Consider the following 72,089-nt stretch of genomic DNA (forward strand, 5'->3'; position numbering starts at 1 on the left):
GATCAAATGCCCCTTGTAAAGTTTTGCTCCCAAAGAAAATTGACATCTGAAAATTGATCAAATTCTGCAGTTCAACTACTGCTCTGGACCCATAGTTTTAAAACTGTGTTAATTTAAAGGCAGGACTAGGTTTAACCACAGGGGTAATGGAGAGAGATTCCCCTATGCACCCAACATTTTAGGTAAATAAATTGTTCCTGACAGCTTTGGCTATTTCTCATATGAAGTGCTGAATGTAATGTAATGATTAGATGGAGCTGGTAATTTTTGCACCTGACTGCTACCCTCTTGGGTGTTACAAGCAATATATGCCTATGGTGACTTGGGCAGTAATGTAAGAGACAAGTCATAAATGGTAAGGAACTGTATCTTATATTTTAACTGCTTGGGAATGAGTCAGTTTCTCCAAGTAAAAGTTAATTAAACGCAAATCCTAAAGAAACCAGTGGCTGTCTGTAAGCAATAATTGATTTGTCAGACAGTGACAGGAGTGAAACCCAAGGTCAGCTATCACTCTTACAAACCAGTCATTACAGACATTGACAGCTGTTTTTATTTTTAAGGGATTATGACTGGACTACACAAGGATGTTATTAACTATCTATAAGGCCAGTGCTTAATTATAGAATAAGTCTATGTTCTAGTTGTGGAAAAACATGTTTGCTGGTATGGTAGCTATTACTTTTTATCAGTCAGGTATCCTGAATGTTTAGAGATCAGCCAAAATAATGTTCTTTTAGTTTTGTGCAAGAAAGTGATATGTTAATGTGAAGATCTTTTCACTCAGGTTTGAAAGCAGCCTTGGAAACTGCATAACAACTATCTGAACAAATACTATTACTAGTTTATAGAGCACAAAATCACAATAATTTCCAACATCTATAGATACATTAGAATTCAACAGAGTCACACGGAGTCACATTTTGCTTCCCTCTATAACCATTAAGGCTTTGACATTTCACTGAAATGTGAGGTCTCTTCAGCCATTTCCTTTTAAAAGAAGTGGCCTTGAGCTTGTCCTGAACCTGCCAGAGAGATTCAAGCAACGCACCCCAACTGCACAAAACTTCATAGCATGGCACATAAGAGACCTAACACACTGATGGTGAGATTCGTGAGGCAGTATAATACGCCATGGTCAAATACTTTATATGGGTCAGAGCCTCAGCTGGTGGAAATCAATGAGGTCCACTGACTTTAGCTGAGACTCTGTACCAGTGGTGGGCAACCTGCAGCTCCCATTGGCCAGGAACAGCCAACCACAGCTACTGGCACCTGTGGGCAGCCGTGCAAATGTAAACAAAGGGTCTGGTGGCCTGCCAGCGGCTTGCCCTGATGGACCGCATGTGGTCCGTGGGCCGCTAGTTGCCCACCACTGCTCTGGACCCATAGTTTTAAAACTGTGTTAATTTAAAGGCGGGACTAGGTTTAACCACAGGGGTAATGGAGAGAGATTCCCCTATGCATCCAACAGTTTAGGTAAATAAATTGTCCCTGCCAGCTTTCAGTGTTTCTCATATGAAACACTGAACATTAGGTCCATGTGAGTGCATGAGCTTTCTGAAGTCCTCCTTGCTGCCCAATGTTGAATGAAATAATTTTTAGAAATTATTTTAATTTAAATTACATTAAAATTAGATCACAGGTCCCTTTCCTGCTTTGGTTTTGTTTGCTTAAGATCTATTAAGGTCTAAATTAACATAAGAAAGACAATTGCAGTATTCAACCTTTTAATTTTCATTGCCCGGATGCCAGCTTTCAATTGTTAGGGAAAGAATTATTGAAATGATTACAGAACCATTAGAGTTTCATGAGGTTTGTGTGTCATTACTTCTCTTAATATCAGTTATTCTCCTGTTGCTCCTTTAGGTAACTAGTTTTTGTGGCTCAGTAAAAAGGCCAAATGTTAATTAGAACAAATGGTAATCTAAACCAAAGTCATGAAGCAAAAAGTAAAGTTAACCAGGGATGCCTCAAAATGTTTAAAGAAAATTTTAGAAATAGACAATACTAATTCAAAACACCAAGTGCCCAGACCATTTTTAGATTGCTCTGTTTTATTTCTAATTTAGTGTTGCAGGGTGATTTCTAATGAATAATCACCTGTACTGGGTATTTTTTGTATAAATTAAAGAAGCACAAAGTATATGGCACTGGTAGCTTGCCATCCACCACAGAACAATTATGAAATCATACTGCAAGTCACTATTTGAACAACAGCACAAGACCTGTTCACCCACCAATGCTACTTCTTCTGTATTGTATTCGCCCTTGAAAAACCGAGCTCTATGGAATAACCTAGCAGGCACCAATAAAGGATTCTAACAGTTTTCAAATCAAACACAGTTAAACTCTTGTTTCTGATTGCTAACCTGCTTGAGTGATCCGAACTGCTGCACTCATTGAGTGGTTCTTTTCCTCTGTGGTCCTCACTGTACATCCAGCTCTCACCTGTGGCTCCAAGTAGCTGTAAGTATGCAACAGCAGCCACAGGCCGGTAAACTGCCTCGGCAGGCAGGTTAAACCAGGCAAAGGTAACCAGAAGTGTGGAAACTGACAGTGATTTAGGGATTGCCCTCCCAAGCATACGAAGACTGTTCTGGTATCCCCTAGCATATCCATTAGTGGAAACCAACTAAAGCAAGTTGACAGTTTTACCTATCTCAGAAACAACATCTCCCATGATGGATCTCTTGACAAAGAGATCACGAACAGGATTCAGAAAGTTTCTCAATCATTAGGAAAGTTATGTAACAAAGTCCTGAAATCCCACAACATAAGCCTCTCCACAAAAATAAAACTTTATAATGGTTTTGTGCTCACATCTCTCCTCTATGGCTGTGAGACCTGGACACCATACAAATGGCATATCAAACAGCTAGAGGCCATCCATATGTGGTTTGTGCTCACTATGGGGATCTGCTGGCAGGACAAAATTACCAACCTGGAGGTTCTCCAAAAGTAAAATGCCATAAGCATTGAGGCCATGCTGATAAAAACCAAACTACGCTGGGTTGGACACATCATTAGAATGCCTGAATATTGACTCCCCAGAAAAATTTTCTATGGAGAATTGGCACAAGGACACCAGAATCAAGGCTGCCCCATAAAGCGCTACAAGGACAGCATCAAGAACGGCATACACTTTGGTGCAATAAAACCGGATGATCTTGAGAAGGCTGCATTAAATAGATCAGCAGGGCAACACACAACACTCAGAGCTTTCCAAGCCTTTAAAGAGGACAGAAATAATCAATTGTTAGCTGCAAGGGGAAAGTGTCATACCATTGCTACAGCTACCAAGACGCTCACCAATGACTTTGCCTGCCCAATCTACTCACGAGCATGCGCGTCACACTTTGGACTTCAGAGTCACTCCAGAATCCACAAAAAGAGAGAGCATGAAAACGTCGTCATTGAACTGATGGACTATACACAATTATTTTAAGAAAAAATATTTGTATGTGTGCAACATATTTCTTCCATGTACTATGCCTAGAGAACTATTTGGCCCCTGCTGTTGGTTTCCAAAGGGATTTTTCAGAATGTGGAGGAATGCAACAAAGGGTGCTTTATTCCACATACGTTAATTCCTTTGTCCACAGATCAGGTACACTGGCAGTTACTTGCCATTGTGCCTCACCTGTCTCCTACAGGAAACACACAGGAGAGCCATTCAGCTCCTGTGACTAATCCATCCTTGATCTTTCTGCAGAGCTTAGCAACCCAACGGAGCATATCTAGGGGGATTCCCATCCCTGCTACCCCCCCAGCATAACTGCAAGTATGCTCAGGATAACTAGTTACACTGTTCTATGGGTATGGCAAAGGCCACCAAAGGGCTACTTCCCCACTTTCCCATCTTTGCAAGTGGTGTATCTCCTCCCCTTCCCAGCATGGGTTTCCTTCTCTGGAGGTAAAAGTGAGCCCTAAGGGCCAGGTTTTTAGAAGGGCTCAGCCCATTTAGGCACTGCAACTGATGACTGGATTTTCCAAAGGCTCGCCAAAATGCTGGGCTGCTGCTAGGTGCTAAAGCGTTGGAAAAATCTAGCTTTTATTTAGGTGCCAGAATATAAGCTGGAAATCTTGCCCCATTTTTGGGTGCTGATCATTTAAAAATCCATCCTTGTGTTCTTTTACAATCTCTCCCCAGACTGAAAGTTTCAAAGCTGCCTTTGGGATTGGGATGCACAATTCCCTTTTATTTTAATGAGAACTGAGTGTCCAAATCCCTCCGCCTTATTTTCTACTGCCATCTGTTCAGCACAGCGGATAGCCTTGAAGTGCTGACTCTTGCTCTTCCCAATAATCACTGTAAGCCCCTGTTTCTTTGAGCTACCAGGTTGTTAATAAAATGACAGCAACCATCTGTTTTTAGTACAAAATTGCACTTCTCTTCCATGACAAGCTATTGATAATATACTATGAGCAGAGCTGATTTCCGGTTTTCCACCACTGATCAACCAACTACTATAATTGTCCTTGTAGTAGAAGATGGTGCTGGGGCAGTAACTTTAAGCAGGTGAACGAATCTCAGAAAACTAAAGCATACATGAAGGGACCTGTGTAAAATTAGCAACCATCTTGAATAGTTCCAGAGCTGCTAGTCCCTACTCAATCAGGCTAAACTCTGTGGGTATGCCTACACTGCAGCTGGGAACATGCCTCCCACCCTGTGTCAGCAGACACATGCTAATGCTGCTTGAACTAGTGTGCTAAAAAATAGCAGTGTAGTTATTGCTGCTTGGGCTGCAGCACATGCTACCCACCCAAGTCCAAGCCCACCTGATCCCCTGGGTCTGAGCTTAGGTGGCAAGCCCTTGCTGCCATGCCTGCCACAAAGTTCACACTGCTATTTTTAGCTTACTAGCTCAAGTGGAGCTAGTGTATATCATGTCTGGAGGCATGCTTCCAGCTGTTGTGTAGACATACTCATATTTTGAGCATCACAAACCATATGCCTGTACAAAGCTCACTGAAGCGGCCAAGCTGGATTTGACATCGTACATTACAACAACTCTCCACAAGCATACCTAATCCTCGGCCATGTGCTCTCCTACAAAGGTTATTTGATTCATCCTGTTTTACTATAAACAACCAAAACTCCTACAGTAATGATTACTGCACTTATATCAATAGTGCCTATCTGGTAACAGCTGTTCAAACATTTGTTGAATCACTTCACAGCAAATAACAACATAGGGCTGCTTGCCTTTTCCTCAGTTAACCTTAACCATAACAATATTTAACATACACTAAAAAACATATGCCACAAGCAGAGGTATTCACAAAAAAATGCTTCGCCTTAGCTCATGACATCATCCTGCAAATCCCAGAGGATGCTGGAATGTTGTTCCATGCACAAATAGCTCCTAAATGTTCTGCATAATTTCATTCATCTTGAAACCTATTTCCACACAAAATTCCTGAAACTATTGGCCCTACCCTTGGGTACTCAAAGATATGCACCTAAATCCATGTTTATGCATTTATTATTAATTACAATAGAACCCACCAGTGTCAATGAAGGTCAGGACCCCATTGAGATAGGCACTGTACAAAAAAAGAGGGAGAGACACTCTCTGCAGCCAAGAATTTACAGTCTAAATAGACCAGTGTGGGAGGAGAAACAGACACAAATGGTCAATAGCAGCTTAGTGACCCTATTCACCGGACCACACTGCATCGCCAAGAAAGTGGTATAATGTTATGGAGGTAGCAAGTACTGAGCACATTTGGAAATCAGGACACCAAACTTGAAAATGTTGGTCTAATTACTAAGCTGCCAGTTGTAAGAGCTTCTTTTCCTTGCTCCGCTTCTTATAGGAAGGGAAGAACTTGTAATCAGTCAAGAAATTAGTTCATATTTCTTAGCCTGCAGATGCCTAATTGTGTGCCTTCACTGTAGAGCTGCAGGGACATATTACCCCTTGTGAAATTTGCCAGAGGGGTGATGAAATCAGCTGGAAACCCCACTCCAAAGCTCTCAAATCTGTCTGAGAACAAGGAGTTCTCTGAGAGGCATCCAGCTATTGCTTCAGCTGTGCAGAAATCCCTCCATACACATTCTGCTTCTGGGGCAGCATGGTTTTCAGGGAGAGCTTCTCCCGGGGTTGTTATCCCCTGGCAAAGGGTCAGGAACAGTGTACAATGTTAATACCCATACATTAATGCCGAAGGAGTCACACAACCTGTTTCCTGGTATCTCCGGCTTCTCACCTCATCAACTGCTGCCTAGCAGAGCTAGACCAGAATAGTCTCCCTATCACTACTGCAAGGTGAGATAGTGATCCCCATTTTTTTCCTCTCTTGCATCGATAGATGAGTTTGCTGGGCATCTGCTGTATTCCTGGGAGTGTTTTTCTGATCAGTTTAGTGACCTCTTGTGTACACCTCCCTACCTGCTCCCTAGTTAGGAGAATTCTGCCTTCTCCTTCCATCCCCTCCCTGATGAGTCTATACCTCAGAAAGTTTAAGTATCAACCAGTAGAAATTTCCAAGTATCTTTAGCCTTCCTGTGACCTTCCTGCCCCCAAGAGGACATGATGTAACCCATTTATAACTCTGAGTTATGCCATGAGCATCCATACCCACTACTAGTGTCCAGAATATCTGTTTCTATCTACAGCACTGCAGAGTTGTCAGCTGTGTTTCAAATGTTTTGGCTTATCAGTTACATGAATCAAAGAGTGTTGTGCAGATCATGTAGTTATAAAACAATTAGCACCGACTCTGCAAGACAAGCAAGTAACAATCTTGATTTGCTTGGAATCTGCTACTGATCACATTTTTCAACGTGATCTATAGTGCCATAAAATACAATTTCATTTTAAGGCTGTTGGCAGAGTATATAATAATGTGTGCCTTGTATTCCTATTTTTATCTACCCTCAGGCAACAATTAAAATGCTATAGCAGTCATTTCACAGTTAATGAAGAAAGAGAATAAGAAATCTATAACTCATATCAAATAGGGGGAAGCAAGGGAGTTTTCTTATTTTTCTTTCCTTTTTCTATAATGCACTAACAGGAAATGCAGTTAGGGAAATGAGCATATCTTTCTGGGGCTGATCTTGCTTTCAATAGATCATTGTGACTCGTATGAATTAGGGCCAAATCTTGAAACCTGTATTCACTTGAGAATCCCATTGAAGTCAGTGAGACAATTTCTTTCTTTAGTGGATTGTTCAACTGAGTAAGGGCTGCGGGATTGGGCCTTTAAAGTCTCATTTAGGTTATGCATAGCAATCTGTAAACATGAAAACTCTGGCTTTAGCTGTTTAAAAGAAATACAGACAAGGATGGATTTATCGGTAAAGAGAAGTAGCTTCTGCAGCATCTCTTAGTACTGCATAATACCCCTCTGGCTACATTCTGGCTTCTTTGGCTACAGTATCTACCACATTCTATTTATTTTTCTGCCCTGCCCAGCTCCTAAAGTTTTGCTTAGCAGAAACAAGTGTGTTGTCTGCATCATATTCAGGAAAAGAATATTTGAAACATGTTAACGTGGCACGTGGCTAGCGCCTGGCCAGTATGCAATCCCAAAGTTATTCATCCAGGCTTTCTTTAGATACAGCAGATTCAGATTTTGCTCCGTGCAAAGACATATATAATGCAATGATAGAAACCCCTGACTCTACTGGGCTGTAGGACTAAACAAAAGTTGTCCGTTGTTATAATGCAAATGAGAAGATTTATTTCAGAAGACTGAAGACTAATTTTGTGTAATTGGAACAGGAAAGTTTTATTAGGACTTTCTAGATCTCATTTATATTATATTACCTCAAGCGCCACGAGATGTGGCATGCAAGAGATTGAAGAAATGATTTGTTTGATCAGCGCAAGGGACTGGAACTCATGCATTCTTGCTTTATGGCTCTGCTACCACCTCACTGAGAGATGTCGAGTGATTTGCATACACAATAGTCCTGCTCTCAATGAGTTTTATAAGTGATTTCCTATTTATTTCAGTAGCAGCAGGATCTTAGTCATGAAGGCCCCATGCCTCAGTTTACCTATATGCAAAATCACCAGTGTTAAGAGGTTTTTATTAAATATTTGAAAAACACTTTGAGATCCTTGAATAAAAGGCCCAGTAGAACTGCAATGTGCAACTTCAGTCCTGGAACAGGAACAATATATGAGAGAAACATTTGAGCATCTTAATTATGGCTTTGGATCACAGACAAGGGAATTATGATTCAAGTGCTAGTGGGCAAGTTGGCAGCTACAAGCTATGTTGAAATGAAATGGTTTTTCTCACTATGCAATGAATCCTTAATCTGGGTGATCAGTAAGTGTTACACTTGAAACCCAGAGGGAAATTAGAGAAAGAGAGAGAAGTGAAGTCTCCTGGATTCACTTGGTAGGTGCATGAGAATACAATCACACTAACTTGGATTTTACTGGGAAAGGTTCAAAGAGCAGCTTTTGAAAAAGTCCATTAAAAATAAATAAAAAGGAGCTCAAAACTTAGTAGAATGTGCTTACGCTCTGGCTGCTTTACCACACCCATTGTGCTGGCTCTGCCAGGTACTGGTGTCATGAGGCTTGGCAAATTCCCTGCTTTTCTCATAAACAAACAAACAAACAAACAAAAATCCCCCCCGCCCCCCCACACACTTCTTCTGTAAAATCCCTGAGGTTTTAATTGTGTTCAAAGGTGAACTGCAAAGGTGGAAAGAAGCCGATTCCATCCCACTAAGCAAGCTCCTGGAAGCATTCCATGCAGAAATACTTTACAAAAGTTTGTCTGAATAATATATTTCCCCCCTCCATGCACTTCCTAGCAATTCTCCTTCTGTGATACTGTCTCAGAATGGGACATCCTGTGCCATCCCATATGTGGCATCCCCAGGTCATTAGCAATGTGTCAGAATAATTCATTCTGTGGTATCTTCAGTGAATCAAATGCCAGAGGATTTCACAGAAAGCAAAATATATATATTTTTTAAAGTTAGTACAAACACATTTATGTGCTTGATTCAGAGGTGACCTGACCCTGCTCATGTCACCTCTGGTTGGATTCCCTTCCTACACCCCAATGTCTTCTGCCTTTGTTAGTGGGAGCATTCAGCACATCAATCAGGAATTACCGTAACTCAAATTTCTTTGTGGCCTTTACTGTTTATAGCTATGATTCTGAGTTCTGTAATTTTAAACGCAAGAAGGCTGCCTGCTTGTCTGCTCTGGGCTGGGATGTGAGGGAATTCAAGATGGAGGAGGATCTTACACATAGACACACAGTCATCTTTCTCTCTCATAGGGAGACCTTGTATTTGTTCTCCCTTGGCTTTTTTCCTTATCTGAAATTAAAGACATCTAGACAGGAATCATATACTTTGCTCTCTGTATCTGGAAGGCACAACACCATTCACCTCTAGTTACTAGTATTATAATTACAGACCATCTTGAAGCCTCAGTTATCTGAAGTTTCCCGAGACCAGGAATAGGGTCACACTCGCAATGTCTGAATAACTGCAAATCAGTGTCATTAACAATGTCCCCCTGATACTACCATTACTGAGTTTGTACTGAACTTTATTGAGTTTGTGAAAGTGTCCTGGTGACAACCAGTTTTTAAGACAGAGTGTCTTTAAACATCTACAAACAGATAGCATAGCTGTGAATGAGGGAAACAATTTCAGCTTCATACCAACAAGCCAGGAGTTAATTCCTTTCCTAATGCTTCCATTCTCTCACAGGTGGAGTGGGTTGGGGGTAATGAAGCAAGGCTGCAAGTGCTGGCTGAAGGGGTAATTAGAAGCTCAGAGGGTTCTTTCCTAAAGTAGATGTGCAAAGGAAGGAGTTCTATAAAACAGGCTTTAGACCTAAAGGAGGATGTGGAGAATAGAGGTTAGTAGTTAACTACTTTCTATACAAGGGTCAGTAAAGGGAACTGTTCACAGCAAGCTAAAAAGAGTAATTTGTTGTAGTCCTGATAGGCTGTTTCTTATTTGGTTTAAAGTATGTTTTATATATGTAAAGCTATGGGAGTAACATGGTGCTTTATCCACAGAAGACTGTGCCAGTACTATAACTGCTCCCTTACCCTGCTGAGCTGGTGCTCTAGAGGCCTAGGCTGGAATAATGTAAAGAAACACATACAGCTTTGTTGTTTTTATTAAAGTCTACCAAGTAGCAGTATTGCTAGGGTATAGAGCATTGGACTGGGACCCAAAGCTCTGTGCTCCATTCCTGGTTCTGCCACTCATTTGCTGATGATGGGGCAAGTCACTTCACTGCCCTGTGCCTCAGTTTCCCTGTCTGTAAAATGAAGATAATGATACTGACCCTAATAAAGTGTTTCACAATGTATGGAGGGAGAATGCTATATGAGAACTATGCAGTGTAGTTGTAGCGTTGTTGGTCCCAGAATATTTGAGAGACAAGGTGGGTGAGGTAATATCTTGTTGGTCCAATAAAATATATTACCTCATCCACCTTGTCTCTCTAATATTTTTATTATTATTATATGCTCCCTTATCTTGAAAAACAATTTGTCTCCAAATGAAGACTGCAACTCTCTTAAATATCCATCTAAGGAACTAAGTATAACCTACAAAAAGGCCAAGAACTGTAGTTTTTTGTGTTGCTATATGGTACCAGAATTAGGGGACATGTTTCACAGCTGCACTAGAAGAATGCCCACCTCATAGGGCTGTTGTGAGTGTGTTCACTTGTGTCATGTATGTGAAGAGTTCATATGCCACAGGGATGGGAACATAGAATAGACTTTTTTTTAAAAAATTAAAATTGTTTTGTAAAATATTCTAGAAGGCTAGAAGATCTGAAGAAAGACCACTGTAAAACTGGACTATCCCTGGTTCCTGCCTACCAGTGAATGAATGTATTCTGTTCTTGGTATTAAGGATGAGGCTTTGCTTTATTTTTGGACCGGGGAGGGAGATGGATTTTGCTGTATATGTCTCAGCTTTATCTGTTCAAATTCTTAATTGTAGTGTTACAGTAATCAAGTTTATTGCTGAAATTTTTCTGTTTAACAACTAAAGACCAAGGGACAGATTTTTAAAAGTATTTATGCACCTAAAGATGCAGATAGGCCTCTAGTGAGATTTTCAAAAGCATCTAGGTGCCTAACCCCCATTGAAATCAATGAGAGTCAGGAACCTAGTCACTTTTGAAAAGCATTAGGCAACTATATGCATCTTTAGGAGTCTAAATACCTTTAAAAATCTGGCTCCAACTGCAGAATGTACCCCTGAACTTAGGGTATAACAATGGGAGTTGTGTATGGAAAAGCAGAATGTATTAGTCCCTATGTATAAAGCAAACATTTCAGAATATGGTTGGTTGCTTATCAGATGATAAAATGATTTCAAAAATGTAATGTCAGTTGCCTGGGCTAAATAATTAGGTTGGTTGGGTTTGATTCCATTTTTTTTTATTCAAGGTTTTGAACTGCGGATTTTGTATGTTGCTTAAATGCCTCATATTTGGCTAAAATAAATAAAGGACCTGGTGCCTTTGAAGTCCTCAGCCTGGCTTCTATTTTAACAGGCACAATGAGATCCTCATGGGTTTAACTGATAGTTTTTTGCAGTCATAGTTAATTGTGTCATCAGAAATGAAGGCTGCTTTTTAAAATATGTCAGGCCTAATTCTATTTCTGAATTTTAATTAAAAAAATTATCTTCCCTGTATTAGTATTCATAGAAAGCTGTAATGACACTGGTCCAGGATTTATGCTCTAAAAATTGCAAGATACTGCTAGAAATATGTTAATGCTGGAAAGTTTATACATAACTGTATAAGCTGCGAGTTTGGTATGAGCCCAAACAAATTAGATATGCAACTTCCATTGAAATTCAGGGGAATCTAATTCCTTTGGGACCTGTTGAAAATACAAGTTATGCTGTTTATCTGATGCGCAGTCTAAAGGACATATACACAATCCTTATCAAGAATTCAGTGCCATCTGTGATCATTTATGATTTGTTATAGATTTGTCTATTTACTGTGTGTATATTGAGTGTATACACAACACAAGTGCTCGATAATGAGCAAGAAATGTTCCTCTCTGTTTTTAAACAGTAAGGAACTATGGTACTATAGAGTTACCTACTCTACCTGATAGCAGAATAATGGCTATTAAGGCAGGGGAGGTTTTCTGATGGGATTAAGTACACTGTGAGGAAGGTAGGCTAAACACAGATATGTGTAAATGCAGACTCTGTATCATACACTAGAAGCCTGTGGCTGCACAAAGTTTGGTCAACATAACTTATGTCAGCATACAGCCACTCACTTTTATATATTGTTCAGATGCACGCAAACTTAGCTGCTTGCATCAGCGCTGTGCATTCTCACCACAAGTGTTTGCGTCGATTGAAAATATGGTGTACCATGGATAGGTATGCCAGCATGCAGCATGGCACTGTCCAGCACAATGACTTGTGGCACATTTTTCCAGTGTTTTGTGGAATATAAGCAATTTGTTCAGGATGCCCTCCCATAATTTTCATGCTGGTATAAACTTCCACAGTCATATGTGATACTTTTCAGTCTCTACCATCTCTCTGCAAGAAGCATGGACCCTGCGGAGCTCAACATAATTCTCATGGCCATTGCTAATACAGGACACATGGGTTCTACAGTAGAACCTCAGAGTTACGAACAGCACAGAAATGGAGCTTGTTCGTAATTCTGAACAAAATATTAGCATTGTTCTTTCAAAAGTTTACAACTGAACATTGACTTAATACATCTCTGAAATTTTCTGTGCAGAAGAATAATGCTGCTTTTAACCATCTTAATTTAAATGAAACCGCACATTAACAGTTTCCTTACCTTAGTTGTCAAATTTTTTTAAATGTTCCCTTATATATATATAAGGGAACATTTAAAAAAATTTATATATATATAGTAGTTTATGTTTAACATAGTACTCTACTAGCCTGTACAGTGTCTGGGGTTTTTTTGTCTCTGCTGACTGATTGAGTACTTCCAGTTTCAAATGAGGTGTGTGGTTGTCCGGTCAGTCCATAACACTGGTATTTGTAACTCTGAGATTTTACTGTACTGTATTTGTGGACGATCAGTGGGTACTACTACAACTGGGTATGGAAGGAGGAAGAGATGTTTGACAACAATCTGGTTGCTGATGGACACAGTAAATTAAAATGTCAGGTTGCTGCTGGCATTCATGGTGGACTATGGCTGCATGGAAACTGGTAATCCCACCAATCAGTACCTCGTAATACAGATTTGTAATGATGATCACTGATTGCAGAACTTTCAGATGCAAAAAGCCACTTTCCTACTTGTGTGTGTGCCAAGCTTGCTCCAGCCCTCCAGCACAAGGACATTAGAGTGAGAGCTGCATTTACAGCACCATGGAAAGATTCAACTACCAGCTGAGGTGGTGCAGGATGACTGTTGAATGTGCTTTTGGTCAATTAAAAGCTCAGTGGTAATGTTTAATGACTAGACTGGATCTCAGCAATGCAAACATTCCTATTATAGCTGCATGCTGTGTACTACTACATGTCTGTAAGACGAAGGGGGAAACGCTACTGGAAGGGTGAAGGGTGAGGTGGACTGGCTGGCTGCTAAATTTGAGCAACCAGACAAAAGGGCTATTAGAAGAGCCAATTGTGGAGTTTTACAGCTGACAGAGGCCTTACAGGAACATTTTAACATATATAAAATAACTGTATTGTGTCCATAGAAACAGGAAACAAAGTTAAAGTTAAACATAGTAGCAGCACTTAAGATGGTGGCCCATATTTTTAAAGATCAACATTAAACAGGCATACATATTAAAAGGTTTTAATTCATGTTACAAAACATGCAGTGTATGGTACCTGGTGGCTGATCCTGTAGTTAATATAGGTCATCATAAGTGTAGTCATGGTTCTCCTAGTTTTCCCATGCTGTGGAGTAAGTATTTGAGGTAAGGGTTCATGCCATGCTGCAGCCCGTTGGGGAGTATAGGGAACAGCAAGCATGGACTTTTCCATGAATTGGAAGAGCTGCTGTGTCTGGGGTCTTTGGACATACAGCCCAATAATGTTCTGCAACACCTGCATTTGTTGCCTGAGCAAAGCCATAATGTCCTGCGGCACGTACCACTGCACCTCTCTGTCCCTTTGCCTCTTCTGCAGCATCCACTTTTTCCATTCCTGGCCTTTCACCCTGCTATCGGCCATTCCACCCCTCCAATCCCTGCGTTCATGGTCAGCTGCAGTAGAGGATCTTGCAGAACACATCCTCCCATGTCTGCTTCTTTCTTCTCCTGATCAGGAACAGATGTCCAGCAGGCATGGAGCCGGCATCTCTCAAGGCTACCATGGTAGAGGCTGTTGATTAAAACAGACAAAAAACAGCAGTAGATGCAAAGTCGCAATGGAAAGGGAAAGAGAAGTCTCAAAATTCACTTATGTATTCTCATAAAGGCCTTTAATAAGAAATGTTAATTGTCACGTTAGCTTTGGAGCACCTTGCTGAAACACCCTCTGCAGCTCAAGTGAAGGTGCATACCAGACTAGTTTGGGGGAGGGGGGAGAGGTGTGGAAAAGGGGAACTGTGTTGCATGGAAAGATTAGATGCTGAGAGGGAAAGTGCAGTGAATAGTGCCATTTTTTTCACAGGCAGTGGTCATTTTGGCTGATATCTCACTCCTGAGGGTGACAAAGACCCCAGCTGATACTGGCATCCTGAAACTGCCCAGGGCCCTGTATGCTGCTAGCCTGTTTACTGCAGTGGTGTCAGCAGAACTCATCACAGAGTAATGTGGGGATATCTCGTATCACAGGGACAGAAACAAAGCTGCCATCCCTAGAAATGTTCGGGAGAGGACTGTAGAGTATCTCCATGAGAATTCCACTGAGATGGCTCAAGAGGATAAAAGGGACATACCTGTTCAGAAAAACAAAGTACTCTGCATGGGGAGAATTGTGCCCCCCACCTCGCCCAGTAAACCAAGGAAAGCAAAAGCAAATGCTTCCTCTGCCTTTTTCTCGTCATCTCTGTCTGAGCATCGGACAGTGACCTACTGTGTAATTTGCACTGCCTGATTATTTTTTACTTAAAGTGAGATCCAAAGTCAATGCCTTTGTTCTGTAAATATGCAGATGTGATGGGCACCATTTTTAAACAGGGAAGAAGAGTAGGTGGGGAAGGGAGAGGCAGTTTGTTGTTTTGGGCAACAAAAAGGTAAAAAATGCTTATAAGGAATAATGCGCATTTACACTTACCAGAGTCCCTTCCCCTTGATTAAAGGCTCATCTATGCTTGCCTGGCAAGACTGGCATGACTCCAGCAGAGTTACAAACAGCTCCTGGCTCACCACATGGTTTTTGTGTCTGTCCGGTGCTGTCCCCCCTTCCACCCTGGCTGTATACTGCAGGGGTCTCTGTGCCAGGTTCTAGTGAAGCGTCTGCAGTCACATTCTGGGTGCTGGTTGTCTCACTGCCAAGTGTGGCATGCAGTTCAGTGTAGAAGTGGCAGGCCTGTGGGCAGCCCAGATTTGTTGTTGCCCTCCTTCACTTCTCGTATGCTTGCTAAAGTACCCCACTTGGCATTGCTGCTCATCCCTGTTGTGCCCCAGTTTTAGTATCCCCTGTGCAGTCTGCACCTAGATGTCTGTTTCTTCAATTGCTCCTTAGCTCCGCTTACACAGACTCTTCTCCCCACAGGCCAAGGAGGCCCATGACTTCTTTCCTGCTCCAGGCAGGAGTGTATGTAGTAGCTGCCTGGCACATGTGTGGAGCCAGCCCTGCATGGGTGGATGGGTTAGTAGGTGTCCTCACTAAGGTAGGCAATCATGAAAAGTCATCTCAAAAACACCCTGGTGTGGGGGTGGGCTGCCAGTGTCTGTGACCCATGGGCAGTGGAGTTCAAAGTTGTATCTGAAACAACCACTGTTGTGGGGCTTGGGGCATTGTGACAGAGCTGTTAGAGAACTGTTAGGGTTGACACAGGTAATGTGGTGTCTACCCTTGCACTACATTGACAGGTATGTTTGCTGTGGCTCTGTGTCATTTAAGGAGGTGGTCATGTTATTGCGTTTATCTGTAGCAGTCAGATTTAGGTGTAGATGCATGCAAAACTATGTCAAAACAAGCAGACTTTGGTTGATTTAACTTTGTCATGGAGATCAGGCCAAAGTAAGACTGTGTCAGTTTATATTTGTTACCTTTTAACTTATATTTCAAGATCTCTATCTAAAAGGAAACATTATTGCTCACCTCCTAGTTTGCATGATTTTGACAACCTTCATTCAGACCATATGCAAATACTACATTTATATTGTTAGGGCTGCGAGAGGTGCTTTCTTATTCATTTAATCAAATCAATCTGTTATTTCCAGAAGAAAGTATCTTTGAAATATATTATAGAAAGTGGTAGTCAGCCCAATGCATCGAGGCTTGATCTCTACCTGGGGCTATTATACGATAAGGATTATTCTTTGAGCATGTTGAATCTGAACTGCTTCAGAAACTAAAAAAAATTGTACTTACTGTATGTTATTTATAAAGAGATTATTCAGTATAATATTTCATAGTAGTTCAGGAAATCTCTCCTCTTTTCCTAAGGAACACTAAGGCCATGTCTACCTACAAGTTGTGCCAGTTTAGTGAAGAAGGTTTAGAAACAGATTTACTTAACTGCATCCCCCACACAAGGACACTTTTAAGCTGATTTAAGAGTACCTTATATTGATTTACCCTATTAAATTATTCACAGCATCTAAATAAGTTGTGCTTAAGCTAAATCAATACATGGCACTCTCAAGTCAGTTTGAAAGTGTCCACACAAGGGGCTTGCACCAAAATAACTAAGTAATCAGTAATACCTGCTGCACTCTGTACATGAACCACTGAGCTGGGTACACCCCTGAATGGACCACTGCATTTTCATAAACATTCATTGTGCTCTTTAAATTGACAGCATCTTTTAAAGCTAAGAACTATGAAAATGAATCCTTGGAACATTCAATTTAGGTAACTGGACCGTGGGTGGGGGTGCTTTGAGTCTCAAATGGGCATTTTTCTTTGTTTTTTAATAGGATTTTGGCATTTCACAGCCACTGAAGAAATACTTCAGGAATGTCATTAAGCAAGATGCAACACTGCTAATTACAACTGGAGTCTCATTCTGTAAGAATTCCACTCTCAAAACTTAAGCAGAAACAAACTTCTTAAAAGGACACAGTCAGGGTTTTCTTGCTGAGTTCTCAATCATTTTACCTCCTCCTGTTATTTGTCCAATAATTATCCTGTCAGAATCCTGAAACAAAGCTGCTTTCTATTGACATTTTCTTCCATAGTTTGCATGTGCCAATTTGTTACTTTCAGGTTTCACTATTGCTGGGTTCTGCTCACTAGTTTATTTTTGAAGGGCTGCTTTATCACTCTTTTGACTTGGGGGGGAAAAGGGAAAAACATTGAAACTTTTTTTAAGGGCAGAAAACATTAAGACATGGATGAGTTTGAAAAGAGAAGAAAAATTATAACATTATTCCCGATATTCCTTTTACTTTCATATTGAAACTTGAAAATAAGCATGTAACCTGGGAAAGGAAAGACTTGAATCTCAGAGGTCCAGAAATTGTTGTTCAAATTAATATTCTGCATTTTGTGGCATAACCTGACTGAGCTGGGGAGATCCTTTCAGCTCCAGGATTTGCTGGAAACCCAAAGACTCCTCCAATTAGGTGACAAAGGAGATGCTGCAGCACCTCCCTTCCAAGAGAGGGAATGATCAGGAAATCCACGCTTGTGGACTCCATGAATCCTACCTATTGCCCCTTTTGGCCTGAGCAGTTAGCCACTCTTCAGGGCCTCAATGGGTTGGTTGTGTTAGGAGGAGACAGTGATTATACAAATCAGGCCTTTCTTTAATGCAGTGTTTGTTTACACAGAATGTACACAAAGTGCTCTTTCCAGGAATGCAGTAGATACAAACAACAGTGGGTGATTTCTTTGCTCAGAAATCCAAGTCTGCATTTCCAGTGTGTGCTGTGCCCCAAAGGAGCTCTGTGTCTCTTCTTTTCCCAGGGCCATTCTTACCACCGCTGCTCTTGCTGCCTGCTGGCTCTTTCCTCTAACTCACAGGGCAGCAACTAAGCAGTCCCCTCACCACTGCATGTGCAATTAATCCCAGGAAAACCCCTCAGACCACACAGCTCACTCTACTCAGGCTTTGTCATGCGGCCTAGTGCCTTGGGAGGTAGCCTCCTATTGTTTCAGCTACAACTATGAAACACATCATTTAACTGCTCCTTCCCGTCCAGGGGGCTCTGCATTTTAATTGAATTTTAAATGAAGCTTCTTAAACATTTTAAAACCTTATTTACTTTACATACAACAATAGTTTAGTTATGTATTTTAGACTTATAGAAAGAGAGCTTCTAAAAACGTTAAATTGTATTACTGGCACGCAAAACTTTAAATTAGAGTGAATAAATGAAGACTCAGCACACCACTTCTGAAAGGTTGCTGACCCCTGCTTTAAAACAACATATGTTTAGTGGTTACAGTGTCTGGCTTAAGGGCAGTACTGATTGGTCTTGGGGGAGAATCAAGGGGTTTATCTTCTCTTCCCCCCTCCCCTTATATTGTTTTTGGGTGGACTAGTGCTTTCAATTGCGACTGAAAGGTTTTTTGAAGGAGAGGAAGGTTACACCTTGGGAAAGCTCCTCTTCACCTGCAGGGAAATTTCTCCCACACACATTGTTACAATTGGGAGGCAGCTCCAGGACCTTTCAGAACAAACCGTTCAGTGTCCCAACCATTTACCAGGCAGCCACTCACAGAAATAGGATTTTTTTTTTTAAGACAAGAACTTTTTTCTATAATTTTAAATAACCACACTATTGTTTGAGCTATTGGCATTGCCCAAATAAATATGACTTGGGCATCATTCAAGCTGTAGATTTGTCATGGGGAATTTTGTGGGGAGGGAGGTGGAGGAATCATGGAAACAATGTTGCAATTCAGGGAAATCATGGGGGAAACTATGAGAGATCAGAGATGGCCTTGTAGTATCTGAAATCTCCTCAAGGACTCCAGTCTTACAAACACTGAGCACAGGCAGTGGTTTGCCTACATCAGCAGTCCCACTGTAGTCACTGGGGCTACTCGTGTTGAGTTATGCACATTCTTAAGAGTTTACAGGATTGGGGCCCTATACATGTCTCTCTTAAGTTGTGAGGACTACGCGCCTCCCCTCAGGTACTCAGGGCTAGATTTTCACAAGGGCTCAGCACATCGGGTGCTTAACTCTTGTGACAGGGACAGCGTAGGGATCGGCAACCTCTGGCACGCAGCCAATGGGGGCTGTGGGAAGCGGCAGCCACCACATCCCTCAGCTCGCATTGCTTCCCGCAGCCCCCATTGGCCTGGAATGGCAAACCACGGCCAGTGGGAGCTGCGATCGGCCGAACCTGTGGACGCTGCAAGTAAACAAACCGTCCCGGCCTGCCAGCGGATTTCCCTGATGGGCCACATGCCAAAGGTTGCCGATCCCTGATCTAGCCCTAGTTGTCCCCAATGGAGGCTGCTAGGGGTGGACCACTTTTGCAAATCTGGTCCTTATATAGGTGGCTAAAAGGATGTGGAGCAACTGAAAGTCTGAGCACTTTTGAAAATTGGCCCTCACCTGCAGACACTGCTGTCTCTTTTGCTCTATGGAGTTCTCTTCCAGGGCTCAGAATTTCCATTCTTTACATAAATATCTTGAAGTATAAACAGATCCCCCAAAAGGAACGGGAAACCTGGATCCAATAATATAAGAACCAGCCTTATATGACTCATGGCATCTGTAACTGACTCCCAACATTAGTTATCAGGGACTAATATCACGAACAAAGAGACATGGCACAATTTGCAACACACAATAGAAAGAGTGCATCTGCCTGAGCTCCCTTTTGCCTCCTGCTCCTGGTACATACATGCCATGCACAATGAATTATTTATTGCTAGTTTTCATAGTTGTACATATATGCTCTTGGGCTACACTAGAGTTCCCATGAGTAGATACATTTTACTGTCTAGAAAGGGTGCTGCAATTAATGTCCAGGCTTATAGCTGTTTAGAAAGAGCGGAACAGAATTGCTGCTTGAGAAGGATTAGTATGACCAGTGCTGGCTAAACCAGACTGCTGTTTTGATTCTAAACTAATTGAAATTTTCCTCATGAGGATGGCAAAGGCTAAAGGACATCCAACTTGGTATTTTGTGATTCTGTAGCACAGTCACATTGTTGTCAGACTTCCTGGAAAACTCCTGCTGCCTCTCGTTCAACAAAAAATCTCCATTGACCTGGATTCTGTTTAGTTTTGTCCCAGAAATAGCTACAGCTTTAAAGCCACCTACAGTATCTCTCTGACAACATAACTTATCCTGCCCAAACATGTCTAAGCAGCTCTGTGGTGGCAGAGCAACTGAGGAGTTGATGTTTATTGACCTTTGCTGTTTATCACTCTCTTTAAAATGGTGGGTAGACCAGACAGAAAAATTATCTCAGAAACATGTTTGCAGATGGACTAGATCTAGACAACCATATTGTGAATTTGTAAAGCACCTCTTATCCTAAAGGATTTCAGTTGGCTAACTTCAACTTGGAAAAGATACATGGTGATAATTTCACCGGTGGCTGAAATTAGCCACTGTGATCCAGTATGTGTCAGTCACCAGCAAGAGCATTTAACAGTTTAGGGCAAGAATTGGAGTTTGTAGCTAAGGAACTTCCAGTACTGTTTTACATTACTTCTGAAAACCAAAGTAAAGGTCTCTTGAATGTTTACTATAGGACATTTTAGGTGATTATCCACTGAAATCCTGTTATGCCTTGGCACAAATCCAAGTAGAATAATGGACTGTGTGGCACGACTTTTAAAGTGTAATGCTTGGTGAGCCAAACTCTTTGTGCAAAGCTTCAGAATCAATAAAACGTTACATTTACTTTTGTGTTTAAATGAGGCTGGGCCTGTACAGCCTGAGAATTTGAGTGGTATTTTGGGGGCATGCAGGTTTGGTGGTTCAGAATATCCTGTAAAATGATCATTATAACTTCATGTTGATTGTGACATCAGTTTCACTTCCTGAAATGTGACAACCTCAGAAATGTTAACAATCATCTTAATAGAAAAATAACCTTAGGCTACGGAGGTGGTAGATGTTTATCCAGAGAATAGATGGCACAAAGAGAGATTCATTGTTCTTAGGACAGGGTTTATTTAAAGCAGAATCGATTAAAGAAAATACATACTCTTGGGTAAATGGGTTGGTGGGGACAAGCCTACTGCAGATGGACACTCTATGGAGTGCAAAAAAAATTCAGCTCTGGAACTGCAGGTAACCAAAAAATTAAATGTATTTAATTTGGGATTGGTATTTCACTTCTAAATTAGGGCCAAATCCTCATCCTAACCCAATTCTGCCCTCAGGATCCTAATGTTCCTCTCCAGGTTCCATGCAGGAGGAGAATGCACAAATCCTTTCTCAGGAAAAAACTTTGGCTGCCGTTAATAGGAGTCTTTCATAAGTATGAGCTGCAGGATGTGGCTCTTAGTTACTCAAAAACGATTTTGGAGTTAGGTCAAGCATTGCCTCAAGCATTCGGCATTGCACTATATTAAAAGATTTTCATTACAATATAGGATAATGGCGCATTGTGTGGGAAATGTCTAACATTAGTGTAACAAATATGATTCCACAGCATGACACTGGGATAGCAAATGATGTGAAACTGTCTAATGGCCAAATCCATCCCGACTAAGGGCTTGTCTACATTACAAAGTTTTGCCATTTTATAGCAGTATAGATGTTGTTCATAAATTTCTTTCAGGAGCAAATGACTCTTGATAAAAGCAAGAACTGTTTAAGAAACAACCCCCCACCAAATTCTGAGACATTTATATCCGTATAAAAATGCTTATATTAGGATAGCTTATTCTGGTAGGGACATGAAATAAATGATATCAATGTAAGATACCTTCAGTACCATTGTAGCTGCATCCACATTAGGGCTTATACCAGTATAAATGTAGCAGTTTTTAAAATATCATGCCCCTAACTGACAGTTATAATGCTATGCCTTGATTAGCATAGACCAGGTCTCAGCCCCACTGATTTGTAGAGATGTAACTGTGGTGCCCAGGGTGTCACTATTAGGTGACTTCTCTCCCACTTTGTGACATTTATATATGGAGCACAGGGATGTTGAGGTATTTGCAAGGTGCATCGTGCCCACCATGTGTTTGAAATATCAAACACACGCTGTTTTGGATTCTCTCTATATAGATGAAATATTTCACAGGTGTAGCCAGCATCTGCATTGCATCAGCTGTCTGGATCTGTCTTGTATCAATCACAGTGGATAGACCCATTGACTTCAATAGGGCTCCATCTGTGTGCCAAGGTTCACACTGACCTTCTACTTAGAGGCCCGAGGCAGAGATTTACAATACGTTTTGGGTTCCATTTGAATGCATAATTCCCACTTATTCCTACTGGGACTCAGGCATCCAAATGTCTTGCTGGGATTATCTGGGTATATCTCACTTAATTATTTCCCTGACACTGCAGAGGCCTCAAGCACCAGTGCACCTCAGTCCTTCCTGTTCTCTGCCTGTGGCACACAAAAGTTTAGTCTTCTATAGGTCTCATTTACTTGGGTCTCATTTCTGTTGAGTTTATTATGCAGGTGCTGGCTGCTTTGGTGGCCTGTGATATATAGGAGGTCTGACTAGATCATCTAGTGGCTCCTTCTGGCCTTAAATGCTATAACTCTTAGGAGGCCTTAAAAGCCGTACTCTATATGTAAACACAGCAAAATATGATACACCTTCAGTCTATGTAATATATATTCCTTTGGGCTTACAGTGGAGACAGCTGAAGTCATAGATGTCTGAACTGAATGCACCAATGACACCCTTTTCTGCCCTGAATTATATAGAACACCTGTTTAAAGAGAAGCATAAAAATGCTTTGAAGCAATATATTCTGTACCCGCACTCCAAATGCAAACTGCTTCATTAAGTGAATTGAACTATTTTCACCTTACCGCTATATTGAAATAAAATATGCTGCCCTAATGGAAGATGCTGATCTACAGTAAACTTCAAAACAAAAGAAGATGGCAGCGGGTCTACTGCATTTGAAAGAGAGACTATTGGTTTCTGTCTTGTCATTACAAGTGGGCTAGATGGCTCAACTGGTCTATAGTGCAATAACATTTTGTCCCTGGAAATACAATGGGAACTCAAAATGCAACAGAAAAGAAAGAAGAAACCCTGTTAACACAGCCATATTTAAGGATAGAGTGATAGCTTATGTTTTTCTTATGTCTGTATCACTTTATCTCCAACTGAGAGTCCTAGCATTTCAATTGATCATCAGTCAGGTTGGTCCATCCATACTGGATTTTGTTGTAACTATGACATTGCTCTTGTCTTGTCATGTCTTGATTGATGTGCCCAGACATGACATGCTACAGAGTAATTCATGAGCCAGAAATTTAGCAGGATTCTAGAAAACTGTAGCTTTAAAAGAGTTATTGCTTTTATCAGGAGAGATTTGCTCCTGAAAGGAACTTGTGAATACAAATAAATGCAGCCATCTCTTACCCTAGTCTTGATGTAAAATTACAGATGATAAAATTAAAGCAAGTATTAAAGATGTGGCCCATCACGAAAGGAAGGATTAGGCGCAGCCTGTGTTAGAGCTATGGTACATGTGATGAGCTGGCCTGGTGGTTTGCAAAGGAAGTTAAGTTAAGTCCCAGGCAGACTGCGAAGAGCTACAAAAGGATCTCACAAAACTGGGTGACTGGGCAACAAAATGGCAGATGAAATTTAAAGTTGATAAATGCAAAGTAATGCACATTGGAAAACATAATCCTAACTATTCATATAGAAGGATGGGGTCTAAATTAGCTGTTACCACTCAAGAAAAAGATCTTGGAGTCATTGTGGATAGTTCTCTGAAAACATCCACTTAATGTGCAGTGGCAGTCAAAGTGAACAGAATGTTGGGAATCATCAAGAAAGGGATAGATAATAAGACAGAAAATATCATATTGCCTCTATATACATCCATGGTACGCCCACACCTTGAAAACTGTGTGCAGATGTGGTCGCCCCATCCCAAAAAAGATATATTGGAATTGGAAAAGGTTCAGAAAAGGGCAACAAAAATAATTAGGGGTATAGAATGGCTTCCATATGAGGAGAGATTAATAAGACTGGGACTTTTCAGCTTGGAAAAGAGGTTGATAGAGGTATATAAAATCATGAGTGGTATAGAGAAAATAAATAAGGAAGTGTTATTTACTCCTTCTCATAATACAAGAACAAGGGGCCACCAAATGAAATTAATAGGTAGCAAGTTTAAAACAAACACAAGAAAGTATTTTTTCACACAATGCACTGTCAACCTCTGGAACTCCTTGCTAGAGGGTGTTGTGAAAGCCAATACTATAATGGGGTTCAAAAGGGAGCTAGATAGATACATGGAAGATAGGTCCATCAATGGCTATTAGCTAGGATGGGCATGAATGGTGTCCCTAGCCTCTGTTTGCCAGAAGCTGGGATTGGATGACAGGACATTGATCACTTGACGATAACCTGTCTGTTCATTCCCTTTGGGGCACCTGCCATTGGCCACCGTCAGAGGACAGGATACTGGGCTTGATGGACTTTTGGTTTGACCCAGTATGGCCGTTCTTATGAAGGAGACAGTTAAATTACCTCTGACTGCTTGAGATGGAAAGTCCATTGCTGGTGTACTGTTCATGGCAACTGCATTTTCTTAATCTAGTTACATTTTTAGGCTTACAAGAAACCTCTCATTATCTTATTTTAAAGAGGATGCTGTCAAGTGTGTGTGTGTGGGGGGGCAAATCATAACTACTTATACTGCATTGCATTGCATAACAAAGAAAAACCCCCACTTAACTGTAACTCTATCTGCCATCCCACCCCACTATCCATTATAACTACTAATCTGCAGAGCTTCCCGAATTCTTTTGTAGTCAATGAACAAGTATCACATTCCACAGATGTAGCTTGTTTTTTGAATGAGTCTTTCTGAGGTCTGCCATCTATAAGTGTGTAGAGTGGAGTGGGCAAAGATGATTAGTTAGATTATATCTGGAAAGTAAGGTCTCTCCCCATCATCCCAAGTGTCTATGGACACTATAGGGTGATTTCTAGTATGTATTGGGTTGTAGATTGGAGTTTCGGCTTCACAGTGGAATGGTGAATGCAGAAAGATGCTGTTTCTGAACTGTATGTGGAGACTTAAGGTGTGATATGTGGCCAACTCTTGTCTATAGTAGGGATGTAGGGGCTGAGTCTTTTATGTGTTCATGGAGAGTGAAATCTTGGTTTCTGACCCATAGCAGGTGGGCGACATTGAGGATGATCTGTGGGTAGTGTCTGTGGGCCATATTGGCAATGTGTGTGATGGAGGGTGGGTGGGAGTATGCGAGTTCCTTGTCTATATAAGTTGGATAGTGATAGGCGGGGGGCAGAGATAAGTTTGAACTGTGTGTATATTTGTGTATTTACAGATCTTCCTTTCACTATATATCTCTATATTTATTGTTAAAACCCCAAACACGTAACATTGCTTGTACTTGCTATACAGTCCATCTTTAATGTTAAGTAGCAATCTTAATTTAAAGCAAATAGTATTTGTGGTGTTTATAGTGGTTATATACAATGGCTACTATTTACTAGTTTTGAAGGATTTTTAACAAATATATTAATAAACAAGGGACATGAATGAAGTGATTAACTTTCAAAGGATTTCACTCAGTGATATGTACATATTGTTCAGGTTCTACAAACAGATTCTCAAAGAGGTTTTACCAGTTTAACTACCAACTTATAGAATGTAAAGAAAAAGCAGTTGGTTTGTACCTGGAAGTATGAGAAATATTGCTCCTGGAATAATTACCGGTACTACTTATTCCTTATCACATCAGAACTAAGATATGCTTCAGTACTCTCTCTTTGCAAGTGTTTGCGTGTGTGTGTAAAAACAAGGTCAGTTAAGGTCCAGTCTTTCACAGCTTTCCACACCATGGATTTCCAAGTGTGTGCAAGGCTTGCAAGACTGGAGCTCCTGGTTTTTAATATGCACAATATGTTACCTGAGAAATAAAGACTAGTTGTAGAACAATCATTGGCACTTTCTATTTCATAGTGTCCAGGACTGTCTTACAGAAGCAAACATATCAGGAATGACACTTGCTCTGTGTCTCACTCACCTTAATGGAATTCTATCTTTCATCTCTTGAGCAACATGTCCTTTTAATAATATGTTTCATAATACATGCACGCAAGTGCAGTTTGCTGTTCACTTAAAACGGTACAACCTAGCGCATGCTCTTATGAAGTCTTAGATGACAAGGTATACACTTTTTTTTTTTAAATAGGTGTCTGGGTTTGGGGGCTCTGAAGAAAATATGCACATTCTATATCATAGGCAACATAATGTCTAGGACTTAATGCAGTGTTTGATTAGTCTCTCTGAGTGCTCTAAATCCTGAAATGTGAAAAAAGTTAAAGAAAAAAGAGAGACCCTAAAATAGTGAAGCACTCATCTGGGATGTAGGAGTCCCAGGTTCAAGTTCCTGCTCTGCCTGATTCAGGCTACTTGCTATTCTGGGTTTTCTCTCTCACACACACTCTCTCTCACACCGGTTTATAGCAGAAATTCTATCCTGGGCCTGAGAAACATTCCTGATTACATTTTCATAGATACTGATAGGTTTGTGCAAAAAAGTTTCAATGTTTTTCCCACTAAAATTTTGTTTTGTTGAAAAACTCCCAACTACCTCTAATAAAAACATGTTTAAGCTTCTCAGAATCAGGCAACAACAAACAAGACTAAAGTTTGTCAGCAGTTTTCAAATGGTAATATAGTAGCTCTTAATAACTTTTTGGATGTGCACATATCTGTCTTCACATGGCTTAGAGACACATGTACAGTAGCCATGATCTGCAAGCTTCATAAGGCCTTGGGCTATTGCTTCTAGCTAAGGTTTTATGCATATGTTTTGCCTTTTGATTATTTTTGCCTGTCACAATGTAATACTGCAGTAATTTTTTAAGCCTTCAGTGGATTGAAAAAAATCTCTTGTTAACAAGACAATCAAGATATACTGAAAGAGTCCTGAAGACACTAGAGGCAGAGATATAAACAAGGAACTTGCACTCAGTTTTACAGACTTTGAAGAACAGTAGGATGGTAGTAAAAAGAACTATTTATGAAACACATAAATATAACTCATTAGGGTGAAGAAATGGGGGAGAAGTAACTCACCTGGTCATGCATATAGTCAGAAAGGCTTTGGAAATGCATGCGTTGCACAACCTCACCTGCTGTGTTTAGGCTTTAAACAGTTATGAGGAGCCAAGGCATATTTTTCCAGCAGTTTTAAAAACATTTCTTTCACATAGGAATGTTTATCACTCCCACCCACAAGAAGCATGACATTTTTCAACCAAACTGTAGTATTGTATCTAAAATGGGCAACACTGATTTGTATAAAGAACATGTTCTTTTGATATACCAAATCATCTTCATATTGTACAAAATCCATCTCTACCTATAGGACTTCATGCTTGTAAGTGATGGCAGAGAACTATTTACTCTAGAACCACAGGTCTCTGCTACATGAACTAAAGAAGCTTTTCCTTTAAGCTGTAAATACTCTGGGGTCTATGACACACAGTTGAACATTGCTGGTTCCTTCCAATAGATAAGCATAGATACAAATACACACTTATAATATTATGTGTGTTTCACAAATTGACACTTATTCCTCTCTTGCTAATAAAAATAAATAGTATGGTATCTTTTAGCTGTTTTGCTTTTGTTTAATGTATTAACAAAGGCAGTTAACATTTTAACACCACAGATCCATATTCATCTCTATGCTGCACATATCAATAGCCTATGAAAACTTTCTAAATACATAGCTATAGCTGTCAGTAAACACATTTTTAGCTATGTAGAAGAGAGAGATTTGGCTGGAAAAAAAAATCACATCTTTTCCTGACAAATTCAACGTGTCCATCCCCATGGACATGTTTGAGGTTGGGAAGAGACCCTAGTTGTACACAAATATTACCTTTCTGATTAATGCAAGTGAGGGAAACACATTTATTTTCATCTCCCTCTAAAGAAATATAAATTATCAGAATTATTTATTGATACAGATAGATTTCTTCAGAGTTCACTTCACTAGGCATCACAAAGGTTTTCCAAACATCACACAGGCTTGTTGTTGGGAATAATAAATAGGGCACACAGGCCTTCAATATATTTGATAGGCTTCAGTTGAGACATATCACATCAAATTCTAATATAGACTATCAGCCTGATCTAGAGCATTCCATACTCAGTTACACCAGTGTAACTCCTCTACACTGGTGTAACTGGATGGAGAATCTGGCCCTAGAAATGCAGGTGTAAGTAGTCAGAACTGGACTTTGAAGCTGACTTTCCCAGACTAAGACACTTGCTTTATTCCTTCTAGTGGAGTCATCTTACTGTTCCTAAAATGCCTCATGTTTTAAAACAGGAAAGTACACTACCTCTGCCACCAGAAGAATTAGAAATGGTGTGTATTTTTCTTGAAAAAAGAAAGACATGACTATGCAGAATACTATGAAATCTGCAAGTTTCTGTTACACTTGCATATGATTGGAGAGCCAGTATATCACTGGTCAACCGAAACAATCACTAACTGAACCACTGAAATTCTCACTACTGCTTCTCCTCTTCTGTCTTCATTCTGGATTGCATAACACTCCCTCTTTATAGTATTAGGGCAATTAGCAAAACACTTGGCTGTCTTGTGATTGGGCAAGAGTGCCAACTTCTGTTTGATCAAGGTCTTCTGCTTCTCTGTTTATAATTGAATGGATTGGAAAATCTGAGTCTGATGTCTTTTGAAGGGTTTTTCTTCACTGCAGAATTAATTCTGACTTGTACTCAGGTATTGCTCCAACCTGACTCTCTCTCTCTCTCTCTCTCTCACACACACACACCTCTCCTTTAAAAACTTTACACCCAACCAGCTCTCCCACTCTGGAGTACAGGCTAAAGACCAAGAGTTGTTTGCACTTCGGCTGGTAACCTGCTGACTTTGCAATGTCAACATTGTCTAAACCACTTTAGTGCTGATGGTTCTCCAGTGACTTTCCACAATTCCCCTTCTGTGCCCAGAAGGCCACACAGTTCTCCCACAGTTCATTAGGAAAGAACCACAGAGCAGCTCAGCTTCCTGCAGGACTAAGAACAGTGGTATGTGCCCCCAGAAGACCTAATGTCTCACAGGAGCGCAGAGCCAGAGTGGACGCAGTTGAGTGGTTACTCAAATATGGCCTTGCAGTACAGCTACTCAGGCTAGGCTTACCCAGGAGTTCAGACCCAGATGCCCATCACCCAAGTTAACTCAGCAGTGAAAACAGATCCCAATTTGCAAAGCCTCCTGGACTAGCCTTCAGGGAACTGATAAATTAATTCCAGTTGACCTTAGTTCATTCTATTGTACAACATGAACACCACCAACAAAAGTGGCCAAAGTACCAGTAAGCCTTTTTGTTAAGTTCATTGTCAAACCCACTGGTTATGTAGCATTGATTGTCAATCTTGATAATGCTCCTCATTAAAGCTTGTTTGATAAGGGCCAGGTAACAATTCTTGCAGCCTTTCTATGCCAATCAATCTAATACATGCACATCCACCTGTGCAGACATTCAAAGAGACTTGTGTAGTGTACCAATTACCTTTGAAATGCAGTTTTATTATACTTAATATGAAATCTTATGGAGTTATAAATGTTGTATGTGATGTTTGCTCATAGTACCTTCTAAATGGGTCATTATTTTATGAATGACTTAGGTCCATGGCTAGGAGAACTTTGCATTTTTCTGAAGCCCACAAAGTTCTAAGAACCTGAGTTTCTAGAGACACCCGAGAAATAGGCTACCCGATCATGGAGCTTCTGTAGGCTGGCCACATCAAGAGGCAATGGGCTCTTTACAATCCGCAACTCCATGCTCTGACAATAGGGCCCAGTGTGAAGGTCTTTTCTGGGCCAGTGGTATAATGTGGAAGTCGCCAGCCCTCTCTTCTCAACACTTCAGGGCAGAGTCAAAGCCACATAATTCAGGGCACCACAAGATTTTGGAATAGGGAAGTGACCTGACCTCCTTCTATTCCAGGGATAGCAAGCTGCCTTTGTTTTGTGTCAAGAAATGGTGACAAAATATTATGATACCATAACAAAAAGCTCTGCCCAAACCGAACTCTCCTGTGGTTGGTTTGGGCAGGCTCAGATTTCTGCTTTAATTGTTCGCTCAGCCGTAGTCTATGCCAAATCAACAGACAGTCTGTTTAGATATGTGAACTTTAGCTTTGACTGGAACTTGGCCTTCCATTGCCTACAGATGGCTTAGACAAATTCTCCTGGGCTGACTGCTTTCACTAGAACCAACCAACCGTGCCCCCACCCCCACCCCCTTCTGAGCTTTGTGCACTGTAACATTACAATGCCTTCAGGCAGGAGTAGGCCATTTGTTTATGTATAAACAGGTGACACACTCCACCTGTATGAGAGTTTGTTTTTACATCACTGGCAGATAACAGGGTTGTAAATTTTATTGCTAAATATTACAAAAACAGGTACATCATGTTTTTTCTATTTAGGGCCTGATTCTGACCTCACTTATACCAGTTTTACATTAATGTGACAGACTTATCCCTGATTTATCAGAGAAGCACAAAACCAGTAACAGGCCCTTAAAGGTTATTTTTCTAAATACCATTATTTTTTTCTTGTTTTGAAAATGCAGTTTTACAAACAGAACTTCAAACAAAAGTGTCTATCATTCTCCCAAGAGTAATATATCATAGGACAAAACACAAAGGGTTAAATTCATGCGTGGTGCTACTCCATTTGCTTCTGTGCTGTTCTACCAGGAATTAAGTTGGCCCAATGTATTTGTTTTGTTATAAATTCATACCGTATAGTGAACTAGCCTATGTCATAAGGGCTCTACATGATGGTACAAAGTAAAGCTGGTGAGAACATTTTCAGCAAAATGTATTTTTGGTGAAACAGGCTGTTTCATCAAGAGGTATCAGTTCTGATGCAGTTTTCAATGAGAAATTTTCTGAATTCCAAGGCTCTCCCTTCTGACTACAGAGAGAAACAGACTAATAGAAAATTTGACCTTTTGTTTCTATAACCAAACATTTCTGTTTAATAAAAATGACCAAAAGGTTCTGGTTCTTCTAAAGTTTATAGGTTGTTACAAAATGGAATTGTCCTCCTGCAGCCAGTTCTACGCAAACATCCCTGTTTGCATTTCTGTATAATACACATTTTGTTTCTTTTTTGTGAACAATTTCTTTATTGAGGCTACCATTATTAGTGTGGCATCTTCTCTACATCCCCATTTTCTCTTCAGGATCATCTGTTGCCACCTGAATGACCCATCTGGTCTTGATTGTTGCTTTGCTTTCTCCATGCAAACTGCTCAGCTGCTATGTAACAGAGCTCTGGAGCTGCGTTCGTTCTGTTGGATCAGTCTGGTATGTTAAACAGCTTTTTGGGATGTTATTTCAATACCGTCATATTTAAGTTTGAAGGTAGAATTAGTAGCCACAAGATTTTGCTGAGTAATTGTTCTTGCCAGTCTTGCACCAACCCATTTTAGTGCTTATGTTTGTTTTTTTGAGTTCTTATGAACTGAAATATTATGCACCATAGGACTTCTAATGTCTGAGCATCTTACTTGCAAACAATATCTGAGACTAGATTTTTTTTTTCAGAACTACCTACTTTCATAGAAAAAAGTACTTCCATGTTTTCAAATACATTAATTTATAGCTTCAGAAACTTTGGAAAGGACTTGAAGGTGATTACCTTTGCGGTCTCATTGCAGAAAGGCTGCAGGTGGGACAATAAATGGGAGACTCAAGCTGATGAGATTTATATGCAGTTTAATTCAAAACTAAAACCAGCACAGCAATCCCAATCATCATTGCACTGCTGGTATACTATACTAAAATCATGTTCTCGGGTGCTTTTCATAATTTGTTTTCAATTTAATTTCAAGGGATAATCTTAGAAAAGCAGCCTCCAAACTTGCACCTGAAATCAGAGGGGGGCAAGTTTTTGCTCTGACATTTATATTTCTGCACATAGACAAAATGGCATCTGTGCACACACAAAATTTAGGAGAAAAAATTCCATATATAAGATTGCAGACAGAAGATCAGAGATTGACTTGAATACTCTGATAACTTGAACTAAAATGTCTTCTAGACATAAGACGGAAGACAAGGAACTGTAACAGGAATGTTAACTTTTTTTAATAGTAAAAGAATGATTATTTTTGTTTATTAGTAAACAGATGAAAAATTACTTTGAAGAAAAGTAAGCTCTTGTAGAAAATAGGTGTACAGGTTTATAAAGGAATCTTTATTGTGAAGATTTTGCATAACTAAGAAAGGAAATTTTGATTTTTAATTGCATCACTGTAATTTTCCACATTTTAAGATCATTAATATATGCTTCTATTGGCATAAGTAGTCACTTTCTCCTGTGGGTCTTACTTACATTCATTAGTGTTCTAGGTTTCAGTGATGCTGTTTACATATGATACAGTTTTATGTATGAGACAGTAAAAAAGAGCATTTTCATCTCAATGTAAATCTTAAAGCCTAATGAAAAAAGCTATCTGTCATTTGAACAATATTGAGCAAAAAGAAAACTGCAACATAATATATTCACAGTATGCACCATTCACTATCTACCTATGAAAACATGCCAACAGAACAGGAAATAGGAATAGGAAAACTGAATCTGACAGTGCGTGAGGCCAATATGTTAATATCACCTGCCCTAATAACTGATGTCACTTACAGATTCGCATCACAGACATAGAGGGACTTTCCTAACACTGTTTAGGTACATCCATTCTTTTCAGTCCCTGTTTTTACAATTATGCAAAACAAATTGATTCAGAGTCTATATTTTCTCTAAAGTGCTCTAGACTTTGAAACTATGGGTAGCAGTAATTAGAATAATGAGAAGAAATAGCCTAGCTGCCAGGATGCTGTACATCCCTTATCAAAGTCCACAGGATTTGCAGACTGCTCAGCATCTCTGAGAATCTGGCCCATTATGGTCATAGGTGTTTGTATCCATGAGTTGAACTGGAGGGAGGGGTTGGGGGGAAACCACCTCAGTAAGATGGACTCATAGCAGCTTAAAAACCCTCATTGCAATCCTTGAAACTCATTCATCATAACTAAGAGTCCAATCCTGTAAAACTTTAAAAAACTAGCCACATTCCCTGGAATGAGAATATTCCCACTAACAAGGACTATTCGTGTAGTAAATGTTTACAGGTTTGTATGCTAAGGGTGGATGCTGGTTCCTGGGAAGTGGAGAGTAGAAATGAGACCATAGCAATGGAAATGATTACATGTTGTAAGATGAAACCAGGTCTGCCCAGTTGAAGGTGTAGAAGAGTATGAATCTTTCCTTGTATGTATTACTATTTCCTCTGGTTGAGAGATGTGAATTTTATTAGCCTAGGTGGGACTGCATTATGTTGTGATTCTAAACCGAGTGCCCAGTAACTCACTGAACAAACTCCCTCTTCTGTTGTCCCCTCTCTCGCTGTCAGCTGTTTTCATTAAGAAACTGGTCTTGCACAGGCCCAATATACTTACCCAAGAAGAGTGTTTCAAATGTGTGTGTCTTTGTGCTGAATATAGTTCTGCTTTTTTTATCAAGTGATATTTCAAAGGAAACTGCAACCTATTCAAAAAGCCATGAGTGTAGGAGTGTAAGAACTCTATTTTCTTTATGTGAGAGTAAAAGGATGGGGCCCATAGAGGTGGGGACCACAATAGAGTGTCTCAGCAGAGTGTCGTCCCATGACCAGAAGTGGGCATAGAAATCCTGAGTTCTATTCAGGGCTCTGCCATTGACTTGCTTTGTGGGTGTCTCTCAGTATATCAGCCTGTTAAAGGTTTATGAAACATCCCCATTGCGGGGTGTTAGACCTGAGCAATTGATAAATTTAAATTATTTTGAATTTCCAGGAGAATGGAATTATGTGAGTGCGCAGATACCATGTTAAACAGAACTTACAGTAATAATGGGCTGTTTCTTTTAACATTTTTGAATTCAAGAGAGCCCCTCAGAGTGTCAGATCATGACACAAATCCAATCCCTCTATACTTTTGCCTTTTCCAGAAGGAAGAGTTGTCACAAAGACTAATTACTCATCTTACATGTCAAATGCAAACATCTCAGCTATACATTTTTTTATACTTGACCTAATATACATTTTGAATGGAGCCAAAGTTTTGATCAGTTTGATTAGATTCTTCATGCATAAAACAGGAATGAAATTTTAGTTTTAGAAAATAAATCTTGGAGGAGGTCTCAGATGCACTCTAAGCAGTAAAGTCATACTAAACCACTGATGTTCCTAGCACAAACTATACAGCCTACTCTTTACCTTCTGGTATTAAAAATCATCAAACCCAGAAATCTCCTCTTTTGAATCATATTTAGATGATGATTCTGTGACATTTAGAAAAAGGGTTTTGGTTTTCTGGCCAAACACATTGCAGAACATAATTGCCACAATAGGAAGTGTCTTAGACAGACTTTCTGTCCCGATGATCTGTCTATTAGCTCTAGCTCAATACTGTTAATGAAATAATATATTAAGTGAATAATGCCATTACTAAATAACATTCATACATTATTCTACAAGCTTTCACTCACTAGAAATCTTACTATATTTAGTATCCCTTTGTTCAGTTAGATTATCAGCATCCATGGTTACATTCAGGTCATACGCTGCTTCAGTACAGAACTAAAACCCCCTCCTCTCTGATCACACACCCCTTAATTATCACCTACCACCCCACACTGAAACCCATGCAGGGTATCAAAAAAAACCAAACAACTAAAACCCATATCTGATGCGGACCCCATCCTGAAATAAATTTTTCCTGAACCCCTTTTCTAGCCTTCAACCCCCCACCCAATTTCATCAAGCTCGTCATCAGAAGTAAGCTCCCCATAGACCAGAACACACCCTTCAAAGTGGCACTAGACCCTGCCAGAACAACAGATGCAAATCCTGCAAACATAACTCCACTCCTACAATGGTCAGCACCTCCCCCTCCCCCCACAACACACCTTTCAAGATAGATGGGTCCTGCACATGCCTATCGCAATATGTGATGTACCTCGTCCAGTGCACTAAATGCCCAACAGGACCTGTGTGGGTGAAACCAGACAATCACTACTCTCTCGAATGAACTCACATAGGAAAATGATAAAAGACAAGAAACCACATCACCTGTGGGTGAACACTTTACATTCTGTATGCGATCTATCAGTCCCCATCCTCAAAGGAAACCTGCACAACATCTTCGAAAGTTGAGCCTGGGAGCTAGGGTGACCAGACGTCCCGATTTTATCGGGACTGTCCCGATATTTCCTTGTTTGTCCCGCGTCCAGACCAACGTGCGGTCGGGACACTGGACAAACAAGGAAATGCGCCGGAGCCTGGAGCCCGGAAGTGCTCGCACCCCCCGCCCGCCCCGACTCCACTCCCTCCTCCCCCGATTGGCTCCCTCCCCGAATCCCCGCCTCTTCCCCGGGCTTACCATTCCTCCTTCCTCCACAAGCATTGGAGGGAGGCCCCGGAGACGCAGGGGAAGCGCGGGGCCGGGGTGAGTGAGAGTCCGGCCTGGCCCCGAGCAGGCAGGACTCAGTTGGGTGGTAGGGAGAGGAGGGGGGCGCCCCGCGGGGCCAGGTTGCGGCTGTTGTTCTCAGCCCCGGGCAGCGGGACTCGGGAGCAGCCGCTGCTGCAGCTCCCACTGCCGCGGGGGAGGAAGCGGCCATGGCGCTCGGCAGCTGCGGCTCTGGCGTCCCCGAACCCCCCGAGCCGGGGCCTGCTGCAGGGACCCAGCAGCGCGCATGCTGGGCCCAGCCCCTGGCCAGTCGCGTCTGGGCTGCTGCCCAGCTGGTGCAATCCTGCGGCGGCCCCGGGGCGGAGGCATCAGCAGCCCAGCCCCGTTCGTTCCCCTGCGGGACCCGAGCGGGACGGGGGAGCTGGGGCCTGCTGCCCCCACTCCGGGGCCGCCGCGGGATTGCACCAGCTGGGGCAGCAGCCCAGACGCGACTGGCCAGGGGCTGGGCGCAGCGTGCGCACTGCTGGGTCCCCGCAGCAGGCCCAGGTTCGGGGGCACTGCAGCCGCCGAGCGCCATGGCCGCTTCCTCCCCCCGCGGCAGTGGGAGCTGCAGCAGCGGCTGCTCCCGAGTCCCGCTGCCCGGGGGTGAGAACAGCCGCCGCCTGGCACCGCAGGCCGCCCCCCTCCTCTCCCTACCACCCAACTGAGTCCTGCCTGCTCGGGGCCAGGCCGGACTCTTACGCACCCCGGCCCTGTGCTTCCCCTGAGTCTCCCGGGCCTCCCTCCAGCGCTTGCGGAGGAAGGGTTGTTTTTTTTTTTTTTTGGCCCCCCCCACGTCACCCTCCCCCCGCGTCCCGATATTTGACTTGGGTGATCTGGTCACCCTACTGGGAGCTGAAATTCATAACTTTGCTAGACACTGAAAATCATGGATGGATTAGAGACACTGGATTTATGGCTTATTACAACAGTCTATAACCCACTAACATCCCCCCACACACACACACACCCAGCTGCTTGCCTCCCCCTTCCTTTTTTATTGTTAGACTTTGTGATTGCACATTATAGGAAATCTGTGGGCCTCTCCTCCCTATTTCCTTGTAATGGAAAAGTTTTGACACCAAATACGTACATAAGAACATAAGAATATTACATAAGGGGAAGCATAGGAAAAAGCACAGAGATGAGCATGGGAAAAGAATAGGAAGGGGGTACTGGGATGGGTGGCAGAAGGAGGGGATTAGAATGGGGACTAAGCAGGGAGGGATGCAGGAGTTTGAAGGCAAAGATGTAATGCTCACTTGATGAGGAAAGTCGAGTTTTTCAGCCTTTTAGTCTATAAAGCAGAAGTTAACAGAGCTCAGACCATGGGTCAAATGTGGTTTATGGAGTTATACAAAATCACCCCAGCTGTTCTTATTCTTAATATGGAGAGGTGACCTGCTGAATAATGCCGCATGCAATGATCCACCTTGAGCCCTTTCTTAGCAATGCCATTAAAATGTAAAAACAGAAGAAGGGGTGTTTTCCCCAGATTTATTTTCTCCTTACTTCATTAACCACTATTACATAGGCAGAGATTCATAGGCCCATGACAGACTGACCACAGTGCACAATCACTCCCTCTTACATTTGCTGATTAAGTGATTTGGCAAAAGAGTCAGAACGTGAATTCTTTTTAAAGATGTTTCCGAGACTAAGTGTCTTCCAACTCAATTCACTCACAGTGGTCCTGAGTGAAGATCTACCAAGTTACACTATAATGGCAATGTTCCAATTATAAGAAGTGTTCATCTGTACAGCTAGAGACACCAGTCTCACTTCTATTGTTACATAATCCATTAGCATAGATTTTTGTCTAAAGTCGCATCCTACTTTGGTGCCAACACGTTTGTTTTAAATCTCAGAAACACGTTGGTTGGATTTTTAAATGCTTAGTGGGAAATAATTGAAAATTAGCATTATTTACAGTGTCCCACTAAAAGACAATGAGTCTTGACCCAAGTTGTATACCATATAATGACCTAAGAGGCAAACTTTTTAATTGATCTAATTGTGCAATTTTTTGCTCCATCCTGTAAGAGATCTCTACCAAGAGAGACTATGTCTACACTAGCATTTTTGTGGGTATAACACCCCCTCGAGTGACATAAGTTACATCAACAAAAGTGGCAGTGTAGACAGTGCTATGTCAGAGGGAGATACTCTCCTGCCGCCATAGCTACTGTTGCTTAGGTTGACCAGATGTCCCGATTTTATAGGGACAGTCCCACTATTTGGGGCTTTTTTTTTTAATATGGGCTCCTATTACCCCCCCCCACCACCACCACCTCAGTCCTGATTTTTCACACTTGCTGTCTGATCACCCTACTGCCGTTTATTGGGGGAAGTTTAATTATGCTCCCATTGGCACAGCATGGCTACACGGGAGATCTTATAGAGGCGCAGCTACCTTGGTACAGCTGTGCCACTGTAAACTCTTTAGTGTAGACATGGCCAAAACTTAAAATCACAAGAACGTTCTGCTGCTTTGAAGGTTAACACCATGTAGGGAAAGTCTAATTGTACATTGATTTGATTTTTAATTTTGATTGTTCAGTTATAGCAGAGCATATAAAAGAAGTCTGGATTTTTTTTCTTGGTATCACACCATGATCCAATGTTTCCATATTGATAACCATGGAGAATTTGGATGGGACTAAAGTATGCAAGGTTGTGACCTCATTTATTTTTAACTAATTGAACATGTGAGAATTTGGACAATATACGATCCTATTAATCTGTATTTTGAACAACTTCTGTCATAAGAATCAGCACTGACCTACTCTGTGACTTTAGGCATGTCACTATCACTATGCCTCAATCTTCACATCAGTGAAATGCATAATTCATAAGGGAGGGGGCTTGGCAGGGAATCTTAAAGTAAGCTATGTAAAGTGCTTTCGTATCCTTGCATGTAAAGTACAATATATCAGACTGCATTTATAACATACCAAAAATCATTTGCTGTTCTCCATAATCAATGCACAAGAATCCTCTTAAAATGTAAGAACAAAGCACGTAGCAGAAAACGAAACAACACTGAACTTTGCAAGAATGGTTCCAGGTAGTTAAGCCGTTGCGAATGTGGAACCCTAATTGCTCTCATCCTGGGTTTGCCAGTCAAGTGAACTCCTATTGATTGATTGATATTTTTTTTTTTATTTATTTTTTTTTTAAAAGCTGAATTGTCAAGCATGATTTCTCAAAATCATCCACCTTTTCTTTCCTCTCTTGGTATTAGAGTCTGAAAGATAGAATTGGAGGGGAGAAGAAGTTAACAACCTTGATGATGTTCAAGAACAGCCTATTTGGACAGGAGTCCATACAAAAAGCTTCTAAGAACTCATTGGGCTGGGGAGAGTGCGCTCAGCAATGGTGCCAAGTTGGAGGGAACCTCCTTTACTGCTTGAGTTTGCCACTTGTCGGGCAGTTATTTGAATTTGTTTACCCCATTTTTCAAACTAATTCTTTCTGCTTCTACAAGTTTATGGGATGCGTGGTTGAGATATTGCCATCTCTTTTCTGCTGGTCAGGATGGTGCATATAAGCTCCTTAGACTTGTTACCTTGTGGTCTTAAATAGAGATTTAAAAGGGATGTTTATAAGTACCATGTCCAGCAACTGCCTGGCTAAGGTGGGAGATGGGTTCATGGGATAAGAAACACAGGCCACTCTGTGTGAGTTGTTGCACGAGGCTTTGTTCCTAATGGCAAGTATCTCTTTGGGGGTTTGGGGGTGCTCTGGACAGTGTTCCAACAGGAAATCCTCACCCTGAGTCAGAGAGTACATTGTAGCATTAAGGAGAACCTTAAAAGTAAAGAGAGTGACTTCTAGGGGAAAATAAATATTTGCAAGGTTACTTGTACATTGTATCCCAGACAGAAATAGTGAGGGCTGAAAGATATCTTACTTCATTGCTTGTTGTAGTAAGCTGCTTTACAATAAAATAGCCACTGAGAGCTAGGACTTGTCCTGGGTATGTTCTTGGGAGTTAGCAGCTCCACATAATGATTGCTCAGAAACTGGTGCCTTTTATACCTAAGCATGTGTTGTGACCTTTGACCCTAGGCATGTGGTGATCTGGGAAAAGTAGTCCTAATACCTGGGTCACTATTTTGCTGTAGGCATCTTTCCTTGTGAGGGAGTAATTATTAAAGAATGTGAATGTTTTCTCTTAAAATATGGTGATAAATTATCTAGTTAGTTGCATCACATGTGAATCAACCATTGTGGAGTTGTTAAATGAAGAGAAAGATTAGAATTGGTTTCCGTGGGTACTATATATGAACAGCCAGTTACATGGTTACCAGGAAGAGTGTCTTGTTCAATCAGAAAAGGATAAAAGCAGAGCACAGTAGTTTTGCCTAAGCAGGATTTACTGAAACCTGGTATATTAATAGCTGTCATCTTGGAAACCATATTATGGTCAGCTGTGTTTTAGAAGCAACAAAAATAGCTGGATTTTGCAATGTTTTCTTCCAAAGTCACTTAGAGGGTACTACAGAGTTTCCTTACAGAGAGGCCAGGTGCTGCTGGGTTTCTCTTTGACTTTTTGGTTGTATGTGTCACAAATGCAGGTAGAAAGGGCTGAGCTAATAGCATCCCCATTTAAAGTGACTGAATCAGTATCACACCCTGGAAAGGGGAAAAAAGCTGTAGTTTTATTTACAAAATACATAGAGGCAGCAATAAATGACTATTAAGTATGATGTTAACTGCTAATACATCCTGCTACAGCTGTTGATTTTGTGTGTGTGTGTGTGTGTGTGTGTGTGTGTGTGTGTGTGTGAAAAACTGATCTTTATTTTCCAGAAATATGTGGAATAACAAACTTATTCTCTCATTTCTCCATCTTCTTCTTCTACTCCTCTAGTGTACAGGAAGTTGTTACATCTTATCAAAACTTCACCAAGGTGTCCTGACAATGCACCATCTATGTATTCTTCTGTGTTTGCAAGCTGCATGTTCATGTAGCCATCGACAGACACCAGGTAGCCCTTGTACTCCATCCCCCACTTCAGCTTCACCATCACCGGCTTCCCCGTCAGCCCGTTCAGGAAGGGCTTGGGGTTCAGGGGCAAGCTCTTGCAAGCTGGAATAACATCCTGCTCTTCCTACATGAGAGGGTGAAACCGCATGCCCTTGTGTAGCTTGGATATACAAGGGGCTGGAGGAAGCACTGTAACTGACTTGTGCCAAAAGAGAGTAAAGCATAGTGGTGTGATCCTGTTGCTGGTGAGCCAGGGGTGAAAGTAACTTAAAGGACTTACAGGTATGCCGGAGTCCTGAGCAGGGGCATGGCCTCAACCAGAAGAGGCGGGGCCTTTCATGATTTAAAAGCCCTGGGGCTCCGGCTGTGGCTGGGAGCCCCAAGGCCTTTAAATCACCCCAGAGCTACCAGCTGCAGAGGCGGCTGAGAGCCCCGGGGCTCAGGGGCGAATTAAAGGACCCGGGGCTCTGGCCACTGCAGAGCTCTAGGCCCTTTAAATCACCGCAGGAGCCCTGCCGCCACTACCCCGGGGCGGCAGGGCTCCGGCGGTGATTTAAAGGGCCCGGGGCTCCCTGCAGTTGCAGGAGCACCGGGCTCTTTAAATCCCCACCCGAACCTGGCTGCTGGAGCTCCAGCGGTGATTTAAAGGGCCCGGGGTTCCCCACAGCGGCTGGAGCCCTGGGCCCTTTAAATCACCGCCGAAGAAACTGGTCTAATCTGGCTGTACTGGCTTACTTTCTCCTCTGTGGTGAGCCCCCAGTCACTGCCACTATCAACTCCAAATCTGTATGCTCCAAATCCTCAGTCAAAGAATTTAACCTGCAACTCAAAGAATCAAATCACATTTCCAGGTTTGCTGAGGAAGAGTAATGGTATTTTGTGCATTTGGATAGACTAGTATGCATAAATGTCAAACTGCTTGTGTAAATAGGGCTGGATCCTGCAAGGCTCTAACACTCTTACCTTCATCTAGCTAACCATGTGCTTTATCTTGATCACGTGATTAGACCCACTGAAGTCAATGGAACATCGTGATTGCTTAAAGATAATCACTTTCTTGAGTGCTTCACTGACTGTGGGTGAGACTGCTAGCAAAATGTACCCCCCAATCACATGCAAGGTTTTGTGCACCCAAAATAGATGCAGGTATTTTATAGGGGCAAAACACAGGCCCATTGAAATTTGACCCCCAAGCACAACAAGCAGGAAATGTCATTCCCATGTGAGGTCTGAAGATCCAAACTCCAGCTCTGAGGTTAATAATAAAGTTGCTCAGATATGTACTGGTGGCCTCAGAACAAATCATAAAAAGACATTTAAAAACACATCACTACACTGTGCAATCACAGCAGAGAGAAAAAAGTGGCAGTCAGTATGGAAACTGACCTCTTCTCTCCCTCTCAGGGTTTGCTATCCCGGTCAGGTAGAAGGCACTTTAATTTTAAAATGAACGTTCACACTGCCCAAATTTGATGAACCATCCGGGAAGTAGCTGAATTCACTTAGTGTCACTCATTTGTGGGACCCTGACTCAGACAAAAGGTGGGGAAAAAACATATAACAAACCTAGGAAACTCCAGAGTGGGGCATTTTTGTGGTATTTTTTTGGAGGAGAGAGAAGTTAGAGCTTTGAATTCAATCCCTGATTTTGGTTCAGGCCCACTTGTTTTTGTTGTTTCCACTTGAGTAGTTACTATTTGGGTTAACAGTCCACTGGTACTAAGAGGATCAGCTTCACTTGTCCCACATGGCAACAAGGAAATAATAGCAGGCATTAAAGGATTAATCTGTACACAACCAAGATCTTCTCTTTCCCTCATTCTCCAGAATTTCCCTGAGCTTGGACACTGGATCTCTCGTTGCCTTTGTTCAGATGGCCTGACTTGCACTTTCTGCAGCCTTCATAACTGCCTCATTTTCATATTATCACTTATCATCAAAAGGTTTGCCACAGCTATGACCTTTTTATTTTTTCCCTGTACAGGGTAAGGAATGTTAAATAGACTTTTTGGTTTAAAAAAAAAAAAAAAGTCCAGATCTACTTTAGATTGAAGGTTTCCAACTCTTCAGGGCGGTATTAGTAACTTGCCAGGGGCCAAAAGGCCGTGCTTAATTTGCATCTTTATTTGCATAAATACCATCATCCAAAAATGCACACAGTTACGATATTTGCATTCACTCATCTCTTACAGAATAGATAAATAGAAATGACTTATTGCAATAAAGACCTGCAGTTGATCTGTTTTGTCCTTATGTAACTTGTACAGCGAGATGGATTTTAATGCTCTCCAACTGCAACGGTCACATGTTGTTCATCCCCTTTCTGTACAAGCTCCACTGCATCCAGAGTGTACTGGAACCTCTCAGAACCACTAAGGATACACAAAATATAACTGTGATGCAGAGCCTGGTCTTCTTCTTCTATCTCTCACTATGCATCAGGATATAAACTGGGCAAATTAGCTGGGTGTCACATAGGCCAGGGAACAGGAAGTTCTAGCCTGAGGACATAGGCAAATCCCAGTTCTCAAGAACTACAGGATAGTGTACTTCAGTAGTAATACTGCACCTATGCTGTTGCCAGATACCTACCTCCCAACCATATTGTTTTCCTCTCTGGATTTTGCCAGGTAATCTAACTGTAATGTACTGGAGGAAGAGAGGAGGGAGGGAATTGATGGTTGCCAATGTTTTCAAACAGGGATGCCCAAAATGTATGAATCCATCTTTATAGCCCTAGATAAAAGTGACCCGATTATCGGAGGTTCTGAGCATCCCTCAGTCCCACTGAATGAATGGGAGCTGCTTGTATTCAGCACCATCTATTTCTTACAGTGCATTTGGCACCAATCATGCGCCCCCTGAAGCTCATGGCAAATGACTGATTGCAATGGGCCCAGGACTTTAGAGTGGAGGTTTGAACAGCATACCTCTGAGCCACAATGCCCTGTTTCATCTGGCACATAGGAATGTCACAGCTACTTTTGTTCTCAGATAATATGTAAAGATAGTGTGATGGCAGAGTCTACAGCACAATAGCATGAAGCAGATCTTGGGAGGTGCATGGGTGAGGTGTCCCTTGTGCACTCCCACCCCCTCCGCCCTTTATGTACTGTAGTGTTTATGATCGTATCAAAGCTCAGAGAGAACTGGCAGCTGTGATTGGAAAAGGGCCATTTGTTAAGTGTCTCTTTGGCTCCAGTATGGGTCCAGCGCAGCCCTTGTTTCTTTCTAGGAGAAATTTTCATCTTAATATGACAGTATTTTCCTGATGATGGACAGTGTGTGACTAAGTTCCGTGTTAAACAGATTCCGAGCAGCTGGCTGCCAGCCCTTGGAAATAGGGCAGACTGGGATGACGGCACAATGAGTGCAGTGGTTGTTAAGGAGCAGGCTTATCAGTAAAAGTGAATTTAACCTTGAATTCAGTTAACTGGTCAGCCTGGATTGGAGGAAATTTATTTTGTAATTAGTCAGGTGCTAGTGATCAGATTTCAAAAGACATGGCTGTGTGTGTGTGTGTGTGTGTGTGTATGTCCATGATCTCATGTGAGGGGTGAAAGAGCTGTATCTCTCCAGGCTTGTTTACATCCAAGCTGCACCGGTTTCACCACAAGTGTGATTAGTATAGTAGCCCCCATGGATGCTTGTCATAAACCAGAATCCCATTGTGCTAGGTGCTGTACAAACAGACAGCAAGCAGACAACCCCTGTCCTGATGTGTTCACAATCTAAGACCATGGACTGCAGGTGGAGACAGCAAACAGGGAGAGCACAAGGTAACAATGAGGTGATGCTAGTCAGCATGAAAAGCAGTGGGCCCAGAACATTGGCTGCCTTACCATTGGCTAAACTAGCCCCATTTTGTATGCAGACCAGGCTGCAAGCTCTTGGTCAGTGAGTATATGCTGAGAGTAACAGGGAAATGTGGGGTGAGGTGCATCTAGCATGTTGAAGAGAGCACTGGTGTTGGCCTCATGAGACCTGGATTCTATTCCTGGCTCTGCCACTGGCCTGTCAGGTGACCTTAGGCAAGTCACGTTCCCGCTCTGTGCCTCAGTTTCCCCATCTGTAAAATGGGATAACGATATTTCCTTTGTAACGTATGTAGAGATCTACTGATGAAAAACACTATGGAAGAAATAGTGCCTTTATCGCACCTGACTTTGCCAGTGCAGTAGAATAGATGATGCACTGCATGCTGGACATTGGGTTTGGGCTGAGGGCTAGTTGAGGAGAAGTGCAATCTAGATGAGATGCACATGATATCAGTAGTATGGGGAAAAGAACCAGGAAAGGTGGTAAGTACCATATCAGCCCACCTGTCTGTGGGGGCATTTGGCATGGTTAACAGTGGGGTCTACACAGGTCATGGGTACAGTTAAACCTGAGGGTGTTCTGTAGTCCCTGTAGACAAAAATGACACTTTTTGGCATGTGTGTCTGATGGCCTGAGGTTTGCCTAGACCTTTTGCATTTCAAGATTAGATAACTACAACAGAATCTCCACCTGGAGGCTACAACTTGGAAACAAGTGAGGCACTTACCCAGCAAAGCAATTAAGCAATTGCTTAAGCCCCTTTGAAGTCAATGGGATTTAGGAATGTACTTTTAGCTAAGCACATGCTGAAGTGCTGTGCTGAATCAGGGCCCTGGCATAGTATGCATCTGTGCCCGTATTAAACACAGTTTTCCACCAACCAACCATAACACTAGCATTACAAGAGCTGCACTGGATTTCTGAGTGAACTCAGTGCTTGTTTTGACTATTGAATCCCCAAATGGTTTACAAGCTGGTGTCCTGAGAGTCTCTCTCTCTCTCCACATGCCATGCTGGTCACAAGTGAGTTCGGTGCAAAAGCCGGCTAATAATGGGCTGCTGTCAGAGCATTGTCCAGGAAGTCTTGCATTTGGAATTTGCTCTTCCAGAACCCACATCTGTTAAGATGGACCTTGCAGCATGTCCAGATGCTTTTTCCCAGGGACTGGGGGAGGAGGGTATTTGAAGAAAGGAAAGCTTCACAGATAGAACAGTCTGAGTTTTCTCTGTTATTGGGGAATTGGTTATTTGGTGGACGGGACCAGTTTATTGTTAGTTATTATATAGCATCACTGAATGGCTCTACTGCAATCACAGGCTTTGATTCCCGCTCATGTAGACATACTTTTAATCTGGCTAGCTTTGGGACCGGAGCAGTGAAGCTGTGCCAGCAGGCATGGGCTAGCCTTGCTGGTAATTACTGAAGGTTCTGGGTGGGCTTGTCCAGACCATGGTGGAGGCCATACTGCTGCTGCTTCACTGCTTCAGGACTGGAGCTGGCTAGATTAAAGCTAGTTTGGGTACATCTACGCAAACTGCAATCACCCCCTGGGCATGCCGTGTACATATACCCTGAGATGGTCACCTCACATGTTTGTAAGAGAGCTCACAGTATGAGATGGGAGCCAGACACTCATGTGATCTGTGTGACATGTTTCAGAAGTGTAAATCAATACATACAAGATGGCTTTCTGTACATTTGATCAGATGAAACCAATAGAGTTTTATTGAGAATAAAAACTTATTGGATTTTTTTACCAGTATTTTAGAATTTCACAGAAAATGAGATCCATGCAATAGGTCTTTATTTTAAAATCAGCCTATAGAATTCTATAACAAGGATACAAATCTCTATTCACTTTATATAGACTAGTCTTAAAAAAGCCTATGGAAAGGTTTCCATTTTCTGTATTACTCTAGGGAGAGAGTCTCACGTAAGCATACGGGGTCGGATTGGGAGGTAAAGAGCCTGCAGATTGGGCCAGGGGAGAATCTACTCTGTGTGGGAACCAAGGACTGCAGCCTGCCTTGACATAGGCAGAGTCCAAAGTCTGAGCCAGCTATGGTGATTCTCAGTTGTTGAAAGCTGCAGAGCAGCCCATGGAGGGAGGGAACAGCACTAATTAGAACAGCTCTCAGAGCAGCCTAGTTTACTATGGGGGGCTGCTCTGACCCCTGGAGCAGCCCAGAAGTGGGTGGCAGAGAAGTGACTTAAAGCCACCTTGACCCTTCCTTCTCTTCAGCTGTGAGTTCTGGACTGTGCATTTTGATGGTTGACAGCACAGAGATTTCAGCTTTGGATCCCACGACTATACCTACAATTGAAACACTGCCCTTGTGCGGTGTAATACAACCAGCCAAAGGAGTTTAACAGCCAGAATAATGGCCTGAGTCCTGTTAGAAAATGACCACTAACATTTCTGTACTAGCAGGCCCCAACTTGATGGGGAACCTGGGATATTGCTCCACCTTTTTGAACTTTTTTTTTATCATGTTTGCATTCTTAGCACTGCTTCCATAAATCATTTAATGGCTGACCTAGTCATAGGAAAATGTACAGCTAAATCATAAACGAATGCTCCCCCATCTCATTGGAGGAAAACGTAGTAAATTAGCCCAGTTTGCATGCAAGTCTGCATACATATACATCTTGGCATGAATTAGGGAACAATAAGCTGTTTATGTCAGAACACTTGATTCAAAGAACAGCATAAAAAAGCTATTGATACATAAGGTATTATCTTACCAGAGTCTGCACAGTTGGTTAATCAGATGGCTCCCTCATGTGCCTTCAGAGAGTGTGCGACACTTTGCAGCAGAAAACCCAAATCTCTCCAAAGGCTTTGGCGAGAAATGAATGTAACGTTTTGTATCTCTTATTGTTCTGCATTCAGAGTGCCATGGCTAGAGTGGATTACTATATCAGTGGCCATGCACTGTGAGAGGGATGGATCTAGCCATATATTGAAGCTGTGCACCAAGTTAACATGAAGTAATGTCCGGGAGACATTTGTTGAGTCAAAGAAAGGGTTTCCCTTATGGCACAATTACAGTTCCTGAATATCTTTAGCTTATTGCTGTCAGCGTGAAGTTGCCAGAAAGCTTATGTCATTACAGCAAGGAGCAGATTGTTTCTACTGCTGGTGGGTTAGCTACTGTCTTGACATCCCATGAAGAAGAGAAACTGCTGGTCTTGCTGACACTGACAGTCACCAAACCAGATTCTCAAGTGCAAAGAACCATCCCCATAGTATGGCATGCAGTTACAGCAGCTCTGCTGACTATTATAGACTGAAACTACCAGCAACCCCAAATGTGAGCTCTGTTTACTGCTTAAGACAATTCATTGAGGATTTGACCTCAACATCTGAGTATTGGCTGCTCGACCTATATGCAATGTGTTGTAGCCATGTTGGTCCCAGGATATTAGAGAGACAAGGTGGGTGAGGCAATATCTTTTATTGGAACAACTTGTGTTAGTGAGAGAGACAAACTTTCAAGCTAGACAAAGTTTTCTTCAGGTCTGGAAAAGGTACTCCCATTGTCACAGCAAAATGCAAGATGAGTCTTTTGGAAGTTGCCACAGCTCCATTGGAGGAACAGAGATCCCTGTCTGGAGATGGTTCCTGCAAGAAGGCAGGAGAGATTTTTTGGCTGGGAAGAATTGAATGAGATGATCTGATTATGGTTCAGGGCAGTGACCTAACCGTAGATTAAGGAGAGAAAGACTACTCTGACTTTTTCATTGTGTTGCTTGAAAGCATATCGGCCATTTGAGGGATTTGGATGGCTTGACACTGTCTTCATTATCTGCCCTGTGAGTTGTGTGCTCTGTAAAATAAAAAACATAAAACATGAAATTCAGGCAACTTCCCTAGCAGAGGGAACTCTGCCATCCTGCAGTCAGTCAGCTCCCTTCAAAACACCTTTTGGACTCTTCACAAGTGACCTGCAGGTGCGGGAATAGGAATTGAGGACCACTTACCAGCCTTTCAGAGCCTTGGTCAGGTTGGGGAATGGGCATTCATACTGGTCTGTATTTGTTCATATTACGAAACAATTTGTATTTAGAACACGTACCAAGTAGTTTTGTTTATGTAGTTTGTGGAAACTATTTGCCTAGGATTTATAGAGAGTTTTTTATCTCCGAGTATCCCCAAAATATTACTGTGTAAGCTGACAGTGATGATTCTACAAATGGTACTGCAGAGTTTCTTGCACCATCCTCTGAAGCATTTGGCATTAGCCACGGTCAGAGACAGGATACCAGACTGACTGGACCATTGGTCTGATCCTGTCTGGCAATTCCTATATTTCTATGACATTCAAGTAATTCATATTCCTCACCTCATCTGCCATCTCATCAGCCATTAAACAGCACAAAGCAATGCTGCCTGCCATTTTAGAACAGGAAGTTAGGAAGAATATTGTATCCATTTGAATGTGCAGGCTGAATGTAGGTAGCTAGGATGCAGTTCAATGAGCTGGAATTGGGCCAGGATGTTCTGGTTAATAACTCCACTCTAAGTGCCACAGGATTTTTAATTGACCAAGAGCAGGGCCGGCGGGGGGGGGGGGGGGGGATTTGCCCCAGGCCTCCGGGCCCCACAGGGGCCCCCACGAGAATATAGTATTCTATAGTATTGCAACTTTTTTTTATGGAAGGGGCCCCCGAAATTGCTTTGCCCCAGGCCCCCTGAATTCTCTGGGCGGCCCTGACCGAGAGTGATCAGGAGTGTAGTTTTACGTCTCTTCTAACAGAGGTCACCTCCAACAGTCTAAAATATCATCCTCCAACACTCACACACTGACATTTTTGACTTGGAGAGAAAAGTATCACCTACTGACTCACCATTGTCACTTCCTATGGCATCTTTTCTCAAGTCTGTACTACAAGCATGGTTCCATCCCACTCCTACTTGGGCATGTCTACACTATGGAGACTGTACTGGCATAGCTATGTTGCCTCAGCTATGCTGGCATAACCCCATAGTATAGACGCAGCCTACCCACTTATCTCTCAGTACAGGAATACCACCTCTCTGAACAACAATAGCTACAGTGAAGGAAACACTTGTATGTCAACTTACCCCCCCAGGACAGCCACAGCCAAGTTGGCATAGTTATGTCAATCAGGAGTCTGGTTTTTCCATATCCCGACTGATGTAGCAGTGTAGACAGTGAAATCTCTTGTGATTATAGCATATGATGTAGAAACCCTGAAGGAAGTGTAGATGGTATGGTCCATTATGGTTTGGAAAGTAATAAATGAATAATAATTTATTAAACAATAACTTGCTCTGGAGGTACAATCTGATGAGCAGCTAAAAGAACCAATTAAGGCTTTAAAGCGACAGGTCCAACAGTAATGGGTGATTTGAACAGATTGCAAGTAAATTTTATATGCTAGCTCCAATAATAAGGTTACAGTTTTGAGTCTGCATAGCTCTGCTTCCTTATACTTCCCTACACTTGCCTGTCTTCACAAGAATTTGCTTTGAATAGCTCATAACAGAACACTTTAGCAACAGTGAACTTCCATAGATCCAACTTCCATAGTTAGATCTAACATTAGGAGATAAATGAGACCAAGCAGAGGCTCTGAAAGGAAACTGGGAAACAATTTCAGGACGTTGTAATTTGGAAGAATGTAGGAATCCTGGAATAAATCAAACGAGGGAAAGTGCGCTTAACTTCTGCTTTCCGTGACAACAGTGCTGCGACATAAATAACGTTGACTGTTACACTTAAAAAGCAGCTTGGCTCATACTGCTCAGCCGCAGCAATAAGAACATTTTAAACAATAGTGATAGCCAATTGGTTTTGATGTTAAAAGTAATAATAACTGTGAGAGCCAGATTTTTAAACCATGGGTTTTTCCTTCTTTTTCCCCCCTGCAAAGTTCGCTTGAGTTACATCTCTGCCTGATTATGTGGACACAGTAAGAATACTGGGTATCTGACATCAGTTGCAGGCACAAAATTATGTCTGCAGCTGTGGATGTAGTCACAGGTGTAATGCAATCCAATGGGTGGAAGCTGAAGATAGACAAATTCAGGCTGGAAATAAGGTGTAAATTCTTAATTGGGAAAATAATTAACCACTGGAACAATTTACGAATGGTCATGCTGGAGTCTCCATCGCTGACAATTTTGAAATTAAGATTGGATTATTTTCTAGAAGATCTGCTCTAGGAATTATTTTGGCAAAGTTCCTGGACTATGATATACAGGGGGTCAGACTAGGTGATCACAGTGGTCCCTTCTGGCCTTGGAATCTATGAATCTACAAAAACTGCTCGAATAAAAAAAGGAGGTTGGGTTGGAAATCAGACCCTGTTAAGACAAAATGGTGTTATTAATGTGTACAAGTCTACATAACCACCCCACAACTAGCTTAAAACTCTATAGAGATCCAGTAATGTTCTGTCTGCAAAATGTAAAATCAACTTTCTGGCTTTCCCTGTGGAAAGTGTAATGTATAGCAATAGACTTTAAAGGGCAACAGGCTACAAAATGTGCTAATTGGAAGGTTAGCCCAGACAGACAGTGATTATCTGGGCAGAGAAAGCTGCCCAGTAAGATAGAGAGCCATCTGAGAGTGTAAACTAAGACTCTTCTAAAATGAAATCGTGAAAATCATCCAGCTGTGAATCCAGGCAATCACTGCCTCAGGGCCCAGTCCAACAAACTGCTATTCATAGGTGGAGCTCCATTGAAGTCAATGCATTTCCATGCAGGCTCTTGGGCCTGCCTTCATGGAGTAGTTTGCAGGGCAGTAACTGGTCAACCTTGGCCTGATCTTTCCAGGACCGGAGCGTCCCCATTTCCATAACAGGAGTTAGGGGCATGTGGCACGTCATAGGATCACTGCCCTGCATGAGAGAATATTTTCCCAGGAATCTTTAACAAAATGACCAGCAGTCACACATGGAATAGAATAAGTGGCCCTTCTAGCAAAATAGGTGATGAGCAGCATTGCTAAGTCTCTGTTAGAAGCCAGGACTAGTACCACCTGAAGTGGATGAGGTTCAAAGAATTGTGCTGCTGTTTAAAGCAATAAAGAGAATTAAATTCCATACTCTGAAAATCTGCATTACTGAGTGGTCCAGGATTTACCACTATGTCTTGTGCAACTAGATCAGGCAAGTGGTGCTTTCATATTGTTCTATTTTTTGTTTTAAATAAAGGATAAGGAATAGTGTGTAGGTTGCAAGGCAGATCAGACATTCCAGCAAATGCAAATTTGGGGAAATATTCAGGAAAGGAACTTCTGTGGGGTTGTTGTTGTTGTAGGCAACTGGCTATTACCACACACTGTCCTGGGTCACAGAACTAACTAGATACGTTGAGACTGCAGATGCAGAATTATTATTGCAAGATCACCAAGATACACCTCTAACTCGATATAACGCTGTCCTCGGGAGCCAAAAAATCTTACTGGGTTATAGGTGAAACTGCGTTATATTGAACTTGCTTTGATCCGCCGGAGTGCCCAGCCCCACCCCCCCGGAGCACTGCTTTACCGCGTTATATCCGAATTCATGTTATATCAGGTCGCGTTATATCGAGGTAGCGGTGTACTATGGCTATTAGTACATTATAAACGCATTAGACAGATAGTCAGCACTGAGGGCCTCCTGAGAGGTTTCATTAGTAGCTGAGGGCCCTCAGCACCTTGTGTGATTGGACCTATGGTGTGTACAGGAAAATTTGCTGTGTCTGTCCATGTAGGAGGTGGAGCTAACAACATCCCAGTTTACTGGGTTGTGGTGGGTGCCAGTTATGATATTGGATTTGGAAGCAGAACTTCCAATACTATAGTAATACAGACTCTTTCAATGATATTTAAGAACAGTGTCTGAGGTAACCAGCATCACACAACATGCCATTATTTGTACTTACAGCAACAAGTCTGTGAAGGGCCTGGGAAGAACTGAAAAGTATCACACAGGCTCCCTTCAGCCACCTTCAGCTCCCATTGAAAGAAGTGCAAGGATGTTTATAAACTGTCAGGTGCAAGCAATGCTGCTGGTTGTAATAGGTAGGGGGAAGAAGTCAATTATATTTGTAACACAGAAATGTTTGTCACATGAAACTTCGAAGAAATCATTGAATAAACTGTTAGACAATTGGAAATGTCATAACGTATCCCATCCATAGAAAAATGCTACACAGTGTAATTCTGAATACTTTTGCCCTATTGCTCTTTGCTGGTGACCTGAATGTTTGCAGAGCTGAAAATCTATGATCCTTTTCTGGTACTTACACTGCACTGTCAATGTCTCCTTTAAACAGAGTAGTTCTTAAGCTCCTACCCATTTTGTGTGTAATGAAAAGCAATGCATTCTGCAGCATGTCCTACAGGTAAATGCAAATCTTAAACATTCACTTGAGAGCCCTCATTCAGCAGAAGTTTACTTCAATTGGCCTTTCCTTAGCTTTGTTAGGGATATTACATTCTTGGACACTTGAGCATTGCATTGAAGGACAGATATGGATAGAACCCACGGCCTCCGCAGTGGATTTTTCTGCCATGTTGCATGTTGTCTTGCAATTAAAAAAAAAGAAATGTATCCAGGAGGAGTGAAAGGGGGTCCCCTAACATATTAGAAAAGCTATTTAAAATTAATGAGGCACATATTTGCCAAATTATTTATTAGGCATTCTAGATGTAGTCCAGAGTATGGCAACACAAATTCCAAAAGTCTCTCATTGTTTCTAGAAATCAACTATAAATGCCAGTTTCCAAATAGTCATTACACTGGAAGTTCACAACCTCATTTGTCTCTCCACTTCCCTACAGAGAGTGTGTGGCCAACATCTTTAAGCACTGATCACTTCCAGTCATTACAGGGGAAAGGCCAAAAATCACACAAGCATTTGCCGAGCAAAAAAACCTCTAGGGTCCTAATCTGTATATTTGTGCCAGATTTTGTAGTCTTTACTCAAAACCGTCATGGGACAATCTGACCTACAAAGAACTGATGTGTCCCAAATCATAAAACCAAGTAGCAGGATTCTTCTCTCATTAGCATTAAAAGTTACCCTCATGATTATGCAAAACATTACCTCCAATAAAGCAAATATCAGTATAAAATGATCCTTGCCAACTCCAGCTAAAAGCTCCACAACAAACTTAGTACTTTAAATAACAAATAAGCAACACACAATAAATTGCCACTTTGAATACATTTTCCCAATATTGAGATCAGCAGTAGTTTTGGATGGCTTGACGACGACTACTAATACTACTACTTGATTTCGTCATAGGCAATTTAAGAAGTCTTTGTTAGTAAAGAATATCACAGCTCTATCCTCTGGAGCCTCCAGTCATCAGCTATCTTCCATCATCTGGCTGATGAACCAAGTTTGGCTGGACAGAGAAGTGCACCTTCACAGTGACTTTTATATATGGAGATATACCCATCTCATAGAGCTGGAAGGGACCTCAAAAGGTCATCGAGTCCAGCCCCCTGCCTTCACTAGCAGCACCAAGTACTGATTTTGCCCCAGATCCCTAAGTGGCCCCCTCAAGGATTGAACTCACAACCCTGGATTTAGCAGGCCAATGCTCAAACCACTGAGCTATCCCTCCCCCTTTTGCTGCTTAACTCTGGCAAGTGTTGAAAATTTTATATATATATATATATATATATATATATATATATATATATATATATATATATATATATATATATATATATATATATATATATATAAAAAATAATAATAATATGAGAGAGAGAGGATTGCAGGCAGGAAGGGAAGAAATCCTTGAATTCCTAACCATAATACTGGACTTTGATTAAGCATCCCTGCAGATTGTGCTGTGTGCTTCAAAGGAGCAGTGAGTAACTGGTACAGTACTGTATATGCTGCAGAGGCATTGCAGAGTGCCCCCCCCCACCTTTTGATGGAATCGACACTGAGCCAGGAGTAGAACAGCTGATACCAAGCTGATTTGCAACATTTGTGGCGGTAGCACCATAGGGTGAAGAGACATCCATCAGGACACTTGACTCCAGGTTCTCTGATTTGACAAGCATCCTAAAAAAAATTTTTGGTCCATGATTATTGCCCATTTCATCCTCATAGATGCATTTTCCTTAATTAGCTTCCCTACCCCTGAGTGTCCAACAGCCTCTTCTCTCCCCTTTCCTTCCAGCCCTGGACCCTGGAAATGATTCCTCAAAAAACATATTAACTCGATGCAAGGAAGACTTGCACTGACTCTCTGGATGATGAAATAACTGGTTTGCAGAGTTAGTTCTGAAAGCATTTGAAAACTCTGCACTACTTTCAGCCCACAGAAAGGACCCAGTGAATAACCCAAGCCTGTATGAATGTTAGCAATGCAGCAGTGGCCAGTGGGAGGGGGAATGATGAGACATTGACTGGAAACTTGACTGCAGAAGCCCAGGATTTCAGGGCGGACAGCAAATAGGAAAACTCTCTTTTTCACATGTAAACAAAGAAGAAACTGTTGCAGGGGCCATAAAAACTAGAATGCTCACAATACTGTGTACGCAAACTTACTTTTCACAGCAGAAAACACACTTTAGAGCAGGATCAAACATGGCAAATAAATGAAACCAAAGCCACTGCAAACCTCTCTCGCACCCTCCTCCTTTGCCCAGAGTCACACAAATGCCTGCATGTGTTCCTACAGGAGCAAATAGGGTCGGAATCTGAGGAGATGGGGAATCTGAGTTCTGAGTGGGGAGGGTGGGAGCAGTGTCAGTAATAATGTGGTCGGAAAAACCTGGTGTTTTTAATATCACCACTTAGTAATAGAACAGCTTTTACTTTGGCAGGCAATGTATGTTTATGAGCAGCAGTGAAATGTATTAATAGTTCTGTTATCATTGTGAGATGAGACCCGCCTGGCGCTATTAACACATTCCTCTATGTTTCAGCTGTTGATTAAGAATTCAATAGACCTGTGAGCATCTCAGTACTGCAGGTTGACAATGTCAGTGCAAATATTCTTATACCTCTCTTAAAAAAAAATAGATCTACAGTGAGAGTGAAATGCTCCTTTATTTTATTTATTCCTTCATAAAGTGAGTACATTTAGGGCAGCAGTGGTTCAAACGTCCCCTGCATAGCCTCCTTCTGCTTATCATACCTCAACATCTGACCTGATATTTCTACACGAGCGAGGGCATTCAGATTTGAGCCCGCTCTGCTAATCCAAACAAGGGTTTCAGTTGTGATGCAGCCAGGCTCCTGTCCATAAGGAACTGTACTGCTGACAGGGCCGGCTCTAGCTTTTTTGCTGCCCCAAGCAGCAAAAAAAAGCGCCGCCCCCGAGCACCCCCGCTGAGCGCTGAGCTCCGCCCCCCCCAAACGCCGCGCCGCCGGAGCCCGCCCTACCCCCTGCCGAGCGCCGCCGGAACACCCCCTCCAGCGCTGCGCCCACGCCACACCCCTACCGAGCGCCGTGCGCTGGAACCCCCCCCAGCGCCGAGCCCCACGCTGCCCCCCCCACTGAGCGCTGCGCCGCCGGAGCCCGCCCCCGCCCCCCGCCGAGCACCGCCGGAACCCCCTCCAGCGCCACACCCCCACCAAGCGCCGCGTGCCGGACCCCCCCCCCCGAGTGCTGAGCCCCGCGCTGTCCCCCCCCGCCGAGCGCCGCGCCGCCGGAGCCCGCCCCCGCTCCCCGCCGAGCGCCGCCGGAACCCCCCTCCAGCGCCGTGCCCATGCCGCCCCCTCGCCGAGCCCCGCGCAACCGGAGCCCGCCGCGCCGCCGGAGCACCCCCCCAGCGGAATGCCGTGCCACGCTCCCCCCGCAGCCCCTTACCAGGTGCCGCCCCAAGCATGTGCTTGGGTGCCTGGTGCCTGGAGCCGGCCCTGACTGCTGACACCACTACCTCACTACAAATAGGCCAAATAGCCATCAACTGATAACAACTGATATTTGGTTAATACCAGTCTGGGCCAGATTTGAGGCAGTGATGATGCAGAGGCTAATGGCGCTATATGAAATCATTCATTTACTTTAGACAATGCAGATTGATAAAAATGAATGGCACTCTGGCTTGGAATTTTCCTTTTGTTTCTGCCTAGCCGATGGAGTCTCCTGTGACTGTGGGGCCTATTTCAGGTCCTCCGTTCGTTCACGTAACCGGGCAGAGTTCCTCTGGGCAGCATCCACTGGCTCCCTTGCCGCCTTCAAGGAGCAGTGGGCACTGTCCGAGGTTCTCTGCTCGGTGTCCCCATCTGGTTTACTTCATTTGACCCTTTGACCTCACTCCTGTCCCTGTTCTTTTATTAGTTGTCCCCCGTAATTTTTTGGTCTCCAGGTCCTGTGGACCCCCCCCTTAGGCTGGGGGGGATCCTTTAGCAGTGGGCTTCGCCCGCCCACTTACTGGATCCCAACAGGATCATCATGCTGCCTCTGCATATTTTTGTACATCTATCATACATTCACTTTTTAAGCCCTACATTTCCCATCTTACACTCCCTGGGAATCCTTTCCCTCTCATTTTTATGAAGAGCTTAGTGGAGACTGTTTCTGGATGACTGTTTGTATGATGCAACATCTCCCCAAAACCTAGTGCTAACACCAACACATTTCACGTGTGCTGAATGACTCTGCAGAAAACTGCAGACCTGAGACCAATGATTTCTGTAGGAAATATTGCCCACAGCTGTTTCAGGACATATTATTTGCATTGGATTGCAATATGCTAATGTTGCATTTAACTGTGGCTCATTCCAAGTGAAATCTCACCATGGTGATTGCAAAATTGAACCTATTATTAAAAAAAACAAACAAAAATGCAAATAATACCACAGAGAATCAAACTAAAAATGTTAAAAAAAAAAATAATTTGGGTAACTTTTTGGACAATTAGTATATGGGAAAATAAGTGCAATTTATATAATTTTAAATGATTAGCATCTCTTAGCTCTAGAGCAGAAGCTAAAAGAGCAATTCTTGTTTGTAATGGCTCTGTGTGGCCTTTCTTTGCATAATACTTCAGGCATGCAAATTTTGGTTGCTTAGGCATACAATTGTTTAACCATTTGACCTTATGGAGGCTGTTATATTGTGTTTCTCAAGCTAAACTGCTAAAACACCATAACGCTGAATTTTTAAAGTATCAGAATAATTCACTTTCCCCTTATTGGCTGTTGATTTTTACTAGGCTAGCATTTGAAATTCATTAAGTACATTGCACACACACTCACTTACATACAAATGCTTTATTATTGAAAATACCTCCGTGGGTGTCCCATAATGAAAATGCAACGAAAGTACATATTAAAAAAATCAAGGCACAGTAGGGTGTTTGTCACAATATATTAATTGAAAATTAATCTCTTCTCAGCCATCTTGAAAGGTTTGCCAGAGCATAACTAAATAGCTGAAGAGGTCTGTGTTGAGGAATATTCAGTTTTGTATATTACAATATACAGTTGTGGAACTTAGTTAACATCTTTTGGTGCAAAACCTTTATTTAATCTTTGGATTTTTCTGTGTGACTACTGTAGACACAGAATATTTTAAGAGATCAGGAGAAAAAAGAAGCATTATTCAATAATATTTACACTTGGACATAATTGTTTAATTGACTTTTACAAAACACAAATGTACAGTAAACAGTTTTTACCTCCCCCCAATGACTGCAATCAATTCATGGGGAAGATGCATTCTTTGAAATGAAGCTCAGTGATATGTTAGACTTTCTATACAAAAGCACCCAAGGTTCAGATGCTTGTTCAGTACAAACGTTAGTGTTATACTGGAACAAACATGTTTACTTCTCCAGAAAACTCAGGTATGTAAAATAGATGGCATGGCACAAATCCTGTTTTTCTTACGTAAGTAGGCCCATGGACATTAGGTTGCAAGCGAGACCATAAGATAAGCAGCGTCTGACCCTACGCATGTACTTAAAACTGAAAACATGAAATCTGACTGTAAACATCCCTAATTTTTGTTATTTCCTCTCTGTTTCTGGATGAATTGTCTGCCCATGGACGTAAAGGCCAAATTCTGTCTTCATACCTGGCTGTATGCCCCATTGGGGCATGAAAGGATGCCAGAATTTGGCCAATAGCTTTAGCTATAGGTGAAGGCAGGAACAGTGGTTGTCCTTAAATAGCTACCTCAGCATATGTAGTACTTCCATATATTTACTTAGGGAATAGCACAAATACTGAGGTAACATTGTCTAGTTAACCAAGGTCTTGTTAAACCTTTTGCTCACACCTGAAAAAGCACTTTTGTGTTGGTATAGCTTATACCAGTTCCCCAGATGAAATAAGCTGTACTAAGAAAAGGACTTTTGTGTTTATATAACAGCATCTGTACTAGGGCTTTTGCAGATATTAAAATGTCACTAAGAAAATCACACCCCTATGTGATATTACTATACAGGTAAAAGTTACTAGTGTAGACCAGGCCTAAGACAACTGGCAGTTCTTTAAGGATGGCCATTGAATAGTGCAAGGTAGGAGCTGTGTGTGACAGAGCCCCACAGAGCTCACCTGAAACACCCTTGCTGTTCCAGTCCCTGGCCTGTCATGAGTGGAGCTGCTAAAGATGTGGTGGTTTGTGATATGAGGAAGTCTCCTAGGTAAAAGTTTTGGGGTTCTCACTTTCAGCCGCTAAGGCAGGTTGTAATGTAGGTCTCAGAGATGACTGGCTAACAGCAGCCCTCTACCAACTGACCATTTCCTCTCTTACACATTTATCCTTTCCTCCTTTGTTGTTTAAACCTCAGTTCCCTCTCTAGGATACAGGGTGTTATTTGCACCGATACTGCTGTAGAAATGGGTATTAAATTGATTGAGAACTGAATTGCTGTAGCCAAGATGGCTGGAAGGCATTGAATTGGACCATTCTGCCCCACTATGGCTGGGGATATTAGAAAGTGTAGCGTATGAATTGAATCCTACCATATTCTGTCCCATTTTGTCAGTGGGCTCAACGCTGAGTCCCAGAGGCACTGATCGGCTCACCGAGTTAGAGCCATTAACATACGCGGCCATACTGGAGAGGAAGTTGTTGAGGCAGGGACTGCTGGAAGATGGCGGAGAAGATCTCTTGTCAGGTGAACTGTCAGTTCCAGGTGAGGAGCTTTCCAAGAGATCCTGGTGTTCGGCAGCCTTGGGACTGCCACTTAAGGCACTGTCCTCCGATTTCTCAGATGCAAGAGATGCTGTGCTGGACCCAATGTCAGACTTCCTTTTCCTCTTCCGACGGAAATTTCCATTGTCAAACATCTTCTCACAGTTTGGGTCCAGAGTCCAGTAATTCCCTTTTCCTGTTAAGAGACCAGCAGATTCTAAATAGAAAGACAGGCACAGGCAGCAAAGAGTAGATTCCCTGGGTTTCATCTCAATCTTTCTGCTTCACAAAAAATAATTATAAAAAACAGCAATTGTTTGATACCCTGCAAAGAAGTCCCTGGTCTTCAAGCCCAGCAAAGGCTGAAGCTTTGGGCCAGATCCTCCTCAGTTCTTGCTGAGGTAAAACTTTTAATGAAGTTGATGGGAATTTTACTTGAGTATAAACTTCAGGACTTCACCCTTTGTGTTGGCAGCACAGGGACCAAATCCTTGCAGCCCCATAGGGTCAGTGGCATAGCATTGATTGCTAGACAGAGCAGGATTTGCCTCACAGTGACACACACAGTCATTCAGCTGGCTTCACATATGTCCCAATAGCTGTTGCTGGCTAACAATAAATAAAGGAACAGCACTGTCAAAAAATCAGCCAAGAGGCTGGGGACTGGCAAGCAGTGATACTATTTCTAGTTTAAAAGCTGACTGTTTAAACCAAGCAAAGCAAACAAACAAAACCCTTCCCTGTTTTTGAGAATTGTTGTTGACTCCATAAAGCAAATGAATTTTCCTTGACAATTTCCTTTTGTCTTAATACTTTTCCATTAATTACTGATTCACATACAATATGCCAAATGGCTTTTGAATGTCTCTCGCTCAGCTAGACTGCTTGCGTGCTTGTTAAGCCATGTGTGCTCTGCACACTGATCAATATTCAGGAAAAACTACAGCAGAGGAGAATTGCCTTCTGGGCCGGGCATGCTTCATTAGCTACACTGTGGGTCAGAGTCAGATCTCAGCTACATGGGTGTAAATTCCAGAGCAACTCTGCCAAAGTCAGCAGAATTACTTTGGATTTACACTGAGGTGAGACCAGAATCTGGCCCATTGTGTCTTTTTACAAAATATATACAAGCATGCGGGGGAGGGGGGGTAAGGGGGAGGGGAGAGAGAAACTACTTCAAAAATGTACCTGGGTCATCTTCGTCTCTGGGCACTTTCTTAAAGCAATCGTTGAGAGACAGGTTATGCCTTATGGAGTTCTGCCAACCTGCCTTGCTTTTGTTGTAGAAGGGGAAGTTGTCAGCCACGTACTGGTAGATCTGGCTGAGTGTTAGCCTCTTCTCCGGTGCTCCATGGATGGCCATGGCGATAAGCGCAGAGTAGGAGTAGGGTGGTCTCACCAGCTTCATCAGCTCCTCTTGGGAAGGGAGAGGAAGCCAGCCCAAATCAGTACCCCCCAAACTGTGCATGTTAGGCAAGAGCTGCCGTTGCATCCCATAGGACTGAGGGATGAAAGGACTGGTGTTGGATCCTGGTAGGTATGATGGTGGGGTAATGGAGGGTCCATTTAGCCAGAGGTAAGGGTTGGGAGTGGTGTTGTAGTCCCCAGATTCAAAGTTTGTTGGTCGTTGTGGGCTCGGAACGTTCTGTGGATGGAAAAAGTTTTCATAATAGATGTTCATCTCGGGAGGCTCCTGGCCAATATTTGGAAATTGCGGGCTGCAGCGAGGTGGAGAGTGTGTCTGCAGATCAAATGAGCTCATAATCTAGCACTAACAGTCTACCCAGTTACAACACACCTGTGTTAGTCCTTCCCGAAGACAGGTGCATCACCCGTGCCCTTCCTCAAGTACTTATGCACCTGTAAATGTTTAGGTTTGTGTTCCGTGCTCCGCCCAGTCTGCCCTGACTGGCTGGAGATTAGAGAGATATCCTTTTTGGAATGTTGGCAGTCCAGGCCAGTAATTTATGTCACATCAACCAAATTTGAAAGTTACAACTGTTTATCTTTTTAAATGAATGGAGGAATTTTCCACTAATATGACTGACACAAAAAAGTTTAAGGTGCTTTGAAGTTAAAGTTCGTAACCGAAGTAAGAGCCACCTTCTCCTACCCTTTTACAATACAATATTCGCTTGTAGTGCGTCTCCTTTAAAGGGCAACCATTATGTCCAGCTGTGAGTAGCACTTTAAGATGCAAAAGGCATTTTCACTGTGCAGTAAACAGTAGGTACAGCATAAAAGGTCTTATCTTCTTTGCCTTTGTAATTTTAAGTTTTAACAGCACGCTACTATACAATTCCCTCTAGATTTACAGGCACTCAGAAAACGACAGGTTCTGCAAGTGCTTGCTCATGTGAGCAGTCTCACTCAGTTCAGTGGGATTACTGACTTGAGTAAAAACTACTCAAACCTTGTGCTATAACTGCCCCTAGGTGAGCAGTGGTTGAAAGTAATATTTGCTGCTTCCTCCATAACACTACCTTCTCTGGCCTGATTCTGCAAGCGGAACTGCATGGGGTCAAGGATCTGGCCTGTGTGGATCAGGTGTTATCTGATCAGGAGATCATTTGCCCTTAGAACCCCCTTAAGAGAAATTCCAGGAAGAAGAGACACTTTTCAACAAAGCTCCTATTACATCATACATTTAAAGAGCTTTATTTAGAACTCTATAAATAGAACTGGTCCCTTAAAATCAGAAATTGTTAAAAAATATAAATCTTAATTGGCAGCTTGTATGTACAAAGAAGGAAGAATAGAGTTGCACCCCCCCCCCCCCAAACACTTTTGCCAGAGTGTGGCTAGCCCTTAGATTGTTTAAATTGCTTAAAACCCCAATTGTACTTTCTCTCCAGGGACTAAGCAATAAATAAGATTTTGATTTTTTTTCTGATCTCTAAATGTATTCATCAAATACCTGACAGAAACCTACCCACATTCTTTGGAAATATAGTCCTCCTGAGTAATGCATGTATTACTTGATTGATTCAAAGACATGTGAAAGTCCTTATTAATGAAAGAACATATTTAAAGGATGCTGTGTTAAGATGACTTTTAGATGGCACTGGGTTCATGTGATTAATGAGAAATCTGGCCTTTGACATTTGGTTTCTAATTCCTGGCTCTGCCACAGATATATTGTGTGACTCTGGCCAAGTCACTTAACTTACTGTGCCTCCATTTCCTCATAAGGGTGTTGGGAAGTTTCACTAATGTAATGCTTGTAAAGAGCTTTTAAATGCTTGGATGGCAGTGAATAGAGAAGCGCAGAGTACTAGCTGAAGAATACAGGAATACACAATAATGCAGGGCAAGCCAAACTTCTGGTCCAGCAGCATCACTTATTTTTGAATGGGCCTATTATTTTATTTGTTTACACTGTTGGCCTTTATTTTTAAGCCATTCCCAATAGGAACAAGTGTTGACAAACAAGTCCATATTTTGATTTGAACAGTTGCATTGAACCTTGCCGGGGGGATAAGAAGTCATATAAACATGGGACAGGCCACACATAACAGGCAAACTTTCACCGCAGATATGGGGTAGTCCTCAGACTTTCCTATATGGCTGGCAGTACAGAAGAGGAGTGGGCTCAATTTAAAAAGAAACAGCAAGCCATTTTCAGTGAGGGGAAAAAAGTGAACACTTGTCCTTATGAATTATATGTTCCCAAAGTTAACTAGCAACAAAGCTTCAATTTGTGAGAATCCTAATATACCCCTGGTAAAATGCTGAGAAAAAATGCTTGCAAGTTTCCTGGTGAATCCAGTAATGTCTAAATATATATTAAAAGTCCTCCTGCAATCCCACAAATTTTATCCTACAAACAATCCTTACTCACACAACTGAGTGCTGGAAAAAAGGATTGCTTGTACGAGTGCCGCTTTAAAAACTAATCAATACTTAAGATCTAGTGTGAAATAGATGGAAAATGTTAGACCCTACAAACTAATTACCCTATGGCTACAAAATACGTGAAGAATTTGCTAATTCTTTTACTGTACCTGCATGCAGGACTTGAAACGTTTTGGGTTTTTCATTTCAGGTAGTAAAAGTTCAGTCTGCTGTACTATGGGCTGTGATGAGCAGTTTCTAATTGCTTAGTCCTTGAAGTGTTGTGTGCTTATTTACAGTTAAATACACTGAAATGAGTGTTTGGCATATACATGCTTTGAAAGGATGCCAGGCTTTGCAGGAAAAGAAAAAAGTCACTTGTGCAACCAGAGACTCAAGGAGGTTGTAAAACTTTCAGTGAACTAAGCTGTATGAAGTTGCAAGGCAGCGCACTGCCGCAAGGTCAGAACCCCAGTGTGCTGCAGCTGGCCGAGAATGGATCTTGCCCGTGAACTTAACCTGATATGACGTGTGAGCAAGCAAGCGAAGTATCACAGTGTACAAAGCAAATAAAGTAAAAGCCTGATGAGAGTCCAAATACTGTCCTGGCTGTCCCGTAGCACTAAGGTGATGCCTACACTACAGACTTCTGCTGGCATAGCTATACCATCTGTGATGAGAGGTGATCTCTGACTAAAATAGCTGTGGCGGCACAGCCCTTCTAGCATAGATGCAATTATCCTGGCAAAGCTGTGCTTTTACTGGTATAGCGTCTTTCATTTGTGGGTATGTGCTATAAGCTAGAGCTCTGAGCATGTACAAGTGCCATGGTATAGCATACCAACACCCATCAAGAGCTCCTAATGTACACATGGCCTAAGGGTAGATGATAGAGTTACAGCATTGTTGATGTTGATTCTAAAAATCACAATGCACTAAGCTTTAATGCAGTATCTCGGTTAACATGTCATGTTTTATATAACAAGTGTTTTCTTACTAGTAGAATGCACTTGATTGTTCAAACTCTAATTAACTGAAAGTCCTGGCCAACCAAAGGGTGTTTTGGAGGGGTTGTGCTTGGAAGCTTCACTCTTGTGCTATCTTAAATGACACTCTTAACTTCTGCAGGGCTGATGCTAAGTTCCTGTAGAGTGGCTAAATTCCACAGGCCTGCAGCTCAGCTCCTGCCCCGCTCCTCTCATCCTGCCAAACTTCAGTGCTCTGCTAGTCCAAAGCTTCCCAACATTCCCCTTTTGCTGAGCAGGCTGCCTGTAACGAACATCCCTGATTATCTGAACTCCTGATGATGCTAAGATATGGCATATTTCCACAAACCTCCTTAAAACTGGAATTCTGACATACAGGGCATTTCATCCTGAAGCTCTACATTCAGTACTACTGAAATGCAGCCACTGCTCGGGTGGATAATGTGCCTGCAGTCTGAGAGGAAATTTGAAGCCTAAACATCTACACTGCTATTGTTAGCTCTGCAGCACAGGCCCTGTGACATGAGTCAGTCAATCCTGGCTCTGAGAGTCTCTGCCATGGGTAATTTTTTTGCTGTGTAGACGTAGCCTTTGGTAGTATTGGAATATGAATATTAGCTTAAGTGATTGCATGTAACAGGAGCTTAGTTAACCCAACTTAGAATTGAGATGTTTAGGCCAATGCATCTTTTAAAAATGATTAAATATAGTGATGGAAATATGCCAAAGTTGAAGGAATGCACATTCAGGCTGTCTCAGTCTCCACATAAGTAAATATAATAAAGCTAACCCCAAGCATGGTTTATCATCACAACTCAATGCTCTGTTAAATAATGAATTTGCAAAGGCTACAAAATACCATCACAGACGAAAGACGTGGGAAAAGACAAGAGGTGTGAAAAGAAAGAAAAGAACAAAACAACTTGCAATTCAGTGTACTGGGCCATACAGCATTTTCCAGATGCATTTAGGGACTCCTTGCACTCTAGAAGGCACGTCCCTAGAATATAATATCCCTCTATACTGTCTCATTATCTAAAGACAACTATCTGATATACAGCTGTGCACTTTTTTAAAGGTCTTTTTCCTTTGTTTGGGAATAGCATTCCACTAATCCTCCAGCAAGTGTCTACACAAAGGAGACATATTAGACCATCAAAAGAAAAATCAGTAAGAGAAGCCAAAGAAAACACGTGCATCTCAAGGTCATTGCAAACCATCAAAGACTTGGTGAATGTAAAATAAAATACCACAGATGAAGAAACCTGAAAACATTATTCCCAGAAATGCATGTGCTGAAAAATGAAATTCATGGTGCATGCAGTAATCCCTGGGTCTATTAATGCTGCAAAGCCAGTGACTCAGGTCCTCATGCTGGCTACTTCTTGATCCCATTAGATCAGTTGGATTTAGGGATGGAACTGTAGTCAGTTCATGGGGAAGAGAAAACTTGCTCTTCCGGTACATGATATTCTACCAGGAGTTCTCATGTGGATTTTCCTCTTTCTGGAGGGTATAACCTAAACTCTCTTAATTAGAAGGAATTAATGTGCATATTGAATATTCCACTCCATCATACTTTGACAGCCTCAGTGCGGCTGCCATCTCCAAAAAGGGGAAATGATTGCCTGTTTCAGAATATTTGATCACGCTTGTACGCCTGCCACTCTTAATATTTGTTGACTACTCAGACGAGCAGTGCTAAGATCAATTACAGCATCTATGTAAATATTAACTGTGCTGCCTGAGTAAATTAATCTGTACACATCTTCATTCTTAGCCAGAAATCCTTCAAGATCCTTTAAACTGCCTTATGTTTTTTTGTATGAGTTTTATATAGCAAGATTTAGAGAGAGAAGAAAAATCCACTGGTAATTTTATTGCCACCACAAGCAACTCTCTTATGCTAACTGTAATAATTACAGGTTTTTATTGTCCGGGTATTTGCTATGCATGTAAATTAAAATAAAACAACCATCCTCCCAAAAAAACTTAAATGGATCTCTCATTCTAAAATGCAGCAAAATAGTTGCATGCATTTAAAACAAGCAATTAAAGTTCTACTTTTCTTACGTTCTGTCTGCAGAGCCACAATATTTGACAAATAACTTGCTTGTATTTGCTCTAATACAAGGGTGGCTAATATTGTGGCTAAATATTACCCTCTAGTGGCAACATCTGAAAATGTATTGAAGTAAATTGCACTTAAATCAAACTTCACTCAGGCAAGTAGTCCAACCTGAGTAATATTGTGCATGTGTATAGTTGTAGGATTGAGCCCTTTATAAATAGCAATCCGGTGTGCGTAAACTTTTCCAGCTGTCCTTGATGCCAGGTCATAAATCCAGCATTTGTTTTAAAATTGTGGGCAGAGCTGTGTGTGTGTGTTTGGAGACTACAACATCTTTTCTTCCTTGCCTGTGTCTCTTAACTTCTCTCTGCCTTAGCTGTTACTCATTTCTAAGAGTATTTACTTAACACTATAAGGAGTTTTAAGTTACAGCTTGTATAAAAGATTCTATACAATCTCAGGGCTTGGCTCAGCCAGTGCTCATGCACATGCTTAGTGCAATTGAAGTCACATGCATAAAGGTACTCTCCTACATAAGGACTCATAGAATCAAGACATAAAATTCTAACATTGAATTGTATATACAATGCAACTCCATCAGTCAGAAAATGATCTCTCTTCTCTACCACCTGCTACCTTCTGAACTACAAATATTATGGAAATAAACAGTCACTTGCTCTACCAGACATTCTCAGAAAAACCTTCCATAAAGGCTTATTTACAAGTTACAGGCCACAGAAATTAAACAGACCTAGCATGGGCTAGTAGATTTATCAGTGATAATCCAGCACTGAGTCACATTTCCTCAATGGCCTTGGGCTAGTCCCTTCTGTCTTTGGTTATAAGCAGAGGTAATGGTTTGATTGGGAGAATAAATACCTCCTGGCTTTCTAAACGTTGTCAAGCCAGAGAAGATAAAGCCCCCCACTTTGGGATAGACTGTCCTATTAGTACTATTTACACCTTCACAGAGACTAACACACCTTTGTCTTGATGGGCCTGAGGGAGCTCAGCTCTCCCTGCCTTCCTGCCTATTAACTGCCTGGTGATATAGAATGCAACAGGTGAGAGAATCTGTAGGGGGTGAAGCTTGGGAGTTTGGGGGGCTCTGGCTCTTCTCACCAGTAGGCAAAGCAGCCCTGCGAGAACAATTCTCCCTGCAAGAAGCCCCTTATCTGCCTTCTTTCTACCACAGGAAGATGTGACCTTGCCTCCCCTCCTTCCAGGGGCCTGAGGGGAAAGGAGAAGCCTGTGCTGTCTGCCTCCTGGAAAAAAATCAACTGCAAGGGAACATTAGTGATGATTCTGTCCAAAGAGCAACTGGATTAAACCATTCTATTTGCTCCAGTCAAGAATTCAGGCTAGCTTTCGCCCAGCATTATCAAGTATATAAAAGCCGTGACTTATCCCGGCTTTGTTTGCTGAGCAGTTATTCTTTTAAAGTGTTAATCTTTAGCACATTCGGTGTCACGTTAGTAAATCAGAGTACAATATTGTAACAGCCTGAGTCAATAGAGAACAGAACAGCCTCTCTTTTTATTATAGAGGAGCAAATACTGTAACACTGGTATTCTGTAGAGATCTAGGGTGATGGGAGGCCAGGTTAGACTTTGATTTTGCACAGTGTTCATCTTAGAAATGCTTGCTAAAGTAGTCCAGGTCCTCTCAAGAGAGAACTCACTTTTGAAAGGCAATAAATAAATAAATAAATACCTGTGGCAGCGGATGGCTTTGTGCTTATGCCATGAAGGCTGCCAGGTTTCTGGGAAGGGGAAGGAAGTTTGTTGGAAAGAGATTCCCCCCTCTCTCATTTAATCAGATTTGAAAAGGAGCCCTTGAATGATTTGTTCAAACTAAGTTTCAAGACATAGGGAGGAGAAAATTATATTTTGCTTTAAATTAACTTAGCCTGGTTTATTTCTAAGTAGAAAGGGTCATGTGTTTGTACAGGGAGATAAATTAGCTACCCTGTGCCTCCATTCCCATTTCCTGAAGAATATATTTGTACTTTTAAATTGAATGTCCCATTCCTGTTTTGCATTAATCTCAGAAGTTTGTTTTCAGTCCTCCTTCCTTAAGGGCCACTGAAATCAATTGAAAGACGCCCATTGCGTTCAAAGAACTTTGGATCAGTCTCTAAGAAAGAAATGTCTCTTGTTGATTACAGCATGTCTGGTGTTGGAATAAAGAGATAGGAATTTAGCTGTCATGAAACTACTCCGAACCCCTAATCCCTGGAGGGAGAAGGTCTGCAACTAAATGGGAAGGGCATGTGAGGACCTCTCTCCAGGGAGTGCTGCTGGCGTAGCTTCCATACAAATCTTGGACCTCAGACCACTGTAAATAAACAATTGAATTTCAGACAAAGCCTCGTTCCCCAGCCCCACCAAGTTATTTTACCTACCCCTTCAACAGCCTCTTCCATTTAAATGAATGGGAGAAACACTCCCTTCATCTTCACTGAAGCTAACTTCCTGTCTCCTCAGTGAGGGGGCAGCCTCCATGCTGGAGTCTGTACTTTAAACACTGGTGAGTTAGCGACACAGTCAAGGTTATTTTTTTAAAGCCGCTGCCATCCCTTTTGACAGACTGGCTCCAAACAGTAAAATGTCACTTGGGATTTCTTCTAAGCAACCAGCAAATAGTTCCTCCTTCAACACTGACCCCTGCTGGTGCAACAAAAGACCTGGTGTCTGCACTGGGGAGCAGCCCTCCTCCTCCTCCTCTCATAGCTGTAATTATCTGAGCTCATCATGGTTGGAAGCACAGATTTACCTTGTTTAGTGCAACGGATGTAGCCCTCCTGTGACAAAGGGGTCAGCTCCAGGCACTACACTAATTACCAGCGACCACCTGGTGTATCGGGGCTTTTCCCAAGTGTACACTAACCTTTAGTGTTGATTAGAGTAAGAAATGTCCTGTTCAAATCAGCATATGCATATCCACCTGGGATCCTTGGATTCCCACTATCTTCCCAACATCACCCTAATCTTGCCATCTCATAGGAATCCAGGCCAGATCAAGGTCCAGTAGGGTGTGGCAGGGTTAGGGGGCTGGCTTGTCCCTCTTTCACCCCCACCTGCTGCTGCATGACCCAGCTGTTGTTAGACATTCCCTGAGCTGTTTTACCAGCGTGGCAAGGTGGTAGCAAGCCAAACTCAGCTTCTGTAGTTTTTGCTGTTGAACAAACACGTGCACAAACAGATTAAGGTAGCTCAAGAATGCTCTGTACTGTCCACATGATTGAGGATGCTTAAGAGCTTTCTTCATTGCTGGCCTGAATCATTCACGGCATGGGGAGCAGAAGGTACTCAGCTAGAAAAAGAGAAGAGAAGGAAGGATGTTCCTGTGGCTGAAGCTCTGAACTGGGACTCAGGGATTTAGGGTTCAGTTGCTGGATCTGGTGCAGACTGCTCCCTGCATGATCTTGGGTAACTCACTTAATCGTTTTTGCCTCAGTTCCACATCTGTCAAAGGGGAGTAATAACACTCCTTCTCCCCCCACCTCTTCATTTGTCCTGTCCAGTAAGGTTGTCAGCTATTTGGCAAGGGAGGGCTGTGTGGTTGCACGGTGCTTAGCACAACCGAGATCAGTGCCCCATTGTGCTAAACACTGTACAAACACACAGCAAAGAAATACTTCCTGCCCCAAACCGCTGACAATCTAAATTGCACCCCACCTCCCTGCCATGGTCTTTTCCCCGTTTTGTGCCCTTTTTTCTATCAGAAATTTAATACAAATTAAAAGAAAAGAGGGACTGAGAAAAGGGTAAAAGATCATGAGGTTAAACAAACAAACCAAAAGGAGAGGGAAAAGGCAGCGTAACAGAGAAAAGTTGGAGAGGGGAAATGGCCAGCACACCTGAGCTAGTAGGGCAACAAAGGTCAGAGGAACAAACGGGAGAGAATCTGTCCTTCTACTAGCAATTCTTTTCATCAGCCCCTAAGAGGAGATGTGAGTTTACAGCTGCCCTTTGGGGCCACACATGCAGCTTTGACTGATTTCAAATGGAAAGATTTGGTCCCTTATCTCCAGCAAGAGCCAATTCAGGCAGCACAGCAAAAGCTGCAAATGCAAACTCAAGTAGGGGGAAAAGGCGCAGCCTTTGAAACCCAGTACATCTTGTTGATTCCATTGGTAGTGTTTCAAGCGCTTTTGTAACATGACACAAAAGCATTCGACTGTCTAGTCATTCCTTGTTGTCCCAAAAACTAGAAACAGAATCCAGACAGGCCTATTGGCTCTTGACAGCTCAGGTTGGAAACTGCTCACCAATCAATTTTAACAGTGAAGTGGCTGGCCAGGGATGGCCTTACCATGAGACGAACTGAGGTGGCTGCCTCAGGTGCCAGACTGTGGGGGGGGGACACCACTAGGACCCAGAGTTTAGAAAATTATGTCTGCTCCTGGTGCATATATATTCTCTCTGTTCTAGATGCACAGAGATGGTGGAGTGCTGTGCTGGAGGAAGGAGGGCACAAGACATAACAGGCAGGCAGGAGAAAAGGTGAGAGGGAATAACAGAAAGCAGCAGGAGCTACAGGGAGAGAGAGGAAGAGGAGCCTCTTATATACCTCTCTAGCACTCCTAGGAGCCTGGACTGATTAACACCAGCTTCTCAGGGAGCTTCCTGTTTCCTGCTGCTTCCCTGAACCCACTTGAGGAGAACAGGCAGTCAACTGAAGTAGTAGGAGCCAGTTAGGCCCTTAAAACGCTGATATCTTCCCTCACTCAGGCCCTGCTACCAGCCTGCTTGTTTGTCCCCTTCAGTTGAGTGTTGAGAGCCAGTATAGCTTGCACAGAACAGCAGTCATGAGTGAAAGAAGAAAACGCCCCTCTGGGGCAGCATTCAGAAAAAGCAAGCAAGCAAAGGAAGCTTTTCTATCTAAGCAGGAAGGAGCTCTCCTGAGATACATAGACACAAATGTTCACGGTGAGCCTTCTGGCCCCAGTGAGGATGTGGGTTGTGAGGAGAAGCCTGATCTTCTAGGGTTACCATATCTAATAAATAAAAAAAGAGGACCCTCCATAGGCCCTGGCCCTGCCCATTTCCCCACCCTAGCCCCGCCCCAACTCCGCCCCTTCCTCGCCCTAACCCCGCCCCCTCCTCCCTCCCATTCCCAGCCACGGGGAAAGGGCTGCCCCAGCGCTACCGGCTTCATGGTTTGCCGGGCAGCCCCCAGACTCTGCGCCCCTGGCCGGCGCTTCCCCAGCGCAGCTGGAGCCCGGGAGGGGAAGCGCCCAGCCGGGGGCACAGGGTCTGGAGGCTGCCCGGCAAACCATGAAGCTGGTAGCGCTCGGGCTTTGGGCAGCCCCTATGCCTCCGGACCCTGCGCCCCCAGCCGGGCACTTCCCCTCCCGGGCTCCGGTGGCGCAGGGTCCGGAGGCATGGGGGCTGCCCGAAGCCGGTAGCGCTCGGGCAGCCCGGCTCTTAAACAGAGCCGAAGAGGAGCAGAGCCTCCAGCCGCGGCGGCTCTGCTCCTCTTAGGCTCTGTTTAAGAGCCGGGCTGCCCAAGCGCTACCGGCTTCGGGCAG

General features: G+C 42.4%; 2 protein-coding genes and 1 long non-coding RNA gene across 4 annotated transcripts; 1 reads left to right on the forward strand and 2 right to left on the reverse strand.

Annotated features, from left to right (window-relative positions):
• The first annotated feature begins 9,741 nt into the window (after positions 1-9,741).
• On the forward strand, positions 9,742-39,154 carry LOC135973152 (uncharacterized). Its single transcript, XR_010589854.1, has 3 exons — positions 9,742-9,857; positions 31,464-31,587; positions 39,013-39,154. It is a non-coding gene; the product is annotated as an uncharacterized LOC135973152 (long non-coding RNA).
• Positions 39,155-40,601: 1,447 nt separating this feature from the next.
• Positions 40,602-48,979, reverse strand: LOC101949372 (small nuclear ribonucleoprotein F-like). The gene is made up of 3 exons (XM_042851495.2): positions 48,926-48,979; positions 48,317-48,409; positions 40,602-40,883 (listed from the first exon to the last, which is right to left on the reverse strand). Exons 1-3 carry the CDS (start codon positions 48,977-48,979, stop codon positions 40,602-40,604), a joined length of 429 nt encoding a protein of 142 aa, XP_042707429.2.
• An 8,798-nt stretch (positions 48,980-57,777) lies between these two features.
• Positions 57,778-61,502, reverse strand: FOXI1 (forkhead box I1). Of its 2 annotated transcripts, none has more exons than XM_005310235.4 (2): positions 60,851-61,502; positions 57,778-59,858 (listed from the first exon to the last, which is right to left on the reverse strand). In XM_005310235.4, the coding sequence occupies exons 1-2, from the start codon at positions 61,422-61,424 to the stop codon at positions 59,305-59,307; spliced, it is 1,128 nt and encodes a 375-aa protein (XP_005310292.1). In that variant the 5' UTR covers positions 61,425-61,502; the 3' UTR covers positions 57,778-59,304. The 2 variants fall into 2 exon arrangements, with proteins under 2 accessions (XP_005310292.1, XP_008173163.1); XM_008174941.4 differs by having other exon boundaries at positions 57,778-59,879; positions 60,851-61,494.
• Between the last annotated feature and the right edge of the window lie 10,587 nt (positions 61,503-72,089).

Source organism: Chrysemys picta, chromosome 8 (genome assembly GCF_011386835.1).
Source record: "Chrysemys picta bellii isolate R12L10 chromosome 8, ASM1138683v2, whole genome shotgun sequence".
In the NCBI taxonomy this organism is placed as follows: domain Eukaryota; kingdom Metazoa; phylum Chordata; order Testudines; family Emydidae; genus Chrysemys; species Chrysemys picta.

Coding starts and splice junctions, on each gene's coding strand:
- LOC101949372 (XM_042851495.2), bottom strand. CDS start 48,979: ATGGCAGGCAGCATTGCTTTGTGCTGTTTAATGGCTGATGAGATGGCA. Junction 48,410..48,925: donor CTGATGAGATGGCAGATGAG/GTGAGGAATATG, acceptor TTTATTTTACAG/AGCACACAACTCACAGGGCA. Junction 40,884..48,316: donor TCAAGCAACACAATGAAAAA/GTCAGAGTAGTC, acceptor CCTCTCATGTAG/GAAGAGCAGGATGTTATTCC.
- FOXI1 (XM_008174941.4), bottom strand. CDS start 61,424: ATGAGCTCATTTGATCTGCAGACACACTCTCCACCTCGCTGCAGCCCG. Junction 59,880..60,850: donor CAGAGACGAAGATGACCCAG/GTACATTTTTGA, acceptor CTTTCTATTTAG/AATCTGCTGGTCTCTTAACA.